The sequence below is a fragment of the Gigantopelta aegis genome, chromosome 9 (genome assembly GCF_016097555.1).
Source record: "Gigantopelta aegis isolate Gae_Host chromosome 9, Gae_host_genome, whole genome shotgun sequence".
Classification (NCBI taxonomy): Eukaryota; Metazoa; Mollusca; class Gastropoda; order Neomphalida; family Peltospiridae; genus Gigantopelta; species Gigantopelta aegis.
This window is the reverse complement of record NC_054707.1, coordinates 70,549,961-70,622,049: the sequence shown is the minus strand read 5'-3', so window position 1 is coordinate 70,622,049 and position 72,089 is coordinate 70,549,961. Positions and strand designations below refer to the sequence as shown.

General features: G+C 39.3%; 3 protein-coding genes and 1 long non-coding RNA gene across 4 annotated transcripts; all 4 read left to right on the top strand.

The window, feature by feature from the left end:
- The first annotated feature begins 1,998 nt into the window (after nucleotides 1-1,998).
- Nucleotides 1,999-3,814, top strand: LOC121382317. The gene is made up of 3 exons (XR_005959150.1): nucleotides 1,999-2,075; nucleotides 2,541-2,562; nucleotides 3,678-3,814. It is a non-coding gene; the product is annotated as an uncharacterized LOC121382317 (long non-coding RNA).
- Nucleotides 3,815-5,467: 1,653 nt separating this feature from the next.
- LOC121381735 (eukaryotic translation initiation factor 3 subunit A-like) lies at nucleotides 5,468-6,187 on the top strand. The gene has a single exon (XM_041511081.1). The coding sequence runs from the start codon at nucleotides 5,468-5,470 to the stop codon at nucleotides 6,185-6,187; it is 720 nt and encodes a 239-aa protein (XP_041367015.1).
- Nucleotides 6,188-23,603: 17,416 nt separating this feature from the next.
- LOC121381733 (putative nuclease HARBI1) lies at nucleotides 23,604-26,627 on the top strand. The gene is made up of 4 exons (XM_041511080.1): nucleotides 23,604-23,692; nucleotides 24,283-25,009; nucleotides 25,681-25,849; nucleotides 26,602-26,627. Exons 1-4 carry the CDS (start codon nucleotides 23,604-23,606, stop codon nucleotides 26,625-26,627), a joined length of 1,011 nt encoding a protein of 336 aa, XP_041367014.1.
- Nucleotides 26,628-49,124: 22,497 nt separating this feature from the next.
- On the top strand, nucleotides 49,125-50,003 carry LOC121381732 (trace amine-associated receptor 4-like). Its single transcript, XM_041511079.1, has one exon. The coding sequence runs from the start codon at nucleotides 49,125-49,127 to the stop codon at nucleotides 50,001-50,003; it is 879 nt and encodes a 292-aa protein (XP_041367013.1).
- Nucleotides 50,004-72,089: the final 22,086 nt, after the last annotated feature.

Genomic DNA, 72,089 nt, shown 5'->3' with positions numbered 1-72,089 from the left:
CATCACAGGCCTACACCAACCTTCCTGGATAATAATTGCTTTTATTCACCTAAGGTTTTAGCTGATGTTAAATCCAATTTCTCGTCTCACCCGCGATTTTAACTCAACTCGCCTTACGTGCTCGCTTAATCTTCCACTAAAAATGAGCGTTTTGTAGGACTTATCCAGCAAATCTTATCCATGTTTAGTTAGATATGCTCACACTTATTATGAATTAATTTTCTAGTGATCACAAACGTTGTCTACTTCTAGTTAATTTGTAAAATTTAATTTATGAAGCCCCCATTTACAAACAATATTTTTTTAAATATGCATGACCTTCGTTTCCAGATCCCGGGGACGGGCGCCCTATTTTCTACTCCTAGTCAGTGGGATTCTATAATACCCGTAACTGAATAAAACACGATTATGCAAATATCTCTCTAAACGGTTATATCTATTAGATCTCTCTGTAACGGGCAGTTCAAAACCGCTTGGCTCGTCTAGGTATGAATCAGAGATAAGATCTTATATACATAGTATATATTATTATAGCATCGTTTTAGTTCACTATGAAAAACACAACAAAAACCCAATACACTTTGGAATCGGTATTAACCTACCGCTGGCAAATGTGTATCTGCCGCAGTTACTATAATTAATAACAACAATAATAACAACCCAGAAATTAACTGATCAACTTAATTAGTTAATCTCTAGGTGTCTAGTTACAGTTTACACAATATGGGTAATCACTTCCACCGTGACACAACACCCACACGTGTGTTAATCGAGAAACGCTTCTAGGGGGAACTTAATTAATAAAGGAATTACAACACTATTCCTAACTGGTTATTTTTAATTAACCTTAACTACTCATTCAGTAACTTTGTAACACATAATTATACTGGTACCTATCACAATAAAAGACAATAACCTACAGTTTACCTAGGTCCTTCTAGGATGATTTGGCTAAGCTTTATATTACCAAATACTCGTATAAATATAGAACAGTAAGACTACGATTACTTCGTCAGATGACCGAAGACACTGTCTAAATAATATTGGTATAATACAGTATTAAATATATTAAAGTCACATCAATCACATCAAGGTTATACAACAGAGCAGAAATAAAATATTTACCAAAGTCCAAACGGACAACGTTCCCGGGAAGCCTTCCTGTTTGGGTTCTCCTCGATATCTCTAAATCCTAGCTATTTATTATAAAATCAGAATATCCCGCCTGGGGGTACAAGGCGGTCCTCCCCCTATCATCTGATATTCCACCTCTCCAGAGTCGTTATATTTCTCTCTGATCGTCAGTCTGGCTGTCGCCATCCCGCGAGCAATCCCTGGCCATAAACAGCACTACCGCGATATTACGTAATTACGTAACTACTAGCCACATGGCCTCCACACCTACTCTGGGTGGTTATTATGCGTACAGATCGAGGACCGTCGCGCAGAAGTATTACGTAACAAGTTGCCCACCTGGTTAAGTGCAATTTGGAACTGCACACGGCCTCTAAAACAATTAATATCGCCACAGGCGAAAACAAATTAAGAGCATGTTCCGTCACATTTGTATAACATTTTCTTTGCATAACATTACTATGTAATAAAAAAATATGTTTTTCTCTCTATTTCACGTCAAATTGGATATAAGTGTGCAAATAGTTTCTGTTTCGTTTTCCTAAATCGTTCGTTCCACGGAGTCGTCGGACGACGTCGTTTGGCGAGAAATGTGTTTGATTCGTGTGTAGGATAGTGAAATATATATGGTGTATTATTTCTTATATCTTGAAGGTCGGGATTTGCCTGCTTCATATGGTGGTGTAAATGCACTATCATTGTTTCATTTACTGCATGTATAGTTCCTCCCTGTCTATAAAAAGAACACAACCAACCACTCTCTAAGGGCTTACATTACTATGTTTGGAAGGCTGGTGCCAGAGGGGACAGCTTTCGTGGTCATGTGACATGACCATATGTGGAAAAGGGCGAAAGTTCCTTGTTCTTGGTGTGGATCTCACACAAGGCATTCCACTCTGGTCACCGAGCAATCAACACCGAGTTACTCGAGCCATCTTAAGGTAAGCATCGTATTACATTTAGTTACAAGGAAGTATATTTGCTATTTTAGGAATCAAGCTATTGATAATTTTTATAAGATTGAATGCATAGTTATAGTATTTTATAAAGTTGGTTTCTCTCCCGAAAGTATATTAACGATTAGTAAGTGATCATTTTTATTACCTGTTAGTACTGTTGCCATAATGCTTAAGAAAGAAAGAACAAAGATGTCATAAGGTTCCATATCATGATGTATCATAATTATCGACATTTTCTTGCACTGTATAATTTGGGAGCTTTTATTTGACATTAAATATGTTGGCGCCGTTTTATTAAATATGTTAGCTCAAAAGAGATAAACCGCTGCTTTAGCAATTTATATTAACTCTTGGTGAGAGGGAATCTGAAAAAGATCCAATTAATGCCTTATTGCTTTCGTTTATTTATCTGTAAAACGCGACTGATAATTGCTTGTTTTTGTTCAGGTTTGGACTCTGGTCGTGTGGGGTAAGTGATACTGGCATCATTACATATTAGTTTGTTCATTCATATTATACTTTTACAGATATGTATATTATAATTTTCATAATTTGTACTTAAATGGTACATATGTGATCAGTCATTTTTATAAACGAATGTCCAAGTAGACAGTACAAAACCTGTATTTAGTGGACACATATTTAGTATGCTTTTAAATAGAGGTGCCCTTTTTAGTAAAAGGCTCATCTCTGTACTTATTTGAATAATTAATATTAGAATATTGCGTACATATGTATTCATTAACGAGGTTAATGGTTTGATTATTGTAAATGTTTATGCTGGGATAAAATATATTAAAGACATTGTTAGTATTGAAAGGAAAGAGCTGAGTTAGTGAGTAAAATATATTTTATCACCAAATGATCACACATGTAAACGATTACTGCAAGGGAACAGTTGGTATTTAGCCTCTCTCTCTCTCAGTAGGGGATTATGGTGTGTGTCCTAATTAGCACCAACAGCTCTAACTCTAAGAGATCAAAGCACTTGGAATTTTGGGAAATAGTCAGAATGACCGGGGGTCATTCCTTTAGCAGACGACCAGTTTGACACCGATATCTATTAAATCCTCAGCTGCAACATAAACATTGGTCTCAGCTTGAAATTAATTGACTTAAGCTGAATAACCTTTGGTAAAGTGTTTGTATTTGTTTGAGAATGGCTTTCTCACTTTGTTTTTATGTGAAGGATATACATGTACACCAGAGAAGAAACGTATACAACTTTACATAATTAGAATAGGAAAACATGTTTATCAGGATAATATTAAAGTAAAAATGCATTTCTAATAATAGAGTGACGGTTCTTATTAAGTGTTTAGAAATAATCTATTTTGTATTGTTAACTTGTTGCATTAGTGCCGGCCAAATTTATATGGGTTGAGGATGATTACAAATGTCTTATTCATGTTACTTCTTCTTGAAGCCATGGTTTAATGATATTGTGGAAGAGTGTTGATATTAATGATTATGTGTATTTGGTTTGATAGATGAAGCTTGGTTACTAATGCTATTTAATTGATTAGCCTACACTTTTGTTGAACATGTATTTATATAACTGTTTTCTATTTGGTTAAATATTAGGGCTATACCTGTGGGGTATACACTACTTGTATATTGATTTATAGATCCTGGGGATAAATGATCCTATATGGAAACCCCAGTGTTCTAATTTACTTATAATTAATTAACCCTATTATTAAAGCCCTTCAGATCCTGAACCTCGTCTTTCTTATTTATATTAATACATATTTACTGTATTCATATTTGAGGGTGAAGGTAGTCAATCTGCTCTCTCTGTACCATACGATAGTAAATTACTACCCCCCCCCCCCCCACCCTTACACGTGATTCTACGAAGTTGTTCGTTTGATACGGCCGTTTGTGTGACGAAGCCATTTCTTAATGGAGTGGTTCGTTTGACGAGACCGTTTGGTTAACGGAACCGTCAGCGATGAGTTCGGTCAGTGATATCGTGAGGTGATTTCGCGAGTGTATTCGTTCAACGAAGCCGTTCAACGGAGTCGTCAAATATCATTCGGGTGAAGTCGTTCGTTTTCCTGAGTCGGAGTCGGGGCAAACGATGCCGTTAAATGACCTGTCCACTCCTCTTCAAGAAATAAGATTTCCTTACAGCGGAATCGTCGGATTGGCGATACCGTTCTGCGAGCTGTCAACTCTAACAATAAACATAACTTGCCTTTGGAATATGCTGTGAACTTTAATATTTTCTTCTACGGATTAAATAAACAGCAAATTATAAACATTTGCGTCCGTTTGGTGATTGAACATTTCTTTTGGATTATCATTTGGTTTCTTCTTTCTACTGATAAATAAAAGATCTTATGTGTTCACATGACTTATTCTTTTATTTAGATTCGATATTAGTCTTCACTGTTTTCTTGATGGGATCTAAAGTTAACTTTATACCGGGTTAGCAACGCCTTAGATCCGAAGTGTGTATCTATTGTGATGAGGCCAACTTTAATTTACTGAACACACGCTACTTGTATTATCCAGTGTTGTTGGATAAGAGAATGCCCGTTACAAAAATTATGGTGGCAGCGGTGGAATTAATAAAGCAGTTTGAAAACGGCAGGAGTTCTATTTTGTTATAAAGATAAAGTGTGGTTTTTTTTATTTATATGAGATCGTGTCTGTGTGTTTGTTGTTCGTTTATTGATTCAAAGCTTCACTTTGTGTTTGTTAAAGGTGCACAGTTGGGAACATTCTGATGTGGAGATAGTTTTGACAATTTGAATAATTATAGTTTGGAGATAGTTGTCGAAACGATAGCTGAAGCAGTTTGTGTTTTTGTGTTGTGATTCTATTTGGAAATGGGGAAACGAAGAGAGAGAAGGAAAAGAGCTGCAGCTGAATTATCTGCTACGATTGAGATGGATGACCGACCGCCTCGAAGATCTGAATCAGGGTTGGGGTTGTCTGTCAGGAGAAACCTGACGATATTCAGCTTACGCCGACTTTGACTGGAGAGAGGTGGACTGAAGAGTCACAGTCAAAAGTCACTTTTAGAAGACCGTTAAATTATTCTGAAGATGACATTACTTTAGATGAGGTGCGACAAATGCAACGAGGAGTTGTTGATGCGCAGGGGGATATTGACAAATTGCAGATGGAGATTAGTAGGTTGCAGATGGGAGACCATGATCACTATACTTCTACACCAGGCCCATTGGTAGTAGAGAATGAAAGCAAAAATGTGGAATTACCACAGAAGGGAACACATAGTGAAGTAGTTACTTCTGTAGGTCGGCAGAAAGGATTACGCAAGGCACTTGTGAACCCGGCTGTTTATGATGGAAAAACTCCCTGGATTGATTATAAAACTAATTTTGAAGCTTGTTCTGATATTAATGGCTGGCTGGACTGATGAAGAGAAAGCGAAGTACTTAGCTGTTGCATTACGTGGGTCGGCACAACAGATGTTGAGTCATGTTCCTGATGGATCAAGGGCCAAGTATGTGGACATACTGAAGGTACTTGAGAAGCGATTTGCTCCCGCAAATATTGAAGAACTTTATAAATCAGAGTTGAGAATGAGACGGAGACAACCAGGGGAGTCATTGTTGGAATTAGGGCAAGCAATACAGCGTTTGGTTTTCTTAGCATATCCTTCTGCACCCCAGGATGTTATGGATACTCTTTCCAAAGATAATTTCTTGGAATCTTTGACAGATTCGGAGATGAGACTGAAAGTTTTACTTGGTCGACCTAAGACGTATGATGAAACTATTCAAGCTGCTGTATCTCTGGATGCTTGTACCACGGCTGAAGCTCGTCGTTACAACAGGACTAAAATTCGAGGTGTTGATATTAAGTCGTCTGATAACGAGAGTGAGATGGACGAGATAAGAAGATACATGAAAGAAATGCTGAATAAGGTCGAGGAGCAGGAAAACCGATATCGTCTGGAATTAAATAAAGAGAGAGAAAGGAGAAGAAAGGAACAAAGAAGTGCACCTTATAGGAGAACAAACGGAACAGAGATTGTTTGCTACAACTGTCGACAGAAGGGACACACGTCCAGGCAATGTCCCGAGCCGCGACAGCAGATTGATCCACAGAAGCTCTGACGCCAGAATTATCTACCAGTAGGGAAGACAGATGGCATTGTTTCTGATTCACTTAGGCGATTAACTGTTTGTGACATGTATATTGGAAGTGAAATTAATGGAGTAGGAATTGATTTTGTGATTGATACAGGGGCAGCAGTGACACTGATATCAAGAAAAATGTTCGAAAAGATTCCAGAATTAAAACGACCAAAATTAAGTTCATACCAAAGACTTACACAAGCAAATGGATAAACTTTGGATACTGATGGTGTGGGACTATTTTCTATAAGAATAGGTAATCTTTCTTTCACTCGAGATGTTGTTGTAGCTGATATTGAAGGAAGTGGATTTCTTGGGTTGGATTTCATGAGAGATGAGAATTGTGTACTGGATATTAGTACTGGTATCATGAAGATGAATGGTGTAGAACTTTCATTGAAAATGTGTGTTAAACCCACATGTTATCGTGTGACAACTGGTCAGGATGTTGTAATACCCGCTGGAAGTGAAGCCACGATTCGTTGTGAACTTAGATCATCAAATGAAAATCATGATTGTCTTACATTGGGAATAGTAGAAACAGTTGATTCATGGGGAAATAATTCAAAAGTTTTTATTGCAAGAACGTTGGTTGACATGCCTAAAAATGGACTGATTCCAGTACGAGTTATGAATCTGTGTGAAGATATTCAGATATTAAAAAAGGGAAGTGTTATTGGGAAATTAGAGCCAGTAGATTCAAAGTCTTTGGTTGAAGAACTGAAAAATACAGAGAGAACGGACGAAGTGCCTAAACATTTGATTCCACTGTTGAACAATCTACAGGAAGTACTGAATGAAGAACACTATACGAAAGCTACTTGTTTCCTATCGAAATATTCAGATCTGTTTGCTGAAACTGATGCTGATCTTGGAAAAACAACTGTGGTGAAGCACAAGATTGACACAGGAGTAGCACGCCCGATAAAACAAATCCCAGAAGAGTGTCGGGATGGGCTCGTGCAGAAATTGGTGACCAGGTTAAGAAAATGTTACAGCGGGATATTATAGAGCCATCTACAAGTCCTTGGGCAAGTCCGCTGGTTTTAGTTAAGAAGAAAGATGGAAGTCTTCGATTTTGTATAGATTACAGACGATTAAATGACGTCACTATTAAAGATGCATATCCACTTCCTCGTATTGATGATTCTTTGGATTCGTTGTCAGGTTCGGTGTGGTATTCTACTTTGGATTTGGTCAGTGGATATTTACAAGTGGAAATGGATGAAACAGATCGTAACAAAACAGCATTCTCTACTCACCAGGGATTGTTTCAGTTCAAAAAGATGCCATTTGGACTTTGCAATGCTCCAGCAACTTTTGAGAGATTAATGGAGGCTGTTTGTGCTGGTTTACGATGGGAAATTTGTTTGGTTTACCTGGACGATATTATCGTATTTGCAAAAACATTCGATGAACATTTAAAACGTTTGGAAGAAGTGTTTTTGCGACTGAAGTCTGCTGGTTTAAAACTGAAACCAAGCAAATGTCATTTGTTTGCCAAGGAAGTCTCGTTTTGGGACATGTTATTTCTAGTGAAGGGATAGCTACAGATAGTGCTAAAATTCAATGTGTAAGAGATTGGCCCCAACCAACTTCAGTTACCGAAGTACGTCAATTCCTTGGTTTGTGTTCGTATTATCGAAAGTATGTAAAGAATTTTGCAGCAATAGCATCACCATTACATAGGTTAACAGAAAAGGGAAGATTGTTTAATTGGACTGAGCAGAGTCAGGAATCATTTGATCAACTAAAACATTTGTTGACTTCAGCTCCTATTTTGACACATCCTGAGTTTGGGTTGCCATTTATATTGGATACCGATGCCTGTGATCGTGGAATAGGTGCAGTATTGTCACAAGAGCAGAATGGTGAGGAAAAGGTGATTGCATATGGGAGCAGAACTCTAACAAAAGCAGAACTCTAACAAAAGCAGAACGGAAGTACTGTGTTACACGTAAAGAGTTGCTGGCTGCTGTTTATTTTGTGAAGGTATATCGAGCGTACTTATTTGGACGAAGATTTATCATCCGGACGGATCATGGAGCCCTCCGTTGGCTGATGAGGTTTAAAGAGCCATCGGGACAACTAGCAAGGTGGTTAGATGTATTGTCAACGTTTGATTTTGAGATACATCACCGAGCTGGCCGTTCGCATGGAAATGCGGATGCCATGTCGAGATTACCGTGTCGGCAGTGTGGACGCATGGATGAGGAGCGAATGTACGATGGGAAGAGGACCCAAGATCATTGGAGTAGTGCTGTAGATCGCCGGGGGAGGCAACAGCTGAAGCTGCAGAGACAACTGCTAGGCGGAATTCTCGTATCTGATGTAGGTTCTAGTGCCGTACTTTTTCGTACAGGTATCGACTGAGCTGAGGGACGCCCAAGCAACCGATCCTGACATTGTGCTAGTTAAAGGGTGGATTCGTGATGGAACTCGACCTGGATGGGATAAGGTGTCAATGCATAGCAGTACACTGAAGGCCTACTGGTCGCAGTTTGAAATGATGGATGTTAGGGATGATTTATTGTATCGTCAATGGATTCACAAAGATGGTGTAACAGAAATGGAGCAATTCATTGTTCCTCGCCATGTTAGCCAAGTGAAAGAAAAAATAATGAGGCAGTGTCATGGAGCTCCTGCTGGAGGACATTTCGGCAGGACAAAAACTCAGAGCAAGATAAGACAACATTTTTACTGGGTGGGACTACCGCCGAGATCCCAACACCAGGGACGTGGATAAAGCACACCCACACCCAGTCATGGTGGACATTCCATCCAGACGTATAGAAGTGTATTTTTTTTTCATATTACGTTGTACTTTTTAATTAGTTCTTATAACCATAGATATTTCTTTTATTAGTTTTTATAATGATAGATTTTTATGTTTTTCTTATAAGCATAGAACGGTGTAATTAGCGTTTTGTGGTGTTGTGTCCTGTTTTGTACTTTTGTATTTCATGGATTATATTAATTTATCATTTACTAAATATTTGTATTTTAATTTGTAAGCTTTACAGCAGTTTATTTGATTAAACGTTTAATAAGAATTTGGTAGCGTGACATTATTTATCTCGGGGACGAGATATAGTCGAAGGCGTGGGTAATGAAACGAACCCATGTTGATAACAATTTAATTAGCTTATTTGTATTTTATGTTGGTGTGGGCGTAAAGTTTTATGGATACCAGGTGGAACTGCATTTTGAAAACAAGGCTATATTTCTGTCTGAATTAATTGTGTTTACCGACATTCCTAAAATACATGTGGTTTTCAAGACGCAGTTTATTTCCAATGCGTAGTTAATTCTTACTGGTCAACAAGATTCCAATCCTGGTAGAGGTTATATAAAGACCAACAATATTGTGATTCAGGGAGGAGAACTACGCTTCTTCTCACGTCAAATTGGATATAAGTGTGCAAATAGTTTCTGTTTCGTTTTCCTAAATCGTTCGTTCAACGGAGTCGTCGGACGACGTCGTTTGACGAGAAATGTGTTTGATTCGTGATTCTACGAAGTTGTTCGTTTGATACGGCCGTTTGTGTGACGAAGCCATTTCTTAATGGAGTGGTTCGTTTGACGAGACCGTTTGGTTAACGAAACCGTCAGCGATGAGTTCGCTCAGTGATATCGTGAGGTGATTTCGCGAGTGTATTCGTTCAACGAAGCTGTTCAACGGAGTCGTCAAATATCATTTGGGTGAAGTCGTTCGTTTTCGTGAGTCGGAGTCGGGGGAAACGATGCCGTTATGTGACCTGTCCACACCTCTTCAAGAAATAAGATTTCCTTACAGCGGAATCGTCGGATTGGCGATACCGTTCTGCGAGCTGTCAACTCTAACAATAAACATAACTTGCCTTTGGAATATGCTGTGAACTTTGATATTTTCTTCTACGGATTAAATAAACAGCAAATTATAAACATTCGCGTCTGTTTGGTGATTGAACATTTCTTTTGAATTAACATTTGGTTTCTTCTTTCTACTTATAAATAAAAGATCTTATGTGTTCACATGACTTATTCTTTTATTTAGATTCGATATTAGTCTTCACTGTTTTCTTGATGGGATCTTAAGTTAACTTTATACCGGGTTAACAACGCCTTAGATCCGAAGTGTGTATCTATTGTGATGAGGCCAACTTTAATTTACTGAACACACGCTACTTGTATTATCCAGTGTTGTTGGATAAGGGAAGGCCCGTTACAATATATATATATATATACTCTTCAAAAGAAGAAACGCAAAACCACATTGTCGTAACATTTGGAGAATTGATTTCATTATTGAATGGCGAGTCCGATAATTACGAAATGTTGCAGGATTGTTCACAATTCACTCTAGTCCATTGTGAGTAAGTGATAGGACACACCACCAAGGTCAAGGTCATCTGGAGTCAATACCGGGTGTGGCCTCCGCGTGTGTTGACAACTGCCTGGCACCGCCTGCCCATTGAAGCAACCAGAGTACGGATGACGTCCCGGGGGATGGTGGCCCACTCGGCCTGCAAGGCTGCTGCCAGCTCGGGCAGGGTCTGGGGCTGTGGTTGTCGCTGTCGGAGGCGTCGGTCCAACTCGTCCCATAGATGCTCAATTGGGTTCAAATCCGGTGATATCGATGGCCAAGGAAGGACATTAATGTTGTTGTTCTGTAGGAAAGCCGTTGTGAGACGTGCTGTGTAAGGCCTGGCGTTGTCATGTTGGAACACTGCGTTGGCGTTGGCCATAACTGGAACGATGTGTGGCCGGAGGATCTGGTCAATGTAGCCCTGTGCATTCAGGTTGCCCTGCACGTGGACCAGGTCAGTTCTGCCAGTGTGTGAGATGGCTGCCCACACCATGACACTACCCCCGCCGAATCTGTCCACTTCCTGCACGCAGTTTGCCGCATAACGTTCACCACGACGCCTATACACGCGACATCTTCCATCATGACGTCGGAGCAGAAATCGGGACTCGTCACTGAACCACACCTGTCTCCATCGCAGTTGAGGCCATTGTCGATGAATCTGGCACCACTGCAGTCGGAGTCGACGGTGTTGTGGTGTTAAGATGACACCTCGAACTGGACGTCTGGCACGAATTCCTACCTCACGTAGGCGGTTCCGTACGGTCTGGTCGGATATCCTGCGCAAACCTGGTATTGCTGCGGAGGTGGCTGTAGTCAATCGTTCCCGAAGGTGGCGTACCCGGATGTAGCGGTCCTGCCCGGGGGTAGTGACCCGTGGTCGACCGGATCTAGGGAGGTCACGTGTTGATCCATGTTGCTGGTAACGGTCCCACAGTCTGGAGATGGTGCTTGGGGACACATGGAATGCCCTGGCAACGGCCGTTCTGGATTCGCCTTCGTCTAGTCGGCCGATGGCATTGTTTCTCTGCGGTTCACTGAGACGTGGCATGTCCTGGATTGTCAACTGTCGGCCAGATACAGAGGCCAGGCAAGCGAACACCCTGCACTTTTATACTGTCGGTGTTCATGTTGCACGTGCAGACAACGCACGTGCAGTGGTGACATGGTTTGCACGTGGCTGCGTTTTTGCGAATATTCACATTTTGGAACTTTATTGTACAGTAGCTGCGTTTTATCGAATGTAACCGTGGGAATGTGTTTGGGACATGCAATGACCTTATATTCACAAAGCATGAACCGGTAGGAAAACATAAAATCGGAGTTATAACCCATTTGTACCCTTTTGCGTTTCTTTTTTTGAAGAGTATATATATATATATATATATATATATATATATATATATAATATATATATATATATATATGTATGTGTGTGTGTGTGTGTGTGTGTGTGTGTGTGTGTCACGGGGATCCTATAATACCCGTAACTGAATAAAACACGATTATCCAAATAATTCTCCTAACTCTGTAACGGGCAGTTATACCCGCGTGGCTCGTCTCTAGGTATGATCAGAGATACGATCTTATATAAAGTATATATAATATAGCACGTTTAGTTCACTAGAAAACACAACAAAAACACAATACACTTTGGAATCTGTATTAACCTCCGCTGACAAATGTACAGCCGCAGTAGTTAATTAACAACAACAAATAATAACAACCCTGAACTGATCACTTAATTAGTTAATCTCTAGGTGTCTAGTTTACACAATATGCTAATCACTTCACCGTGACACAACACCCACACGTGTGATAATTGAGAAACGCTTCCAGGGGAACTTAATTAATAAAGGAATTACAACTCTATTCCTAACTGGTTAATTTTTAATTAACCCTTACTACTCATTCAGTAACGTGTGATAATTGAGAAACGCTTCCAGGAGAACTTAATTAATAAAGGAATTACAACTCTATTCCTAACTGGTTAATTTTTAATTAACCCTTAACTACTCATTCAGTAACGTGTGATAATTGAGAAACGCTGCCAGGGGAACTCAATTAATAAAGGAATTACAACTCTATTCCTAGCTGGTTAATTTTTAATTAACCCTTAACTACTCATTCAGTAACCTTGTAACACAGAATTAATACTGGTACCTATCACAATAAAGACAATAACCTACAGTTTACCTAGGTCCTCTAGGATGACTGGCTAAGCTTTAATGATTATTTAGACAGTGAGCCTACAGTTTACTGCGTCAGATGACCGGCAGCACCGTCTAAATAATATTGGTATATTACAGTATTCAAATATTTAAAGTCACATCAATCACATCAAGGTTATACAACAGAGCAGAAATAATATATAATTACCACGTCCGGACTGAACTTATATATTTCGTTCAGTGGACGACGTCCGTTTCCCCTGTACCCTTCCTATGTTTCTCCCTGATATCTCTGAAACCCTAGCTATTTATTATAAAATCCCAGTATCGCCCGGGGGTACATCGCGGCACCGAATACCTACAAGTGATATTTCCACAGCGACCAAGACGACAATTTTCCTTAGATGGCCAGACTTGCTGACGCCTAGTCGCCAAATGACGGTTGTAAAAACCGCACTTGCGGAGGTATTACGTAACTACTGGCCACATGGCCTCCGCATCTGGTCTGGGTGTGTAATGGAAAGAGCACGACCACCGTCGCGCAGAGGTATTACGTAACAAAGTGCCCACCTGGGCTTAAGTGGATATTGGAACTGCACACGGCCCTCTAAAACAATTAATATCGCCACAGTCGAAAACAAATTTAAGAGCATGTTCCTGTTCCGTCACAATATGTATATTGCATCATTTTCTAAGGTGTTTTGGGGCATGATCCACAGAATATTTCTAAAACTAGATGTCGTCATTCTTTGTGGTGTACAAATCCGGCTGAATCCGTTGGTTAGAACTGCCTTGACATGTTGACTCTTTGATGCTTCCCTCTTTATGTTTGAAAATAAAAGATGTGCAGATATGCAGTTGCTCGTTAAAAAGATAAATATTATGATATTTGTATATGTATGTATGTTTAAATACGTAACTATAAAGATGTGGTAACACACAAGGATGACTTCATTATGCACAAACTTCATGATCAGTTACTGACCCTGTACCCAAAGAAATCCATAGCGGTGTACTTGTGGTTACGACTCATGAAGATAACATTTTAGGATGGCAGGTCGCAAGTGTTAAAGCACATGCTTCTCAATTTTTACGTCTGTAATCTTGATGATATTGAACTAATTCAATGTTAAAATGGTTTCTCCAATCAACGGCCAAACATTGATTGATATAAATGCGACTGTAGAAACTATTATTAACTTACAGGCTGCTGATGAACTCATCCTGTATCCACCCTAACAATAATCAGTCTATAACCTATCGTCTACTGTTTTAGTAAATGATGCATGGATCCAGGATGCGTTAGCAGATCGTTCACACATCATATCACATGCTACTATTTTTGAGGTGGTAATATACTGAATTCCTGTATTGTGATTAATGATGTGTTTTCTTCTTTGTCCAGCGATAGCACATTCTGCTACACCTTGGGCTGACGACGTCACTTTTATTATTGGAAACGATATACGTTAAATGTTTCTTTCGTCACTCATTGTTGGTTTCAATTTCCTCTACTTGCTTATATCCCTTTCTGTTTTCAATTTCGTCTTCTTGGTTTGTTTATGGTTAACTTTACTGGTGTACCTAAATCGCCAGTAGCGTCTAGCTTGGCAGTAGTCAATACACAGGTTAATGGGTTGCTATCTGTAAACACAGTGAACTTATTACCATAAAGGTAATCGTTCAACGTTTCACAAATGGCCCATTTCAAAGCAAGAAATTCAAGTTTATGTGCAAAGTAGTTTTTCACAGACTTGTTGAGACGTCTGCTGGCATAGGCACTAACTTTCTTCTTTCTATCTTGAAGCTAATACAGGACGGCTCCTAATCCTAAAATGCTGGTTTCTGTATGCAGTTCAAAATGTAAGTTGTAGTCTACAATGTCATATCCTATAGTTGGTGAAGATGTCTACAGCTCATTCAGGCAGTTAAAAGCTCGATCTTGTTCTGGACGCCACTGAAAAGGTACAGTATTAAGATCATTCTTCTTTCTAGCAATCTTGGACTGTGTGGGTGGTGGCATCAGAATAGAGAGAGGTTTGCTTATCTTGGAAAAATCCTTAACACATTTCCGATAGTATCCTGCAAATCCAAGGAATTGGCGTACCTCATTAGGATTTGCAGGTGTTGGCCCATTGCGAGTCTTCTACACCTTGGAAGAATTTGTTTCAATCCCACCAGTTGAAATGATGTAACCAAGAAACGTAACCCTGTCTTTGAAGAATGTACACTTTTCTGGAGCCAGTTTAATTCCAGAGTCACGTACACATTGAAACACCTGCAACGGTCTTTGAAGATGTTCTTCGTAGGTGTCTGGGGACACCAGTATAAATCAGTATAAATGAGACATGCCTTCAAATGCAAATCTTCAAAATACTCGTTCCTCAAACGGTGGTAAGTTGCTGGACTGTTCGATAAACCAAACAGCATACGATTAAACTCAAAGAAGCCATGAGGTCCAAAAGAAAAGGCGGTTCTCTCCTTGTGCTCCTCTTGGTGGTAGCCACTTCTTATGTTCAATGTGGAGAAAAACGTAGAGCCTTGTAGAGTATCAAACATCTCATCAATCCTAGGTAGAGAATAGGAATCCTTGATTGTACGTTGATTTAACTGTTTATAATCAACATACCACTCTTTACCACTCTTGCGTACAAGGACAACATTCAATGATCAAAGAGAGTGAGACCTGCGAATGACCCCATTCGCCAACAACTGGTGAAGATGATCTCGCACTTCTGCATACATTGCCAGGGTAATTCGTTTGTGCCGCTGTTTGAAAGGCTGATTATCTATCAGATCAATCCCGTGTTTTATAGCAGTAGTATGACACAAGTCATGATCTCCAATAGAGACAATATATGCAAATGAAGATATGACATTTATACCATCTTCTACCTGCTGCTTAAGGAGTGCCTTTTTCTCAATTTCCAAATTACTCAGAACCGTAGCAAAATCATCCTAAGCGTCTTCCATGTCCGGTTGTTCTTCAACTGTCACTGGTTGCAGCTCACACAAAATGGCTTTGGGCTGAATTACCACAGTTGTGGTAGTTAAGTTGGAAATATGTACGTCAACCAACTGTTTGGAACCGTACACATAAAGTACCAGACTTGGAAAAATACCAAGATCTTTAGGCACTGGAAATGTCTCGGTTGCCTGCAGCACAGCACAGGTTCGATGATATGGCAATGCACCGTCTATACAACTAGGGATGCTAACTTCAATGTTTGCAGGAATAATTATCTTCTTTGAAGCAGTACACTTCACCAAGCAAACCGAAACTTCTCCTTGGCAAGCTGGCGTTCCTGTAGTAACACACTTCTAAACGCAAGGTACCACGGAGTGCCAAGATTGGCTTCCTGAAGAAACATCGCCATGTTTCTCCCTACATGAACTCATAAAAATTGACAAAACATTTGTTCCTAAAATAACAGGCACTTTACTGTTATAATTAGTTGTGAACCACTAACAGTAAAAAGGTTTAGGCATATCACTGAACTCTTCAACACCGACCTTACTTCAATATACCCCAAGTATGGTAAATCATACCCATCCGCACACTCAGTATTCAATACTGAAGTGATAGAATTCAGAGGTAACTGAATGAAATTTGGGCGATAAAATGCTTCACTGATAGTTGAAACAGTAGCTCCTGTGTCTATCAGTGCTGTAGCTGAAACACCATTTATGCTAATGTCAGACACATTAACAACACCAACCAGACCTGTCACAGCAACTCTCTGTGGGGTGATTTCTGTTAGACAATAACCTATGGACCACCCCTGTACATAGGTTGCCTCCCGTTTAAATGCCGTCTACTATGATCCATGCGCACACGACATCCCGAATGCACATGTCCAGGTTGATGACAACGAAAACATACAGATTCTCTAGATTCTGTGTAAAAGACGGACGTCCTGTGAGGCAGACGCCTTAAAACAACACAAGACATGGCTGAGCACATTACTAATGACCTGCTTTTTACCTTGGATAATACAGGTGGTAAATAATGAAGCAGTCTGTACAACTAAATGTAGAATACAGCCCCAAGTTCAGCCAGCAAGCGTTTCGCTAACGGTCGCGACCTTTTTGCTTGGTTCACGACGTGACCATTTTGGTTTAAAGGGAGAGTAAACACAAACATGAGCCTTATGTGTTGGAAAGATGCATACCATCATTTCAGACATTTTACTGGGAAGGTGGAACACGTGCATTTTTAAAACGTGAAAAGTTTATTCTATTGAATTGAATTATATGGATGGAATATTCTTTTGGAGTGTAAAATATGATTAACCATTGTTTAGTGTTTGGATGTATCAAAGCAGCAGTTTTTTAGAACTTTAAACAAACCGACAACCACAGGGTTTGCATGGAAGTGATTCTTAAACAGAACCCGTGCGTAATGGAAAAGACCATCACGATGGGATAGGATCTGCATTGACCACTTCATCCCTGAGGATTACGACAATTATTTAAGGTGGTCGATAAATATGACACCTAGAGCTCAACAGGGTGAGGTGGGAGGAGGCGGGGAGGGTACCAGAGCAGGGGCGGCAGTGTAAAATATAATGGTACGGCTCGAGGTTGCCAGACTCTTCTTTCAAATTCAATTAATTTTCACAGATACAACAAATATACCCACAGATGTGCCTCTTTGAACAATTTGTGTGTGTGTGTGTGTGTGTGTGTGTCTCTCTCTCTCTCTCTCTCTCTCTCTCTCTCTCTCTCCCTCCCCTCTCTCTCTCTCTCTCTCTCTCTCTCTCTCTCTCTCTCTCTCTCTCTCTCTCTCTCTCTCTCTCTCTCTCTGTGTGTGTGTGTGTGTGTGTGTGTGTTTGTGTGTGTGTATATAAGGTGGATGTGGAGTGTATATTGTATATATTATAATGGATGGAGAGTATATTAATGAATGTAGAGTGTAGGTTATGTGTATAACAATGGATTATATTATAATGGTGAATGTGGAATGTGGAATATACGTATTATAATGAATGGGTATTGCAGATAATGTGTATAACAATGAATGAGTAGTGTAGGTTATGTGTATAATAAAGAATGGGGAGTGCAGATTATATGTACACATGTATATTGAAAACACAACGTGTCATTTGGCAGGATTGTCAATTGATAATAATAAATGGGAAGTGTATATTATGTATAATAATAAATGGGAAATGCAGATTATATATATTTAAAAACACAAAGTGTCATTTCGCAGGATTGTCAGTTGATAGTAATGAATGGGGTGTAATAATATATGTATAATAATGAATGGGGTGTAATAATATATGTATAGTAATGAATGGAGTGTAATAATATATGTATAATAATGAATGGGGATTGCAGATTACATGTATAGTAATGGATGGAGAATGCAGATTATACGTCTGCTAATTAATGGGCAGCGTAGATTATACGTACAATCATGAACGTGGAGTATAGATATATACGTATAATAATGAATGAGGAGTGTAGATTAAACATATAATATTGAATGGGAGTGTACACTATACGTTTAATAATGAATTGGTTGTGCAGATTATATGTATAATCATTAATGTGGAGTGCATATTACATATTATAGTTAATGGGAAGAGTAGATTATATGAATAATGATGAATGGGGAGTACAGATTATGTGTATAACAATGAATGTAAGATGTAGGTTATAAGTATAAAAGTAAATGGGGAGTGTATGTATAGGAATGTAGGGGTTGCATGGAATATAAGTCTAACAATGAATGTAAGATGTAGATTATAAGTATAAAAGTGAATGGGGAGTGTAGGTTATACGTATAATATTGAATGGAGAGTGTAGATTATACGTATAATAATGAACGGGTAATGCCCATTATAATAATGTATAGTAATTTATGGGTGGCATAGAATATATGTCTAATAATGAATGTAGAGTATATTATGTGTATAATAATGAACAGGGTATATATTATACGTATAATAATGACTGTGTAGTGCAAGTGCTATGTATAGTAATGTGGAGTAGTGGAGTTTAGATTATGTGTGTAATAATTAATGGGTAGTGTAGATTATATGTACAATAATGAACATGGAGTATAGATTTAATAGATGCCCAGTAATAGCACATGGCCTTTGATTTACAAGTCGTGGCACACTGGCTAGAACGACAAATAGCCGATTGGGCCCACCAACGAGGATCGATCCTAGACCGACCGCGCATCAGATGAGCGCGTTACCACTGTTCCGCCACTTGTGCATCAAGATAGTCATGAATGAAACCTTATAAAATGTAAATTGTATACATGATTAGTATCGTTACTTACAACTATAGTATAGATCTATTGCATGTGTAGGTTATAGTTTAAACGCAGATATTCATATATTCTTCTGTTTTATAATAATTTTCAACGAAAAATCGTTTGCAAGGTCGTCTAAAATTCGCTTTTCTTCCTTTGTCTTTCACATCGTCTACAACTTCCTTTACATAAAAAATTATAAATGTTTTTTTAAACAAACAATGGTTGTTAATATCGGATCCCTGATATTCACAAAGAATGCAAGAATGATGCTGGGCATAAGGTGGCACTTAACTGGGATAGGGTGGGTCTGAAGTAATGAATGTTTGGTTCTAAAATATGAACATGTTTAAGACCAAGCTTTGCAGTGTTATCTCCACATATTTCCTGTCATATTAATTGGAAGCAATGGATGGGTGAAGAGATTCTGGGATCCATCCGATCATCACATGCAAGGGCGGATCCAGGAACCTTTTGTCTTCCTTGGATCCGCCCCGATTCACATACCCATCTAGATTCGCCACTGATATTCACATCAACTTTTACAAAGTGCTCTGGCCATACAAACATCAAAGAACGCAAAAAATATTATTATGTGAATGGTTAAAACATTATTATAACCTAAGCATATTATTCAGAGGGAGTGCATATTATAGATACAGTATAGACTGGGAGAGTGTATATTACATGTATAATATGCACTGGGGAGTGCTTATTCTACGTATAATCTTGACTGGGGAGTGCAAATCCAGGGGAGTGCAAATTATGTGTGACATTGGCCTCGATGATGTCATGGTTAAGTCATCGGATATTAAGGCTGGTAGGTACAGGGTTCGAAGCCCAGAGCGAGTTTTAACAATTCAGTGGGTAGGTATAAGACAACTACACCCTCTTCTCTCTCAATAACCACTAACAACTAACTGAAATGAATAATAAGTCAGACTATAATCCGTCTCTTCGTTGTCTAATAGAAGAAAAGAGAAATCAATATATTAATTTAATTTGTCCTTCTGTGTTTTCTTAACCACTTTCAGCAAGTCATTACTAAACCCATATATATATATATATATATATATATATATATATATATATATATATATATATATATATGTAATACGTGTGGCCAACTACCGGCCTCGGTGGCGCAGTGGTTAAGCCATCGGGCTACAGGCTAGTAGGTACAGGGTTCGCAGCCCGGTACCGGCTCCAATCCAGAGCGAGTTCTTAAGGGCTCAATGGGTAGGTGTAAAGCCACTACACCCTCTTATCTCTCGCTAACCACTAACCAACTAACAACTAACCCACTATCCTGGACAGACATTCCAGATAGCCCAGGACAGCGTGCTTGAACCTTAATTAGATATAAGCACGAAAATTAGTTGAAATGAAATGGAATGAATGAAATGTGGCCAACTGCAGGAGTGTTGGAAAGAGTCAGGTAAGTGTAAGGACGTGGGTTTATTTTGTACATCCAGTGTTCGATGTTTTTATTCGTGTTAGAAGGTCGTGAATATTTCATTCGTTCATTTATTCATTCATTCATTCACAAAAACAAACAAACAGAAAAAAACAAAAGCAACAACACCTCCTGACTGCCGCCACATAGGCTTCCAATACCGAACAGCAGCAAAGGATTTTGTTATATATGCTTTATGGGCAGGACTGCATATATCACGACTTTTGATATACCATTGTTGGAACGGGAAAACTTAAGGCAGGTCCATCTGAGCTCATTTGTTACAAAGTTAGATTAACTTACGAATTTGAATGAGCTCCTTTTCATAGCCTACATGTACGTCTCACGATCACAGCAATGAACGGCAAAGCACCTAGGAATTTAATTAATTTTTCCAATTTTTTGAAACTTTTGTTGTTGTTGTTTTGCTTTTTATCTTTGCAAAGTTTATTTAACAAAATAAAGAGTAACCAAGAGTAAAATTGTTTGGCTTGGTTTGGTAGAAACTTTGTTAACAGTGTTTCATTTTAGTATTTACTTTCGACATGTCGGAATGTGCAGCGAAACGCCGCCATGTTGAATTATCGCTTGATGATAAACTTAAAATAATTCGAAAGTTCGAAAGTGTACCTGGTTTTTGGGCAGTTTTATTAGTTACTATATCAGTAGAGACCTCCAACCAACAAACGGTTTACCTCAATACTAAAACCTCTGTAAACCAGATACCCCATAGCTGTCCGGTTTTGAAGGGTTTCACTGTATCACAGTGTGAATTTCAGTAAATTATTTTTATTATTCTTGATTATGAGATGTAAAAGTGTGTCGTATTTCAACAGACTGCTATATTTTATTTCCTCTTTTTTTTCCCCTAAATGTTTTTAGGTTTGTACGATTGACATAATACTTGACAGCAACTTGACAGCAAAAATAAAGCATGGTATACACGAACAGAGCATTCATGTAATCATGCAAGAGCACCAAAATGTGGCGAAAAAAAGCATTTAGGGTAGGGTCAAACTTGGATGATTTCCAAAACTTTCCCCCCAAAGGATTCCGTAGGACTTTTTTTCTGTCATCGAGTAGGCTACATATTCAAAAAACAAAATCCGTTGAGTTTGCTTTTGTTGCTATGTGTGTGAGGTTGAACAAACATTTTGGGTAAAATGCTGGTGTAAAAGGAACGCAGTCCTATTGGACCTCCATAACTTAGGAACCATAGTCCTACCCGGACTTTCATACCTGATTTATTTTAAGTTGTTTTTATCCTAGGACTTGTATTCCTACCGGACTTGCATTCCGTTTACACCGGTACTAAAAATATATTTTAAAACATTGTATAGAAATCAAAGTGTTTGCTGAAAAATAAAATGCTTTGGGTTCACTCTCCACTAAACCAGCATATTAAGCACAAGGTGTGCCATAGGACTACCCAGCACCCCCGCAATACAAAAATCGTTTTAAATTGTTTTCAAAATATATCTACCTATGCCGTCTCCTGAAAATATGTTGTCCTGTCCTTCATTTATTAGTATGCGAGCTATGGCTTTACTCTAAATGGAGCAAAATACCACATTTAATGCTGTCACCGGGTAACCCCCCAGTTTAAAATCACAGTATACTATGTTAAAATATCACCCTGCATTTGAATATATTCCGAATTTATTGCAGTTTTATGTCAAAGAAATAGTTACACAGTCAGTTATTAAGCAAGGTTATTAATAGTGTTGGATTTTTCAAAATTGTCTATGTCGCTGAAACTTGACCAGATACGTTACCATTATTCAACTGATTTTTTGACAGGTGAAATAAATGTGTAGCAGATATGTTATTTCGAAGATGAACAGTTTTAAGTATTAGTAACTCATTTTCAGCAAGGGTTTAAATTGCAGGAGCCAGAGTAAAACTGAGTATTACTCTTTCTTCGTTCAAAGTGGAAAAGTGCGCGAGATTTCTACCAGATACGCTACCACATTTCATGCGATAACCAGCTACAGAAGAGTAACTGGTGGGTATTTTTATCTGACATAAATCGAGTGCATGTTCATGCTACGCACTGCATTAAAACACATTTCCTTAAAAGTATAGTTTAATTTTTGGAAGAAATTTAACTTAAGCGTCCCCAGATACGTTATCATCAGATACGTTACCATAAATTGACAAAATCGGTTATTTTCGAGCATTTATTTTCCAACTTAAAATAACAAACAATTTCATATAGTTGTCCTTCAATACTTGCACTATAACGTCATAGCGCATGCCCGTAAGTTTCATTTACCACTCGTTCAACGTAAACAACAGCAGCTTGTGAGTATCAAAATCAATCGAAATAATCCTGATGTAATAATTGCTTTAAACATAATGTAAATGCTAATCTTTCAAGTTTTATTGCCGATATTTTAATTGCAATATATATTTTTTAGTTTTGTTTTGCCATTGTAAATCTGATATTTGATAATTATTTCTAGCTGATAGTAACGTATCTGGTTCATTGCAGTAACGTATTCGGTTCAGTGTTGTTTCAGGTTTTGAACTTCAAACGTGATACTTTTTACAGCAAAATATATTTTGTATTCTTTATTATGTGAGACATCCTTATTGTTACATTTCAGTGTGTAAATGGCCAAAACTCGGGCAGAAGTACAAAAAGGTTATAGGGAACGTAAAAAAAAAATGATCCAAATTATTGAAAGAAGGAACGTGTTCGTCAGTCGACCTACAGAGTTACAGTGGACAAATTAACGAAACAGGAATTAACTACCCGTCGGCAGAAGGATAAAGTATACTCCAGAACATACAGACTTAAGAAACGGCTAAAGAAGAGAGATTAGAGGAAATAACTTCATCATTGGCAGAGGTTAGAGAAGAACCAAATGAAATAAAAAGCACTTCTGAAACTATTGCTGCAAGCACGTCCGAGCTGGTTACAAGCACGGCGTTACCATCTCTCAACACCAGATCGCTACAAACCAAAACACTTTTAGTGAAACTTCCATTCCATAACCAAACTCTTCAAAAAAAGAGACGATCAAGGGCACAGCTAAATACTAGAAATACAATTAAACAGCTCAAAGTAGAGTTTAAACCGATTTAAGAAAAGGTATGAAAGACTAAAACAGAGAAAGCATGCACCCGTTCCAGAGAGGCCCACTATGACTTTTAATGACCAGCTGCTTACTCCAAAAGCTAAAACTTATCATGATATTAGAAAAAGTGGACTTAGCCCTCGATTACTACCTCGGTCAGTAGTACGAAAACTGCAGATTGGCAACTGTATATTATCTGAAATCAAAGCATCACATACCCAAAACATTTCACAAAAAAACTAGAACAATCATTAACAAAATTGTAAGTGGCAGCATTGTGAAGAAGTATAGATGTCTGAGGTACATGACACGACAAACTGGAATCACACGTCACGCCTTCACTTCATCAAAATCAAAAGTACTTAATGCATTCAAACGAACCCGCCAACAACAGTTAACGCTGCAGATACAGAATCAGGTTATTTCTTTTCTTGAACGTGACGATATAAGCAGATGCATGCCCGGGAAAAGGGATGCTATCACTGTGAGTGGCGAAAAGAAACAGATACGGATTTTGAATGATTACTTAAGCAAATTGCATGATCTATTTCTGCTTGAAAACCCTGGTGTTAATGTGTCCATGTCACAATTTTGTAAATTACGACCCAAATACAGAATTTCGAAGCACGTTTATGTTAACTATAACTAAGTTGACTAAGTTGGACACCTGCGTTTAAAATACATTGAAATAGATAAACGGACGCAAGGGATTGTTTAAGTCAAAGTAATCGACACTTTTCATCAGTAAGCCGCACTTAACAGTGGCGATTGACGCGTTACGGGTGCTCGAAATAGCTCAGGAAGAGGTCGAAGAGCATAGGAATAATGTCCAAAGACGAGCATTGCGAGTTTTTAAAGACTGGTGTAATCCATTAGAAGAATTGAATGACGTCAAGTTCGTGAGACGATATAGAATTTCCAAGGAGTCTTTTCGATCTATGTTAGATGATGTTAAATTTGACCTTGAACACACTACAAAAAGGAGTCGTGCACTTCTCCCTTTGCATCAACTTTCCATTGCTCTTCGTTTTTACGCCTGTGGATCTTTTCAAATTGTTGTAGGTGATACTTGCGGTGTGTCACAGGCGACATGCTGTCAGGTAGTCCATCGAGTGACAGCAGCTATATGCGAAAAGAAAGACAATTTCATACATTTTCCAAAAATCCCAATGGAAAGACACGATGTGATGCGGGGATTCTATGATATTTCACAACTTCCTGGTATTATTGGCGCAATTGATGGCTCCCATGTCCTAGTTGTGAACCCTGGCGGAGTGACTGCACAATGCTTTATGAACAGAAAAGGATATTACAGCCTTAACTGTCAGTTGGTCTGTAACCACCTTCTGCTCTTCACCAATATGGTATGTAGATGGTACGGGTCAGTTCACGATTCCAGAATATTTGAGGAGTCTCGTTTGTGTAGACAATTTCGAAGAGGGGAGTTTAAGGGAATTTTGCTAGGGGATCCGGCATATACATGTACTACATACATGCTAACACCTGTCCGTCACCCTAGAAATGAATCCGAAGCAAGATACAACCGTGTACAAAGGAGTACAAGATCAGTCATTGAAAGAGCATTTGGGATCTGGAAGAGTAGATTCCCTTGCGTTGGTAAAGGAAATAGTCTCCGATGTTCAGTAAGTAAAATTTTATACGCCAATACATCATGTAAAAGAAAATACTAAATTATGGCAATTCACAATTTAATTGAAATATTCTTTCGACTCCAGTGATATCTGTTTCAAAGTAAAGTTTGTTTTGTTTAACGACGCCACTAGAGCACATTGATTTATTAATCATCGGCTATTGGACGTCAAACATATGTTAATTGTGACACGTAGTCACAGGAAACCCGCTATATTTTTCTTATATAGCAAGGGATCTTTTATATGCACTTTCCCAAAAACAGAACAGTACATACCACGGCCTTTAATATACCAGTCGCGGTGCACTGGTTGGAACGGCAAAAAGCCCAATCAGAGAAGTGGGTCCACCGAGCGGGTTCGATCCTTCGACGGAATCACCTCGAGCGAGCTATCTGTTTCAAATGCAATAATGAATATGTTTACTAAATTAATATCATTTAAAATAAAATATTGTTGTTTTAAATTCACTGGTCTATGTGCATCCACTGCAGTTGGACCACAACATGGCTATCACTGTTGCAACAGTGTGTTTGCACAATTTGGCGAAGCGAAGGAATGATCCTCTCCCAGATGAAGAGGACGACGGACCTGGGGAAGAAATAGAACAACCACAAGAAATGAACAGAGTGGAAGCAGACGATTCAGCGAGCAGCACTTTCAGTAGGATAGTACATACATACGTATACACACTCGTACACACATGCGCGCACACAAATAAATAAATACACATACATACATACATACATACATACATACATGTAACCAGGTGAATGTTTTATGATTTTAAGCTATTGCACTGCACTGTACAAAATACACACATACACTGGGTTTTAGTTAAGGTTCAATACTTTAGGGCAGTTAGTGTAGCTTGTATCATGTTTAGAATACTGACCTTTGACACTGACCAGTACTCACCTACTGACTGATATGTTTAAGCCAACAGGTGACTAATGACTTTTTGAAATTCACCTGACCAGAAAGGACATGCTTTTCATTCTCTGAAATAGACGCCATTTTGAAATTATTTAGGTTAGTTTTCTTTATCTTTTCTAATTTGCACTCTTTTTATTAACTTGCATAAAATTAAATGTAATTAATAAGCAATTATAATTTTATACACTAAAGCAATTAAATATAATTTATTTAGATTACATATTTTAGAATTATACATATACATTAATACTAGTGTTTAATCTATGAAGTAGTTATATTAATTTGGATTAAGATTTTATATAGGGGAATAAATGTAATACTTAGTTTATAATAAGGCGTGTAATGTCGTAGTTGCGTTCATTTGATATATATTATTATACTAGCTTAGCTTGTACTTGACAAATAGAAGAGTACTGTGTTTTCTATATTTTAGTATATCAGATATGGACGGTGATTTATGTGTTTTATTTGTTTTATAGCTGCTGATATCTACATTTCCTATTGACGACCTATGTTCTGTCGCCCTATCGCCCACAGCGAAAGGTAGACTATTGATTATTGCTCAGGGTACATTCTTGTTTAAGGCCCGTGCAGTATTCTTAATGCACCTGCAGTTCATGTACTTGTAAACAGAAGCTTAGTTTTAATTATATCATATTGTAAATATTTATATTGTATAGCTTAACCTTAAATTGTGCTGAGCTTTATAAAAAGAGATGTGGACTTTAGATTATTTATTAATCCTTTATTAATAAATATTAGATAATATATAGTGTATTTATAGCATTAATGAGTTGCATTAATTAAATTCCTTGGTATGTATATTTGGATAAATAGTATATTTTCTTTAAATATACTGCAGAGAGTTGTGTAGTTTTTATGCTTTTGTGTATGATGTTGTTATTTATGTATTTTAATATTCTTGTTATTATTTTTATAGGGTTTAAAACAACACCCTTCTTTCAAATAAAGAACCTTTACACATTGCGTCCGTCTTTGTGTTGAAATCCAGTGTTACAATGGAGCCGACGTAGGGACCCGAACCCTAGACCCTCAGGTTCCTGTGGACTCATGTCGAGTACTGTTATAGGCATGGACCAATGGTGCAACATGTGATTTCCAGTTGTTGTTTTTTTGTCTGGAGTCAAAGTTCCCAGCATATCTAGCAGTGTACGATTAAACCTTTCACACATGCCATTTCCCATTGGGTGGTATGGTGTTGTCTTGGACTTGTCTATTCCAGCTATGTGATAAAGTTCTTTCATTAAACCACTTTGGAAATTGGCACCCTGGTCTGTGTGAATCCGCTGTGGAAAACCACAATGCACAATGAACTGGTTAAATAAAACTTCAGCTGTTGTCTTGGCAGTCTGGTTCTTCGTTGGAAAAGCCTGTGCATATCTGGTAAAATGATCGGTGATAACCAAAATATTTTGGAAACCACTTTTCGATGACTCCAGAGTCAGATAATCCATGCACAGCAATTCCAACGGTTGACTCGTTCGGATATTTACCAGAGGGGCTCTGATGTTGGTTGGAGCTTTTCGTCGTAAACATCTGTTGCAACCAAAGAAGTACCTGCAGAGGAGACCTTACAGGAGGTTACTACTTTAGTTCCGGATGAGTTAGCCCTGGAACTTGAAGAGGCTCCTGCACAGGAAGAACCTTCAGATGCAGATGAAGTCCTGGAGGATGCTATTACATTTGAAGATCCCTCTGTGACTGAAGAAACAGAAGTAAAGCAGATCACACCGGTTCCAGTTCCAAGAAGGTCAACGAGACCTAGGAAATCACCTGATTGGTACCGGTCAGGTGAGTTTTCCATGACTACGCAAGTACTGAGGGATGACAGGCCAAATTGGAAAGAAAAGGCAACTTTTCTGACTTCTCTAGCTGCTACAGGTGTTCTTGACAGTATGCCAGACAATGCTTGTCAAGCATTACTTGCTATAGTAATGGAGAACTCGGGGGCATGTAAATAACGAGGACGTTATTTCACTTAGTGGGGGGAGAATGTAACCAGGTGAATGTTTTATGATTTTAAGCTATTGCACTGCACTGTACAAAATACACACATACACTGGGTTTTAGTTAAGGTTCAATACTTTAGGGCAGTTAGTGTAGCTTGTTTCATGTTTAGAATACTGACCTTTGACACTGACCAGTACTCACCTACTGACTGATATGTTTAAGCCAACAGGTGACTAATGACTTTTTGAAATTCACCTGACCAGAAAGGACGTGCTTTTCATTCTCTGAAATAGACGCCATTTTGAAATTTTTGAGGTTAGTTTTCTTTATCTTTTCTAATTTGCACTCTTTTTATTAACTTGCATAAAATTAAATGTAATTAATAAGCAATTATAATTTTATACACTAAAGCAATTAAATATAATTTATTTAGATTACATATTTTAGAATTATACATATACATTAATACTAGTGTTTAATCTATGAAGTAGTTATATTAATTTGGATTAAGATTTTATATAGGGGAATAAATGTAATACTTAGTTTATAATAAGGCGTGTAATGTCGTAGTTGCGTTCATTTGATATATATTATTATACTAGCTTAGCTTGTACTTGACAAATAGAAGAGTACTGTGTTTTCTATATTTTAGTATATCAGATATGGACGGTGATTTATGTGTTTTATTTGTTTTATAGCTGCTGATATCTACATTTCCTATTGACGACCTATGTTCTGTCGCCCTATCGCCCACAGCGAAAGGTAGACTATTGATTATTGCTCAGGGTACATTCTTGTTTAAGGCCCGTGCAGTATTCTTAATGCACCTGCAGTTCATGTACTTGTAAACAGAAGCTTAGTTTTAATTATATCATATTGTAAATATTTATATTGTATAGCTTAACCTTAAATTGTGCTGAGCTTTATAAAAAGAGATGTGGACTTTAGATTATTTATTAATCCTTTATTAATAAATATTAGATAATATATAGTGTATTTATAGCATTAATGAGTTGCATTAATTAAATTCCTTGGTATGTATATTTGGATAAATAGTATATTTTCTTTAAATATACTGCAGAGAGTTGTGTAGTTTTTATGCTTTTGTGTATGATGTTGTTATTTATGTATTTTAATATTCTTGTTATTATTTTTATAGGGTTTAAAACAACACCCTTCTTTCAAATAAAGAACCTTTACACATTGCGTCCGTCTTTGTGTTGAAATCCAGTGTTACAATGGAGCCGACGTAGGGACCCGAACCCTAGACCCTCAGGTTCCTGTGGACTCATGTCGAGTACTGTTATAGGCATGGACCAATGGTGCAACATGTGATTTCCAGTTGTTGTTTTTTTGTCTGGAGTCAAAGTTCCCAGCATATCTAGCAGTGTACGATTAAACCTTTCACACATGCCATTTCCCATTGGGTGGTATGGTGTTGTCTTGGACTTGTCTATTCCAGCTATGTGATAAAGTTCTTTCATTAAACCACTTTGGAAATTGGCACCCTGGTCTGTGTGAATCCGCTGTGGAAAACCACAATGCACAATGAACTGGTTAAATAAAACTTCAGCTGTTGTCTTGGCAGTCTGGTTCTTCGTTGGAAAAGCCTGTGCATATCTGGTAAAATGATCGGTGATAACCAAAATATTTTGGAAACCACTTTTCGATGACTCCAGAGTCAGATAATCCATGCACAGCAATTCCAACGGTTGACTCGTTCGGATATTTACCAGAGGGGCTCTGATGTTGGTTGGAGCTTTTCGTCGTAAACATCTGTTGCAACCAAAGAAGTACCTGCAGAGGAGACCTTACAGGAGGTTACTACTTTAGTTCCGGATGAGTTAGCCCTGGAACTTGAAGAGGCTCCTGCACAGGAAGAACCTTCAGATGCAGATGAAGTCCTGGAGGATGCTATTACATTTGAAGATCCCTCTGTGACTGAAGAAACAGAAGTAAAGCAGATCACACCGGTTCCAGTTCCAAGAAGGTCAACGAGACCTAGGAAATCACCTGATTGGTACCGGTCAGGTGAGTTTTCCATGACTACGCAAGTACTGAGGGATGACAGGCCAAATTGGAAAGAAAAGGCAACTTTTCTGACTTCTCTAGCTGCTACAGGTGTTCTTGACAGTATGCCAGACAATGCTTGTCAAGCATTACTTGCTATAGTAATGGAGAACTCGGGGGCATGTAAATAACGAGGACGTTATTTCACTTAGTGGGGGGAGAATGTAACCAGGTGAATGTTTTATGATTTTAAGCTATTGCACTGCACTGTACAAAATACACACATACACTGGGTTTTAGTTAAGGTTCAATACTTTAGGGCAGTTAGTGTAGCTTGTTTCATGTTTAGAATACTGACCTTTGACACTGACCAGTACTCACCTACTGACTGATATGTTTAAGCCAACAGGTGACTAATGACTTTTTGAAATTCACCTGACCAGAAAGGACGTGCTTTTCATTCTCTGAAATAGACGCCATTTTGAAATTTTTGAGGTTAGTTTTCTTTATCTTTTCTAATTTGCACTCTTTTTATTAACTTGCATAAAATTAAATGTAATTAATAAGCAATTATAATTTTATACACTAAAGCAATTAAATATAATTTATTTAGATTACATATTTTAGAATTATACATATACATTAATACTAGTGTTTAATCTATGAAGTAGTTATATTAATTTGGATTAAGATTTTATATAGGGGAATAAATGTAATACTTAGTTTATAATAAGGCGTGTAATGTCGTAGTTGCGTTCATTTGATATATATTATTATACTAGCTTAGCTTGTACTTGACAAATAGAAGAGTACTGTGTTTTCTATATTTTAGTATATCAGATATGGACGGTGATTTATGTGTTTTATTTGTTTTATAGCTGCTGATATCTACATTTCCTATTGACGACCTATGTTCTGTCGCCCTATCGCCCACAGCGAAAGGTAGACTATTGATTATTGCTCAGGGTACATTCTTGTTTAAGGCCCGTGCAGTATTCTTAATGCACCTGCAGTTCATGTACTTGTAAACAGAAGCTTAGTTTTAATTATATCATATTGTAAATATTTATATTGTATAGCTTAACCTTAAATTGTGCTGAGCTTTATAAAAAGAGATGTGGACTTTAGATTATTTATTAATCCTTTATTAATAAATATTAGATAATATATAGTGTATTTATAGCATTAATGAGTTGCATTAATTAAATTCCTTGGTATGTATATTTGGATAAATAGTATATTTTCTTTAAATATACTGCAGAGAGTTGTGTAGTTTTTATGCTTATGTGTATGATGTTGTTATTTATGTATTTTAATATTCTTGTTATTATTTTTATAGGGTTTAAAACAACACCCTTCTTTCAAATAAAGAACCTTTACACATTGCGTCCGTCTTTGTGTTGAAATCCAGTGTTACAATGGAGCCGACGTAGGGACCCGAACCCTAGACTCTCAGGTTCCTGTGGACTCATGTCGAGTACTGTTATAGGCATGGACCAATGGTGCAACATGTGATTTCCAGTTGTTGTTTTTTGTCTGGAGTCAAAGTTCCCAGCATATCTAGCAGTGTACGATTAAACCTTTCACACATGCCATTTCCCATTGGGTGGTATGGTGTTGTCTTGGACTTGTCTATTCCAGCTATGTGATAAAGTTCTTTCATTAAACCACTTTGGAAATTGGCACCCTGGTCTGTGTGAATCCGCTGTGGAAAACCACAATGCACAATGAACTGGTTAAATAAAACTTCAGCTGTTGTCTTGGCAGTCTGGTTCTTCGTTGGAAAAGCCTGTGCATATCTGGTAAAATGATCGGTGATAACCAAAATATTTTGGAAACCACTTTTCGATGACTCCAGAGTCAGATAATCCATGCACAGCAATTCCAACGGTTGACTCGTTCGGATATTTACCAGAGGGGCTCTGATGTTGGTTGGAGCTTTTCGTCGTAAACATCTGTTGCAACCAAAGAAGTACCTGCAGAGGAGACCTTACAGGAGGTTACTACTTTAGTTCCGGATGAGTTAGCCCTGGAACTTGAAGAGGCTCCTGCACAGGAAGAACCTTCAGATGCAGATGAAGTCCTGGAGGATGCTATTACATTTGAAGATCCCTCTGTGACTGAAGAAACAGAAGTAAAGCAGATCACACCGGTTCCAGTTCCAAGAAGGTCAACGAGACCTAGGAAATCACCTGATTGGTACCGGTCAGGTGAGTTTTCCATGACTACGCAAGTACTGAGGGATGACAGGCCAAATTGGAAAGAAAAGGCAACTTTTCTGACTTCTCTAGCTGCTACAGGTGTTCTTGACAGTATGCCAGACAATGCTTGTCAAGCATTACTTGCTATAGTAATGGAGAACTCGGGGGCATGTAAATAACGAGGACGTTATTTCACTTAGTGGGGGGAGAATGTAACCAGGTGAATGTTTTATGATTTTAAGCTATTGCACTGCACTGTACAAAATACACACATACACTGGGTTTTAGTTAAGGTTCAATACTTTAGGGCAGTTAGTGTAGCTTGTTTCATGTTTAGAATACTGACCTTTGACACTGACCAGTACTCACCTACTGACTGATATGTTTAAGCCAACAGGTGACTAATGACTTTTTGAAATTCACCTGACCAGAAAGGACGTGCTTTTCATTCTCTGAAATAGACGCCATTTTGAAATTTTTGAGGTTAGTTTTCTTTATCTTTTCTAATTTGCACTCTTTTTATTAACTTGCATAAAATTAAATGTAATTAATAAGCAATTATAATTTTATACACTAAAGCAATTAAATATAATTTATTTAGATTACATATTTTAGAATTATACATATACATTAATACTAGTGTTTAATCTATGAAGTTAATTTGGATTAAGATTTTATATAGGGGAATAAATGTAATAATTAATTTATAATAAGGCATGTAATGGCGTAATTACGTTCATTTGATATAGATTATTATACTAGCTTAGCTTGTACTTGACAAATAGAAGAGTACTGTGTTTTCTATATTTTAGTATATCAGATATGGACGGTGATTTATAAGTGTTTTATTTGTTTTATAGCTGCTGATATCTACATTTCCTATTGACGACCTATGTTCTGTCGCCCTATCGCCCACAGCGAAAGGTAGACTATTGATTATTGCTCAGGTACATTCTTGTTTAAGGCCCGTGCAGTATTCTTAATGCACGTGCAGTTCATGTACTTGTAAACAGAAGCTTAGTTTTAATTATATCATATTGTAAATATTTATATTGTATAGCTTAACCTTAAATTGTGCTGAACTTTATGAAAAGAGATGTGGACTTTAGATTATTTATTAATCCTTTATTAATAAATATTAGATAATATATAGTGTATTTATAGCATTAATGAGTAGCATTAATTAAATTCCTTGGTATGTATATTTGGATAAATAGTATATAGTCTTATTCAACTTACTGTGCTAGCACAACAAATATGCTATTCAACCTGAGTCATACCAACACACTGCAGATTTCTCTCCCTTGCCGGATATGCGCAATGCTATCCTTGCATGGGCTACCTGTAACTTCATTCTCAATTCTGCAGTCCACTTGTTAACACCTGTTAAGCTTTGGCAAAAAGTTTTCTTTACTTATAATTTTGTGTTTGTTTTTTGGTTGAACTTGACATACGGTTGGTAGTTGGGAATTCTGTGTTGAATTTACCATGTCCGACGCGAGTTCGTTGACAGCTAGCGCACGGAAAGTTTGTGCGCGAGATGGTTGTCCATTTCCTTTACGACGTAAAGACACACGTGTTGTGTCCGGACTGTCGGTCTTGTTCACAAGACCGTCAGTGTGAGATCTGCGCCACGTGGTCTCCTGACCAGTGGGTTCAGTTCGGTTCGCAGACTAAGGTTTCGGGTACCAGCAAAATCTTGTCGTCTGCTTCGGCAGTAGTCGGCAAGTCGGACTTAGTGGGTAGGTCCCATCAGTCTGTAGACACTTCGAAAAGTGTCCGGAAAGGGGGGAAACACAAGGGTGTTTCTTCGTCGGTCCGTGTTACGAGTACAGTTACAGATACTTCGGGAGCGCCCCCCCCCCCCCCCCCCCGGGCTCCTATTGTGACCGTGGTACGTGAGCCGTCTTCGTTAGTGACGGCGCCTTCTGTTTGTGTGGCTTCGTCGCGGGCGTCGCCATCGTCGTTACGGTTACCTTTACAAACAGAAGGGGGGCAGGGTGGAGTCGTCGCGGCACCGGTTTTGACGACTTCATCGGTTACCGAGCACATGCACTCCGTTGTGCATAGGTCCACTGCTTCGTCCGCAGAGCAAGTGGCCCCGACTTTGCCTTCGATTGCTGACAGTCGCTTTGTCACCTCAGCATTCTCAAGGCCCGAGGAGAGTTCTGCCAGTTTGCTTCGAACTGAGCCAGTTGTTCAGATGCCGGGATCCGTCTCTGATGGCATCCCGACCGATGTTTACCGTTGGGTGGAGGACTCATCCCGTTTGGGTCCTCCGTTTGCATATGTTTACCCTAAGGGTCCGGTGACTTCGGTAGCAACGGACATCTCCTCACAGTTTGCACCGTCTTTGGTCCCTACCTCTTCGACTTTACTCGATAGAGGACGAGGTTCGCGCAGATACCCCTCGGCTGGGGGTACTCTGTGGCCGCAAACTCCGACCGTTTCGCACTTGGCGCAGGAACGACCGTTAGGCTTTCAGGAAACGTTGTTTTGGAGTTTTGTGGAATTTTTGAACGCTTCGTCTCAGTTGGGATCATTGCTTTCGCAGACGGGACCGTCGGGTACGGCTCCCATTCCCCCCCCCCCCCTGGTTTTCCGCCAAAACCAGCAGAAACTGCGTCTCGACAGCAGTTTGACGATGCAGTTAGGGATTGTCATTCGGTTCCTATTGTTTCCGTCTTGGGAGACGCTGCCCCAGGGGCGTCTCGATTAGGGGGAGGAGTCCATATAGATCTTCGGGATCCAGTGGACAGTGACCTGGCTTCAGAGGAAGCGTCGGTTGGACCGGATTCTGTCGCTGACCCAGCTCTCTCTCACTTCGGTTCGGAGGTAGAGGAGGACTGTGATTATCCGGCGGTTCTGGCTTTTGTCAGGGACCAGGTCCGACAGGTATGCGGGGACGCTATACCTCAGGTTGAGGCCCAGCCTACATTCAAGGGTGTCTCCTTCGGGAACCGTTCTTTGAATTTGGTCACTCCTCGTGAGGAGTCGGGTTTACCACTTGCACAGCAGGCGCACAGTTCACTTTGTGACATTGATGTGTTGATCACTGGCAGTGATCGTATCCTGGGAGTGTGTGTTGATGAGTACCCAACGGCACTGCCTACGGGGGAAATCTTAACTGGAGCGCGCATTTTTCGTGCTGACTCCTATGAGACGTTGGGGGCGGATTTTCTCGAACATCCGGCAGTCGTTCCCGTTAGTGTCCGAGCCGCTTGTTCCCCATCGCCGCATGTGTCATTGCCAATCGCGGATCTGGAATCGTTCGAACGGCTGGCTAAGTCGATGTTCCAGGTTAATAACCATTTAGGTACGTTCCTATTTGGCTTGGATAAGGCTGTCAAGAGCCTTCCCGCGATGGCGAAAGGCTGTTTGGAGGCTGCGTCAAAAGCCTCTAAGCATATCGCTCAGTTATCTGGCCGATTGTTTGCGAACAGTCTTTTGTTACGGCGTGACCATTACCTGGCGGGTTTGAGTGTGTCAAACGTTGCAAAAACGTTTTATCCTACACGTTCGGTACAGGAAAATTTACTTTTCGGTCCCAATTTTAATATTGTCCTAGACAAGGATTTGTCGCGACCAGTCCCAAACACTCGACCCTCAACCTCTGGTAAACGTCGGTCCACGTTTTCGGGGTTCAAGCCTCCTCCTGTGAAAAAGGCTGCTTTTTTACAGTCGGCTCAGATCCCTAGGGTTCCTGACACTAGGAGGCAACCAGGTAACAACCCGTCTTCCGCTAAGCGAGGACGCAAACGTCGTACTGCGTTCCGTTCTCAGTTCACCAAAGGCGTTGCGCCTACGGGTGGTAAGCGGTTGGGGTGAGGGTACGTGAACGATCGGCAGTTGCTTTCGGAGGTACCGTTAGCAACCATACCCGTGGGGGGGGGGGGGGGGGGCAGTGTCACGGGGATCCTATAATACCCGTAACTGAATGAAACACACGATTATCCAAATATCTCTCCTAACTGTATATCTATTAGATCTCTCTGTAACGGGCGGTTATACCCTAATGTGGCTCGTCTAGGTATGATCAGAGATACGATCTTATATAAAGTATATGTAATATAGCACGTTTAGTTCACTAGAAAACACAACAAAAACACAATACTCTTTGGAATCTGTATTAACCTACGCTGACAAATGTACTGCCGCAGTAGTAATTAACAACAACAAATAATAACAACCCAGAACTGATCACTTAATTAGTTAATCTCTAGGTGTCTAGTTTACACAATATGCTAATCACTTCACCGTGACACAACACCCACACGTGTGATAATGGAGAAATGCTGCCAGGGGAACTTAATAAATAAAGGAATTACAACTCTATTCCTAACTGGTTAATTTTTAATTAACCCTTAACTACTCATTCAGTAACCTTGTAACACAGAATTAATACTGGTATCTATCACAATAAAGACAATAACCTAGGTCCTCTAGGATGACTGGCTAAGCTTTTTATAATTATTTAGGACAGTGAGCCTACAGATTACTGTGTCAGATGACCGGCAGCACCGTCTAAATAATATTGGTATAATACGGTATTAAAATATTTAAAGTCACATCAATCACATCAAGGTTATACAACAGAGCAGAAATGATACTTACCAAGTCCAAACGGACTAACGTTCCCTGGGGCCTTCCAATATGTTTCTCCCTGATATCTCTAAAACCCTAGCTATTTATTCAACTCTCAGAGACAGCGAATACCGCCTGGGTGTAAAAGGCGGTACCTCACGTATCATGTGGATTTTCCACAGCCACCATAACGGCATATTTTTGCCACACGGTTGAACAACCAATTGCCGGTGTTCGTGTCCCCGGTACCGGACACATTGGCGTTGGAGTACGACGCGTTAAGTATGGATTGGACGGGACTGGATTTTTATGCCTTCCCTCCTCCTGTCTTACTCGGCAAGGTGTTGACCAAAGTGGTCCAGGAACCTTGTCACGTGACGCAAATTTACCGAGTCGGTTTATCAGTGTCACTGGCGTATGTGGGTTCGTTTGGCGAACGCACGGGATTTCGATCCCTTATCGCCTACTGTCAACGATTTAGCGGAGTACTTTCTGGCGTTGGTCCAAGAAAGGAAACTTAAAGTCACGACAATGAAAAGTCACAGAGCTGCGATTTTCACTACTCTTAAACAGTGTGGATGTCGTGACTTTTCTACGAACTTGGTGTTGCATGATTTACTTAAATCATTACAATCAACGGTTGAACGACCTTCCATTATTCCGAAATGGAATGTCTTTCTGGTGTTACATGCTCTTAAGGGTGCGCCTTATGAGCCGTTGAGGTTTGCTAGTCTTCGTGCCTTGACGTGGAAGACTGTTTCTGGTTTCACTGGCAGCTTGTCGTCGGATCAGTGAGATACATGCTTTTTTGCATGACTTGGTTGATTACAATTCGGACGGGTCTGTCACTTTACGTACCGACCCTATCTTTGTTGCTAAAAACCAGTCTCCGGGGGAAGAGTTTCCACCTACTGTCATTCACAGTTTATCTCGTACACTGTCATTTGATAACTCGGATAGACTTCTTTGCCAGTGAGAGCATTGAAGTATTATTTGGAGCGTACGAAAAACCGGCGGCAGGGTAAAAAGAGATTGTTTATTTCTTATACCATTAGGCCGGGTGATGTCACAAAAAATGCTTTGTCTCGATGGATAGCAGCTACCATCAAGCTAGCATATGAGATGGCGGGTGATCATGTGTTACGGAATTTCTCTGTTAAACCACATGAGATCCGAGCCATTTCTGCTTCCCTGAATTTTCATGACTCTTTAGATATTATAAAGGTCATGAATGCAGGGGTTTGGAAAGGACGGCACACTTTTGACCGTTTCTATTTCCGGGATATGGCGGTTGGTCCTGACGGTACGTGTAGGATCCAGACAGACATTGCGGCTCAACACATCGTGTCTGTGCGCAGGGAAACGGAAAGGGGTCGACCTCTTTTCCGTCCGACTGCCATCGATTCACGCTTCGGACATATTTAACACTCCACCCTTTTCTGAGGGATGGGTTTTTTTGTAGTGTTGTCTACCGTTTCCTCTCCCTGGGGAGATGTTTTTCCTCCCTTTCATGGGGATGAGTTTTTCTTTTGGGAAGCCCCTTTTTATTCCCAAAAGTTTTTTGACTCCTTGTTACCGTATGTCGTGGTTCGTCCTATCTCCATGTCATTACTTCAAAAGAGCTTTTTGGGTACGGGTAAGTCCTCTATTTTCTTACCTCCTCCCATTAATGTTGAATTCATGTGCTCTAACGGTGTCATTGCACGTCCGTTATAGCATATTTGTTGTGCTAGCACAGTAAGTTGAATAAGACTATTAGAAAATTTGTTTCTAATTTTCATTATTATTCATACTTACCTAGTGCTAGCACAACAAACTATACCTCCCACCCACCCCTATGAGGCTTTCCCTCGGTGGGTGGACTTTGAACCGAGAATGAAGTTACAGGTAGCCCGTGCAAGGATAGCATTGCGCATATCCGGCAAGGGAGAGCATTCTGCAGTGTGTAGGTATGACTCAGGTTGAATAGCATATTTGTTGTGCTAGCACTAGGTAAGTATGAATAATAATGAAAATTAGAAACAAATTTTCTAATTTTCTTTAAATATACTGCAGAGAGTTGTGTAGTTTTTATGCTTTTGTGTATAATGTTGTTATTTATGTATTTTAATATTATTTTTATTATTTTTATAGGGTTTAAAACAACATCCTTCTTTCAAATAAAGAACCTTTACACATTGCGTCCGTCTTTGTGTTGAAATCCAGTGTTACATACATACATAACATACATACATACATAACATACGTAACATACATACGCAAATATAATATTAAGGTTTTAATAACAATTTTATTACAAATCAATACAAAGTTTCTTCCGTTTTTCAGTGTAATAATCAGTTTTTGCGTCATATGCCCTTTTCTTACTCCGAGCAGCATCTTGCTGTAATGAAATCGATTTCATCTTTGCTTCATGTTCAACTTTCAGATAACTCAAAGCTTCGTCTGTCTTCTTTAGTACCACTGACGTGTTTCTGACAACTGGTAATGATTTATTTCGTTTACTGGAGTTACAGAAGAAGAAAATATTATGGCAAACACAAATTAAGAGTAAATGAATTCATCAAAAACAGTTTGAATAAAAGTAATACTAACCCTTTGGATTCTTGTTTTTGTATCATGGGTGAAATATCAACATCATCTTCATCCACAACTTGATCTTCATAAATTGTTATATCAATACTGAAATAAAGTATTGAAGATTTCATTGAATTGCAATGTATAATTTGTAAAATACTTAAAATTACAGGATGTCATAATATACTTATGTACATGTAATTACAAGTACATTATGACATTCTGCTTAGGTACTGAACTTCCAGACTTGGTAGTCTCAACCTAATCCACTTGAAATTGTTGTTAATAACTGTTTTAAAAAGATTTCCTTTGATATTGTTCGCTTTTTCCCATTATAACCAATGATCCACGACTGACATACCAAAGGTCGTGGTATGTACTGTCCGGTCTATTGGAAAGTGCATTTTAAAGATCCCTTGCTACTAATTGAAACATTTAGCGGATTTCCTCTTACTACGTGTAACAATGAACAAATGTTTGACATCCAATAGCCGATAATTAATAAATCAATGTGCTCTAGTAGCGTCGTTAAACAAACAAAATTTCTTTCTTTCTTTCTGACATCGTTAAACCCAAATAACATACACCAAAATATGAAAGAAAGGGAATATTTGTTTAAAACCATTGGTTTCTACACTTCGACTGAATCGTGTCATCACATATGGTTTTATTTTATATTTAATTTAATAAATATAAATAGCACACATCACGGCCTTTCAAAGATCAGTCTGGGTACTGGTTGGGATGTAAATCAACCAGAAGGGTTCCCCCGAAGACCGATCGCACTGAGGTATGTTGGTTACCTATCGTAGAATAGGAGAATAATATTTTACAATTATCTGGGTGTTGGAAATCCTTACCTGTTAGTATCAGTAGATGGACAGGTAAAATGACTCGTTCCGGGATCGTTAACATAGGTAGGAATATTAGCAGCATCCGGTTCTGCGGAATTTGCCTTATCGTCGTCCAACTTGTTGTGGTACTGCTCTAGTTCACCGACGATGATGTTTAAAATGGCCAGTATCTCATCTCCAAGATCACCAACAACTGATTTTCCACCTCCTGTCTCCAGGATGTCAACCTTCTTTGCCCTGGCTACTCCCTTGGCTTTGGTTTTCATGCGACGCCACAACTCCTTCAAATCTTTCATGGTACATTTTGGCCTATCTGGAAATAGGGCTACCATTTGTTTTGTAATGGTGTCCCATGCCGCCTGCTTTCTTAAGTTTTATTTGTTGTCACTCTTTTTATCTTCTATGACCTCTTTGTGACTTTGAATTAATTCAATTAAAGCCATTCTTTCATCGTGAGAATAATTTTCTGTGCGCTTTTTTGCCGACATTACTTTTCATAAGATGGTATAAGAGTATTAACTGGCGTTTACAGTTTTGTACACATGTATTTGTGTGTGTGTGTTGGGTGGGTGGGTAGGTGGTTGGGGGGGGGGGGGGGGGTTAAAACACCCTCTTTATTTCCTATCATTATATTTTAAATTACTTTATGAAAATATTACGTGAGCTAATGGAACTTTGTTTTAATGTTAACAGTAATTAGCATTATTTGTCATTAAGAAAATGAAATATCTTTTTTATCTATTTGTGATATACAGGAAAATCACCCCCTCCCATTTCTTAAATGTTTTCATGTGATAATGCACGTGATAACCATGACCATAATTTGTAAATGGTAACATAACTGAAGAACAGAAATATCATCCTATTTGTCGTCAGATACAAGTTACACGCGGATAGCAAATTGCACGTGTTCGTATTTTCATAATATACGATAAACGCAGGTGTTTAGTCACACGCGTACAAGTGTTATTTTATCCGCGTTTAAGACTTACACGCATCTAAGATAAACGAGCGATGATCACCTTTCGTCAATTCGGCCCAGTATGTTTATTCATAGCCATGGTTTAAGACTTACACGCATCTAAGATAAAGAGCGATGATCACCTTTCGTCAATTCGGCCCAGTATGTTTATTCATAGCCATGGTTTAAGACTTACACGCATTTAAGATAAACGAGCGATGATCACCTTTCGTCAATTCGGCCCAGTATGTTTATTCATAGCCATGGTTTAAGTCTTACACGCATCTAAGATAAACGAGCGATGATCACCTTTCGTCAATTCGGCCCAGTATGTTTATTCATATGCAGATAAAGTTTTATCTATTACTGCTTAAAAGAAAAAAAAATGAGCCATGGTTTCCTGAAATGTACGTCTTTAGAATAAAAGCATGGTTGAAAGCCAAACAGAATTTTTTTTTTTTATCATGTTTTGAAGTTGGAATGTGCTGATTTAATGGAGAATGAATCTTAGGATCGATCCGTTGAGCAAAAACAATTGTTTTACGTTGCAACCAGTAGCCCACGACTGATAAATCAATTGTTTGGATATGTTATGTTGTCTGTAGGAAAGTACACATAAAACATCCACAGCAAGTCAATATATGGTTGCGGTGGTTTCTTTTGACATTTTTATCCAGTTGGCCATGACTGTCGTAAATTGAAGATGTACGTGCAAGAACCCTGTGTCTATGTGATTTTTGTTATGGATAGCAGGGTAATCTTCAAAATTATATCGATATCGATATTTGTAATTTAACGACACATTTATCATTTATTTTCATTCTAATAGGAAGGAAGGAAGGAAAGAAATGGTTTATTTAACGACGCACTCAACACATTTTATTTACGGTTATATAGCGTCGGACATGTGCAGCCAGGGATCTTTTATATGCATCATCCCATAGACAGGATAGCACATACCACGGTATTTGGTGTACCAGTCGTGGTGCACTGGCTGGAACGACAAATAGTCCAATGGGCTTACTGACGGGAATCGATCTCAAACCGACCTCGCACCAAGCGAGCGCTTTACCACTGGGCTAGGTGATTCTGATAGAAACACACGCCATAGCATATATTTATTTTCAGGTAGCTATACAGCCAACATGGTGTACATATATTTGAAAGTATGCAGCCAAACGTGCTACAAGCAATTAGTAATCACAATGGAAATGTCATTTACAAATACACCTCGGCCTCAAATAATGTAGTTTTAACTATATATATAAACAAGCTAAACTTTTAGTTAGACTAAGTATCATGATAGTATTCATAAAAAAACCAAAAACCAAAACAAAACATAATTTATTTTAAAAGTCGTGTTTTTGTTAAGCAAATACACTTATGGCGCCTTCATGTAAACTTCTTTAATCCCATTGGATGTTTGCCGTTGGACAAAATCCCTTATACCCCTGTGGGCGGAGCCAAATTCTCTTATACCCCGTCTGTAATTTCCAACAGTTTCCAGCCACCCCAGTTAATGCTAAAGCAATAATTAGATTATAAATAACATTGATAATCAATCAAGTATACATAATTAATTTTATTTTTACTATAAAATACACTTTTAAAAGCTGCAATGTTGAACTCGGCTACCTAATTACGGTCGTGGTGTTATTGTATTAATGCGCGATTAGCAACAGTTGGTTTTTATTTTAGTATTTTTATTTTTTTACTACATACACTTCTGATAAAAAAGAGATTTTTTATTTTTATTTATTAATATCTGTTTCAGACAATTTCGTATTACAAACATTTGAAGTTAAAAACTCGTTTATCGATGGAACTATTTTTCGTCACTGGCAAGTGGTTTCGTTCGCGTCCGCGTGGTACGGCTCCGTTAATAAATTGTTAACAATTATTGTCTGGCGTTATTTTGATTATTTGGCTATATGGTTTAACATGTCGGAAAGATAAATTCGTTGTAGAAGCATCTCTCGGGGTATATGGCTTTTTATGTACCCTCTGTGTGCTCTTTTACCCCCTCGCCTTCGGCTCGGGGTAAAATCACACACAGAGGGTACATAAAAAGCCATATACCCCTCGTGTTGCTTCTACAACTTATAATATCCTGCCGTGTACTCTGTTCATTATTAATAAGTTTTCTCTTTGTAGTTATCACTTTAAGTTTAATGCATCATAATAAGAAAAATACCTGTTTAGGGGATACTCCACCATAATAAAATGGAGCATAAGGCTGGCACCTGTTCGATTGTTTCGGTTATTGACCAGTCATATGTCATAAACAGTTTGTTATTGGATTTCCGATAGTGACGGTTTTGATGCCATATTACGTTATATCGTGATGCCTATGACTGGGACCCGTGTTCGTGAATGATGAGTCAGTCGATGTCCACTCTGCCATGAACAATTATTTAGCGCAAGATAATTAGTATCTCAAAATGGTGTTGTGTATACATGGGAATAACAATTATTTCAGATGAAAAATCGTTTCTCCAATTTACACAGGGTATTCAAATCGATTGCATACAAAAAGCTCTGTACTCTGCAATCACATTATTGATATTTTTCTTATTCAGCCATATTTTAGCGAAGATATTATTAGCAAAATGTAGATACATCCTAACAAAATATTGTTTATACTCTCATTGTCTAAATGTTTAAATGAGTTTTATTTTATATAATGATCACTTCCCACCTGACCTAAACACAAATTTGTATCGGTGTGAGTATATGCGTTTAGATATTTTGACCAACATTGTGTGTTCCCCTTTCTACTTTGGATCTACGAAAAAGAAAGTAATCTTCAAACACCTATCAGAAGAAACAATGGCTATGCAATGAGAAATAGAAGTACAGTCAAACCTAAACCTGTCGTCATCCATAGTCAGCAGCCACGTCTCTTAGTTGATTGTTTTGTTCCCCTAGATGATTTGTATGGTGGGACAGAACCTTTATTAAGTGGTTCAGTAAGAGGGGTCGATCTTGAGACCTATCGTACCTCAGGTGGAAGATGTTGATTTACCATCACGTTATATGTCACTCCAGTTAGTGGATACTCTTAACAAGGAAGACCGGCCTCGATGGTCTCGTGGTTAAGTCATCGGATATTAAGTCTGGTAGGTACAGGGTTCGAAGCTCGGTACCGGCTACCACCCAGAGCGAGTTTTAACAATTCAATGGGTATAAGACCACTCTTCTCTCTCACTAACCACTAACCCACTGTCCTGGACAGCCCAGATAGCTGAGGTGTGTGTGCCCAAGACAGCGTGCTTGAACCTTAATGGGATAAAAGCACGAACATAAGTTGAAATGAAATTAATAACAAGGAAGACTAGAATCCATCTCTTCATTGTCCAATAGAAGAAAAGAGAAATCAATATATTAATTTAATTGGTCATTCTGTGTTTTCCTAACGACTTTCAGCAAGTCATTACTAAACCCATATATAAAGCCACAGTACGTGTGGCCAACTGCAGGAGTGTTGGAAAGAGGCAGGTAAGTGTAAGTGCGTGGTTTATTTTGTACATCCAGTGTTCGATGTTTTTATTCGTGTTAGACGGTCGTGAATATTTCATTCATTCAATCATTCAGTCAGTCAGAAAAACAAACACAACAAACAAACAAAAGCAACAACACCTGATTGCCGCCACATAGGCTTCCAATACCGAACAGCAGCAAAGGATTTTGTTATATATGCTTCTTTATAGACAGGACTGCATATATCACGACCGAGACGCATCCGTCTGCGTTGAGTCTAACGCAGACGCATGCGTTAAAAAGCGGTCGTCTGCGCCGGGCATTAAGCACATTGAGGGTTGGACTATACAAATTCAAATCCCATAGGCGACCATGTTAACGTTTGTGTTTAAAAACACTATATGCAATATATCAACCAAACTGTGACCCATAAATATCAGTACTACAACCCCTACCTCAAAGTATTAACTGCAGAAAATGGTACCTTTCATGGCTCATTTTCGGTATAACCAGATGTTTCTGCAACACCCCTAGTTTCGCACAAAATCTGAGTACTTTGTTTTACAGGTACCCCATACATGTTCCAAGCACAAGGCTACTTGACACGGTGGTACTACATCAAATAAAATTGCATACATTTTTAGCCCAGATGAAACTATTTTTTTTACAACCAACACACTCACATTTATAACCAATCACAGGACTTGTGGTGTTAACTTCTCTATCAAAAGATCGGTGCACCTCGAACTTCGACCCAGCCGGAAATTAATTGGTATAGTGCAACCTATAGAGGAGAGGGCCTCGTAATGCCCGGCGCAGACGAGCGTTTTTTTTAACGCATCCGTGTGCGCCTACCTGCGATGCGTTCCTGCGATCCACTGACGATTTCTTTTATTAATTAATTTATTTATATTTTACTCTAGGAAAAATAACAAAGATTAAATGCAATTTATTAATACATTTTAAAACATAATAAATTTTATTTAAAACATTATGTACAATATACTATTACGATACAAATCTTTGTTATTTCACAATTGTTTGTTTTAATTATTATTATTAGGCATAGTACAATGACTGCAATAATTTATATTTTTTTATTTTATCTATTTCAAAGATGAGCAGTTGGAAATTATTTGTGTTGAAACATCTACATGTTAGTCATTTTTAATGGTCGGGTCTGTTTCCACAGTTCTATTCATCACTGAATCACTGCAAATTTGTAGACGTAGGCCTCAGAGATGTCACATGCGGCTGAAGAAAAGCTAATTTATCCAATATCCAATGTTTTTTTAGGAGTGGGGTTTTTTCCTGTACTTCCACTTGGTGAAGGCTTTAAAAAAATTTCGTATCTATCACGCAATGATCTTATACGTGTTGTTATTTTTTCTCTCTGAAATAAAATTAAACATGATACTAGTATATATATTTTGTTTTCCTGTATTATTTGTTTTTAATGTGTGTATTTTATAATGGTATAATTATTATAGATATACAGATACACCCAATCCCACATAGGGCCCTACACAAGTAAATAGCTCGTGCAAACTGAGTTGATGGTGCAAAATAATAACCAAGTGATTTTTTAGGATATGTGCATGCCACAATGAACATTATATTTAATTTGAAATTAATATGAGTAAACATGACATTGTATTGATATATACAATAAACAAATCAATATAAAAAAGTGAACGCAACGCAGACGCAAGTAGGCGCATACGTGCGTCCTTAGACGGATGCGACAGGAGACGGATGCGTTTGTGTGTCTAACATCAAACATGTTTGATATTTGAAAAATCGAAGCAGCGCAAAAAAACGCGACGCAGAGGGGGTCGCACACGATGCGTTTTTTTTACTGCGTTCGTACGGATGCGTTTTTTAACGCAAAACGCATGCATTAAAAAACGCTCGTCTGCGCCGGGCATTGGTGATGTCGTTAAACAAAACAAACTCTGAATATTGTACGACGCGTTCGACTTAATTAAGCCATGTAGTCCGGTGATAAAGCTCTTCTCTGAAGTCCATCAATGGGGCTGTCCTGAATGTGCTACATTATAAGATAGTCAATCAATTATTGTGCTCTAGTAGTGTTGTTAAACAAAACAAACTGAATATTGTACGACGCGTTCGACTTAATTAAGCCATGTAGTCCGGTGATAAAGCTCTTCTCTGAAGTCCATCAATGGGGCTGTCCTGAATATGCTACCATTATAAGATAGTCAATCAATTATTGTGCTCTAGTAGTGTTGTTAAACAAAACAAACTGAATATTGTACGACGCGTTCGACTTAATTAAGCCATGTAGTCCGGTGATAAAGCTCTTCTCTGAAGTCCATCAATGGGGCTGTCCTGAATGTGCTACCATTATAAGATGGTCAATACATTATTGTGCTCTAGTAGTGTTGTTAAACAAAACAAACTGAATATTGTACGACGCGTTCGACTTAATTAAGCCATGTAGTCCGGTGATAAAGCTCTTCTCTGAAGTCCATCAATGGGGCTGTCCTGAATGTGCTACCATTATAAGATAGTCAATCAATTATTGTGCTCTAGTAGTGTTGTTAAACAAAACACACTTTAACTTTTAACGTCAGCATTCTAGATATGACATCGTCCGGGCCAAAGTGGTTCACCGTACGTAGTAAAGGGATATTAAAGGCCGTCTAATTGGCGCCTGCTGGCTAAAAATAAAATGAATGAATGAATGAATGAATGAAAGTTTAACGACACCCCAGCACAAAAAAATACACATCGGCTATGGGTATCAGAAAAGATAAGTATATGGAAATATTATTTATACACTTATTTAAAACCACAGTATAAAGAGTTGTTGGGAAAAGTACAATACAATACAAATATCAAGATAAGTATATTTTAAAATACTATATAGAAATCAAAGTGTTTGCTGAAAAATAAAATGCTTAGGATCGATCCGTTGAGCCAAAACAATTGTTTTCTGTTCCAACCAGTAGCCCACGACTGATAAATCATTTGTTTGGATATGTTATTTTGTCTGTAGGAAAGTACACATAAAACATCCACAGCAAGCCAATATATGGTTGCGGTGGTTTCTCTTGATATTTTCATCCATTTGGCCATGACTGTCGTAAATTGAAGATGTGCAATAATTTATTTTCATTCTAATAGGAAGGAAGGCAAGAAAGAAATGTTTTATTTAACGACGCACTCAACACATTTTATTTACGGTGATATGGCGTCGGACATGTGCAGCAAGTGATCTTTTATATGCACCATCCCATAGACAGGATAGCACATACCACAGTCTTTGATGTACCAGTCGTGGTCCAATGGGCTTACTGACGGGGATCGATCTCAAACCGACCTCAAGCGCTTTACCACTGGGCTAGGTGATTCTGATAGAAACACACGCCATAGCATATATTTATGTTCAGGTAGCTATACAGGCAACACGGTATTCATATATTTGAAAGTATGCAGCCAACACAAAACGTGCTACAAGCAATTAGTAATCACAATGGAAATGTCATATACAAATATACTTCGGCCTCAAATAATTTAGTTTTAACTATATATGTAAACAGGCTACAATGTTATACCACGTATCATGATAGTAGTCACAAAAAAAATAAAAATAAACAAAAACAAAACATATAATATAAAAGTCGTCGAGTTTTTATTAAGCAAATATACCTTTCAGGTCCGTGTACTCTGTCCATTATTAATAAGTTTTGTCTTTGTAGTTATCACTTTAAATTTAATGCATGATAATAAGAAAAATACCTGTTTAGGGGGTACACCATCATAATAAAATGGAGCAGAAGGCTGGCACCTGTTCGATTGTTTCGGTTATTGGCCAGTGACGTAGCGAGGGGGACACGGGGGAAATGCGCCCCCAATCAAACCTTTTTTCTTTCTTTTTTTTACTGTATTATATTTTATAAAATCAAACATACATATATACATAGTGTGAGCCCCCCCCCCCCTCTCCCACACACACACCAATAGTGGGTCCCCCTCCAATATAAAATCCTGTCTATGCCAGTGTTAATGACATGCCATATTATCGTGTGGTATCTGTGGCACATATGTCACAAACAGTTTGTTATCGGATTTCCGATAGTGACGGTTTTGATGCCATATTACGTTATATTGTGATGCATGTGACTAGGACCCGTGTTTGTGAATCATAACGGGATATATTATCTATTTTCAGCGTCCACTCGTCAGTCGATGTCCGCTCTGCCATGAACAATACGTCACTCAGTTGCCAGGTCATCTTGGCGGACTTCCCGCCTCCGCCGCCACCAATGTCGGCCATCTTGAAAGCACTGTACTGTATATTTATATTATTGTTTTCGCTCGTAACTTTAATTGGAAACATGTTCGTCATTGCAGCTGTGGCGGCGTTCAGGAGTCTTCAGAAACGCATCTACGCGTTCGTCGTAGTTGTGGCTTGCGCAGATATTAGTCTCGCCATCTTTGTTATGCCTTTCCGTCTGTACGAAGAGTGGAACAGCGGCTGGCTGCTCGGAAAGTGGTTCTGTCTGATCGTTAACATGTTTGATGGAATATTTTGTTCAGCTTCTATGGGAATACTGTGCTGTTTGGCAGTTGAAAGGTACCTGGCCGTGTGCAAGCCATTCCTATACACGAAACTGACTGCCAAAATGACCGCCATTGTGATCAGTGCTTGCTTAAGCATCATCTTCGTCGCGTGGAGCGTATTTCTCTTCAACGAATTTCATATCATTGGAATAGAAGATTTAGTCGCTTGTTTATCGGACGGGGCTTGTCCCCTCGTCTTAAACCTTCAGTCCGCTTTGTTTTTCAGCAGCCTAACTTTCTGGGTGCCGTCTCTTGTCATGTTGTACTGTTACTGGCAGATATTTGTGACAGCAAACCGTCATATGCGTGCCATACACGACACCACTGTCTCAGACGCTGAAAAACGTACCTACGCAGCATCCCGAAAAAGTGCAAAAGCAGCAAAAACTTTAGGAATCGTCATTGGCTGTTTCTTTCTGTTTTGGCTGCCATATTTCGTTGTATTGATTGGCGATGCTCTCGAAGGGTTCCAGTGGTCAATCCAGCTTAAAATATGTGTAATGTGGTTAGGCTACCTCAACTCTATGGTGAATCCCTTCTTGTATTACATCTTTAGCGCAGAATTTAAAGCAGCTTTTAAATGCCTTTTAAACTGCAAAAGAAGGCTTTCAGAAAATGGCACAGTGTTTTCAACTACAGGTGAACCTAATTAAGTGGGGTTATTTAGCGTAAACCTTCAGCTTAGGACAGCTAAAGTATCTTGAAAATCATACACAGTTTATAACATGAATAGTAATAGTCAAATGTTGATGTCTTGACTTGAGACTAAATAAGGAAAAGAAAGGAATGTATGTTTACCGACCACTCAAGCTAATCGCCAGTAACTAGTGTAAAATAATTAAGATAAATACAGGACTTTAGAGTATAAAAGAAGAGATCTGATGCTGGCGCATTTAGAATTAATGGACTTTTCAAGAGGAAATCAATCAAATAATGGCGTCAAATTGCCTTTCAGAAACTTGATTCGTGCTTCCACTGTTATATTCATATTCTAGAAACAACTTTTGGCTACAACTAACGAGAACAACCGTGACTCGTCCTGTAAATGGATTACAAAGTTACCTCTAAAACACAAATAACAATACGTATTTCTATTCATTTCATTGCTATGGTCAGTTAACAGCATATTAAACAGCCCGTGGAAACTCGTTCGACGGGAAATGTACTAATACCAACGAAACACACTTTACATGCATTTATTACAGGCACGTTTGCAGGCAATAATTGTGCGCCGGTGGGATTCTATATTATAAGTCCTCAGAGTGAGAGAACATTTTAGGAGGTCGGATCATTCTACCGCGGAAACTACATTGTAAAAAAAGAAATCTGCTTGAAGCAGGGGAACATTTCGACCCCCAAACCCCCTCCCCTGCACACCTGTAACAACTTCAGAGCATTTTACTCCCGCCTCCTCTCTGCTATGTTCGGCCCTGTTTTGCCTACTCACCCCCTCTATGTTCGGCCCTGTTTTGCCTACTCACCCCCTCTATTTTCGGCCCTGTTTTGCCTACTCACCCCCTCTATGTTCGGCGCTGTTTTGCCTACTAACCCCCGCTATGTTCGGCCCTGTTTTGTCTACTCACCCCCGCTATGTTCGGCCCTGTTTTGCTTACTCACCCCGCTATGTTCCGCCCTGTTTTGCCTACTCACCCCGCTGGGGGGGGGGGGGGGGGTCGAATATGAACCAAGTGGACCTTTTTCTATTTTGTTTTTGCACCACCAGAAACTCCATATGTATAAACCTGACTGTTTTAGTTCTGAAAGCGGACCATTTGCTTCAGCGTCCGAACCCCCCGAACCCGCCTAGCCTACGCCCCTGCCACATCCGCTATGTTCGGCCCTGTTTTACTGTATAAACGAAAGTAGTACAAAATTGAGATTCATACAGTTATGAAGGTCAGTTTTTAAAATCACACGATATCATTTAGACCAATCTAAGTATTTATAACAAAAGAGTATTTACAGGATATCTTGAGGTCGAGAAATGGTCCCATGGTATAATATACAGTAACAACTATTATAGTAATCTTGGCCAACCGATATCTCGAGATATATGGTTCTTTATCTTCAACATCGAAATACTGATGTTTGTACATGAACACCATGCACGGCGGAAGCAAGTGAACACTGACTGACATCGAGGGCGTAAAACACCGAGTTTGTAAGAACGTTCCGAGGGGATGCTCCTCTGAAAATCTCAAATATCAATACTAATATATTTTTAATCTATCATTTTGTTATGTATTATTTTAAAGTTACTATATATACTAGAAATATACTAAATACTATAAATTAAAATATTAACTAACTGGTGTGACTCCTTTTGTAGCGTTTTAATGAATTCTAGAGGAGTTCAGGGGAGTGCTCCAAAGGATATTTTTGGAAACTAGATGTCCTGAAAAGTAATTTCCTGCATTCCACAAGTGAAATTAATTCATCATGACAATGAATGAATGAATGTTTAACGACACCATAGCATGAAAAATGATAAACCCAAATCATCATGACAAAAAAAGAAAAAAAGTTTATTTTGTTTAACAACACCACTGGAGCACATCGATTAATTAATCATCGGCTATTGGATGTCAAACATCGTAGTCATCAGAGGAAACCCACTACATTTGTTTTAATGCAGCAAGGGAACTTTTATAAGTAATTTTCCACAGACAGGAAAACACACACCACGGCCTTTGTCCGGTTGTGGTGCACTGGTTGGAACGAGAAAAACCCAATCAGCTGAATAAATCCACCGAGGTGGTTCGATCCTGCGACGCAAACATCTCAAGCGAGCACTCAACCGATTGAGTTAAATCCCGCCCCCATCATGACAAATGCTCATAGCCTAAATCTCAATATAATATTGTTTATATTCAGAATTATTGCTCCGCCCTGCCTATATATTATTTTATATACTCTTCAAAAAAAGAAACGCAAAAGGGTACAAATGGGTTATAACTCCGATTTTATGTTTCCTACCGGTTCATGCTTTGTGAATATAAGGTCATTGCATGTCCCAAACACATTCCCACGGTTACATTCGATAAAACGCAGCTACTGTACAATAAAGTTCCAAAATGTGAATATTCGCAAAAACGCAGCCACGTGCAAACCATGTCACTACTGCACGTGCGTTGTCTGCACGTGCAACATGAACACCGACAGTATAAAAGTGCAGGGTGTTCGCTTGCCTGGCCTCTGTATCTGGCCGACAGTTGACAATCCAGGACATGCCACGTCTCAGTGAACCGCAGAGAAACAATGCCATCGGCCGACTAGACGCAGGCGAATCCAGAACGGCCGTTGCCAGGGCATTCCATGTGTCCCCAAGCACCATCTCCAGACTGTGGGACCGTTACCAGCAACATGGATCAACACGTGACCTCCCTAGATCCGGTCGACCACGGGTCACTACCCCCGGGCAGGACCGCTACATCCGGGTACGCCACCTTCGGGAACGATTGACTACTGCCACCTCCACAGCCGCAGCAATACCAGGTTTGCGCAGGATATCCGAGCAGACCGTACGGAACCGCCTACGTGAGGTAGGAATTCGTGCCAGACGTCCAGTTCGAGGTGTCATCTTAACACCACAACACCGTCGACTCCGACTGCAGTGGTGCCAGATTCATCGACAATGGCCTCAACTGCGATGGAGACAGGTGTGGTTCAGTGACGAGTCCCGATTTCTGCTCCGACGTCATGATGGAAGATGTCGCGTGTATAGGCGTCGTGGTGGACGGCCACACCCGGTATTGACTCCAGATGACCTTGACTTGGTGGTGTGTCCTATCACTTACTCACAATGGACTAGAGTGAATTGTGAACAATCCTGCAACATTTGGTAATTATCGGACTCGCCATTCAATAATTAAATCAATTCTCCAAATGTTACGACAATGTGGTTTTGCGTTTCTTCTTTTGAAGAGTATATAATGTCTGCAAAACTACTCGTAAATTTTTTTTTTGGGGGGGGGGGGGGATTGAGTACATAAAATTGATTGTGGAACTTATATTTAATATGAATCACTACAGCCATTTAAATCGACAATGGCTGTCCACTTACGGCTAATACAGCCATTTAAATAGCCAATAGCTATCCACGTGCGGCAAATACACATCCCTTTACTAGTAGTTTTATTGCATTATCTCCAATGGTAGCAGTTTTGGATATAAGCACGGTACCATTCAGAAAATGAAAATGCTTTTAATATATTATATAGCGTTTCTATCAACATGTACTCTCTAAACGGAATATTCAATGTTTTTTGTTTGATGATACATACAAATGGAATCTTCAATGTTTTTTGTTTGATGATACATTTGTTTGTGTGCTTAATTTCCCTAAGGTTTAAAGCTAGGTTGTCGAGTGCCAAATGGAAACCAAGGGCTATTAACTCTTCAAAAAACAGAAACGCATAACTGGTATATGTTAGGATTGGATTGCAAATTTATAGCATCATATCTTTGCTCAATACCAGAGCAGTAAAATTGAAACTTGTTAAACATGATCAGATCATCACTTGGAATGAAATCGTCTATCAAATCAACAGGATTAGGCCACCGTATCAAGGTCACGGTCATGGACACTAATATCGAGTATGAGCCCCATGAGCAGCAATGACGGCTTGGCACCTCCTACGCATGGAATCAAATAATGCTTGAATCACAGGCTGGGGAATTGTAGCCCATGTTTGTTGCAAAGCCTGGAGCATCTGGGGTAGCGTTTGTGGCGCAGGGTTACGTTGCCGTAAACGTCGATCTAGTTCATCCCACAGGTGCTCGATGGGGTTAAGATCAGGTGATCTTGAAGGCCATGGCATCACTCCGACATTGTGTTGATTCAGGAAGTATGTTGTTATACGTGCGCTATGTGGTCGTGCATTGTCGTGCTGGAAGATGACATTTTCTGCGTTGATGAAAGGTATGGCGTGACGCTGGAGAATTTCGTTGCAGTAACGTTGGGCTGTTAGATGACCTGGGACATGTACAAGGTCTATTCTGCCAGTGTAAGTGATGGCCGCCCATACCATAACACTGCCCCCTTCATATCTGTCCACCTGCCGCACACAATTATTGGCATAACGCTCGTTACGTCGTCGGTCAACTCTAGCTCTGCCGTCGGCGCGTTGAAGCAAAAAACGCGACTCGTCGCTGAAAGCCACTCTTCGCCACTGCTGTCGACGCCATATCAGACAACGTCTGCACCATATAAGCCGTAGACGCCTATGTTGCGCGGTTAAAATTATCCGTCTAGCTGATCTTCTAGCTCGGATATTGGCTTCACGTAAACGGTTTCTTACGGTCTGGTCCGAAATTCTTCGCATCCCAGGTATGGCAGAAGCTGATGATGAAGCAGTTAGGAATCTGTCACGTAAATGTCGTAGACGTATGTATCTGTCTTGTGCCGGTGTGGTAACTCTGGGACGACCGGATCTGGGGCGGTCACGTGACACTCCAGTTTGCTGATAACGGTGCCAAAGCCTAGATATTGTACTCTGAGATGTGTTGAAAAGACGTGCAACTGTTGATTGCGATTCCCCGGCTTCCATCCGGCCAATTGCGTTGTTACGTTGTGGTTCTGTCAGCCTGGGCATAAATTGAACGTTACGTAGCGACACTATCGATAATGCGTGTGTGAATGTAACTCAATTTTCTGTCAAGGGGTAGTGCACGTGCTGTACGTGCATGATTTGTACGTGATAAATGTGAGCTCTGCAACCATTATTATGGATATTGTGAAAAACATATTTGCACGTGCTGACGTCAAATCATGCATTTTGTCAGCTTCAGAATTGCATGATATCATATCCACTAGCTATAGAATAAGATAATACTAAAACATTCACTATTGTGTTATTTCAAAATTAATGTTATGAAAAATATGCTCTATGCGTTTCTTTTTTTGAAGAGTATATATATCTATAAAGGTATCAATGGTTCAACATTTACGTACAGCTTCGTATGAACGATGCTAATCAAGTTTGGGGATCTGCCAATGCACCAGATATATCAAAACAAAATCAGATTCATAAAGCTACGAATGGTATGATGTATTATGAACTTGGACGATTTCCCCAGATGGTAGCACGCCCTTTCATTATCATAAAATATTGGTTGTTCTTGATAAAATTTGATAACCATATTCTAATAGCAGTTACGCTAAACTCAATTTGTTATTTAACGTAAGCCTCGTTGTAAATTAAATTGGAATTATATCATGTGAGAAAATTATTATCTCAAAATGGTTTTGTGTATGCTTCGGAATGCCAATATATTTAAGATGAAATATCGTTTGTCCAATTTAAACAGTGTATTCAAATCAATTGCATACAAAAAGCTCTGTACTTAACATTCCCAGTCTGGAGCTCCACGCGGTAAGACGTGTTTGTTTCGCTTGTGCACACTGCACGTGCTTTCGTTTGCTCGACTTGGGGGTCCTTCATTTCGTTGTTTTTGTCAGCGAAATGAAGTTTACTACTGGGATGTATGCGGCCATTGGAACTGATTGAACGCTGGAACGCTTCTCGTTTCGACAGTCTGCACCACCAGGTTGGATTCTTTTTTAGCGAGATTCCTTGCCTCCACGTCATTTCTTCGTCTGACTGTCGACTTGGTTTTTTTCGTGACTCGTATGACGGCCATTCTGCAGAACGCCACGGTTGTTCGCGTTTAGTCTCTACATGTCCGAGCCTGTCCTAGCAGCACTGGAAGATTGACCGCCCCACTCTAAGAAGAAATAGGAAGCGGGGTCGGCCCCATCTACTCTTTTTCTAGACTTTACCTTGCTTTATAGTGATACCATCTCGTATCCTATACCAACCCATGACGACTGGACTATACCCTATCTAGTTTGATACTCTCTCTCGTTCAGACGGATCCGGCTTCTCAAGATCTGTATTTCAGCACAGCACTAAACCTTCAACGTCTATCGACTGTCAATCTAGGGGTTTTCTTGACGGGATGCAACCCATCTCGTCCCTTTAAGCTATGCACTTAAACGGCCTTAACGAGCCCACTCGCGTGGGCATATCGATCGGACTTTAAACTTTTAGATCTGCGTTCAAAATTTTATGTCGAAATTACTTCTTTTTTTAAAATATTATTAAATAGTCCGATCCTCTCTTCTTTCTCTTATTTAGTTTTTTGGACTGTCCTTCTAAAATGCTCCAAATTATGTCAATATTCGGCCGAGCAGTCAATTCTTTTTATTTTTGGCTTGTAACCTTTTTCTTTTTTTAAATTTATTCTGTTAACTTTTTTTTACTAATTGCTATTTTCAAAATTCTGCCCATTTTCAATCCCCCCCCCCCCCCCCCCCCTCCATCCCGAGTCAGGCCACCGATCTTATCGGAGGTCGGACTCGGGATGGGCGTGTTCGAAACCCTAGTGGTATATGGGCACGTTAAACTAGTTATCATCATCATCATCTGTACTTAACAATTTTCCAAAATGTATTCTCTGCAAACACATTACTGATATTTTTCTTATTCAGCCATATTTTAGCGAAGATATTATTAGCAAAATGTAGATACATGCTAACAAAATATTGTTTACACTCTCATTGTCTAAATGTTTAAACAGGAAGATATTCTGGTTTGAATAGAAACCAACGTATTTGTAAATGCTGTGATAGAAGAGATGTTGAAGATGAGTTTTATTTTATATTTGTTAGCCCACAATTAGGTGAATTTCGTGTTGAAAACATTAATTAAAAATATTACTATTATACAACATCGGTTTTCAACTAATTCACTTATTACGTAACCCATTTATGAGTGTTATTACTAACATTTGTATTTTTTCTAATTTTTTTCAGCAAAATGTCATTCTTTAGAATAGCTGTATCCCCCATAAAAATAATTTATATTTATTGTTATTTTATATTGTATATTGGTTTTTCGAAACCGATTTTTATTTCAACGAGTGTTGTGTAAAAACCATTGCGAAACAATGAGTGAAAATATGGTTTTCACACATCACGAATTAATAACTTTAAACGTGCCTAACCAAACCAAACAAAAACATATAATTATTATTACGATGACATATTTGCTTATAAGTACTTAGCCACACACGATATATATCTAGACTATATCTGTATTTATATGAACACCAACCTGTGGTATGTGTATAACGATGTTCTTAAATATGTACATGTATCTAATGTATTTAGAGTTTTTGTTATACACCTTGATCTTATATAATTTTATTTATTGGTCTTTGTATATGTTTATTATCAACCATCTTGTCACGTGAATGTTATAAATTATATTTGTATATATTCCTCTATCTCGTTGTGCAACGGCCCGAGTGTAAATAAATTCTTCTAAATTCTTGTCTTCTTGTTCCAGTCTTCCCAGCAACCTACCTCCAGCAGTGGGTCAAGTATGGTAATCAATTAGCTGATTTAATTTCATCTCAACCTATTTTCGTGCTTATATCTAATTAAGATTCAAGCACGCTGCCCTGGGCACACATACACACGCACACACACACCTCAGCTATATGGGCTGTCTGTTCAGGACAGTTGGTTAGTGATTAGTGAGAAAGAAGAGGGTGTAGTGGCCTTACACCTACCCATTGAGCCCTTAAGAACTCGCTCTGGGTTGGAGCTGATACCGGGCTGCGAACCCTGTAGTAAGAGATAACCATTTTCAGGCTACGAACCGGTCACTGCCATCTCAGATCCCATATGCACCGCCTGAAACTGGCAGACACTGATGAACGACGCACTCAACACATTTTATTTTTACGGTTATATGGCGTCAGACATATGGTTAAGGACCACACATATTTTGAGAGGAAACCCGCTGTCGCCACTACATGGGCTAATCTTCCGATTAGCAGCAAGGGATCTTTTATTTGCACTTCCCACAGGCAGGATAGCACAAATCATGGCCTTTGTTGAACCAGTTATGGATCACTGGTCGGTGCAAGTGGTTTACACCTACCCACTGAGCCTTGCGGAGCACTCACTCATGGTTTGGAGTCGGTATCTGGATTAAAAATCCCATGCCTCGACTGGGATCCGAACACAATACCTACCAGCCTGTAGACCGATGGCCTACCACGACGCCACCGAGGCCGGTCCTCTACAATGAAGCCAGGTTATAGCACTGGCCGAACGGAACAACGGACTCCAAATCTAAAGCATGATCAACTATAGCTTGAACGCAGAAGAAGAAGAAGAAGAAGAAGATAGATAACTCTTTTAACGTGCTCATATACCACTAGGGTTTTGAATACGCCAGATGTTGAAGATTGACCTACCTGAACTATTTATTTAGTGTTGTTATATGTATTCCTTTCAGGACACGGAACTCATTTACTGATAGAGAAAGAAAGGTTTTACAAAAAATAGTTTCTCATATTCAAAACTTTCGCTATGGTTGCTAAGCTATTGGTAACTAAAAATACTGCATGCACAATCACACAACGTTGGATTGGATAACATATTAACGTGCCTATATCCAAGTAAGGTTCAAGCACGTCTCTCCCTGGCACAATCTCTGACTTGGCCAGTGACTGTGTGTGTGTGTGTGTGTGTGTGTGTGTGTGTGTGTGTGAGGGAGTGAATTGGAAATGGACAAAAGTTTGGAATAGCAATTAGTAAAAAAGATATATATATATATATATATATATATATATATATATATATATATATATATACTCTTCAAAAGAAGAAACGCAAAACCACATTGTCGTAACATTTGGAGAATTGATTTAATTATTGAATGGTGAGTCCGATAATTACCAAATGTTGCAGGATTGTTCACAATTCACTCTAGTCCATTGTGAGTAAGTGATAGGACACACCACCAAGGTCAAGGTCATCTGGAGTCAATACCGGGTGTGGCCTCCGCGTGTGTTGACAACTGCCTGGCACCGCCTGCCCATTGAAGCAACCAGAGTACGGATGACGTCCCGGGGGATGGTGGCCCACTCGGCCTGCAAGGCTGCTGCCAGCTCGGGCAGGGTCTGGGGCTGTGGTTGTCGCTGTCGGAGGCGTCGGTCCAACTCGTCCCATAGATGCTCAATTGGGTTCAAATCCGGTGATGTCGATGGCCAAGGAAGGACATTAATGTTGTTGTTCTGTAGGAAAGCCGTTGTGAGACGTGCTGTGTGAGGCCTGGCGTTGTCATGTTGGAACACTGCGTTGGCGTTGGCCATAACTGGAACGATGTGTGGCCGGAGGATCTGGTCAATGTAGCCCTGTGCATTCAGGTTGCCCTGCACGTGGACCAGGTCAGTTCTGCCAGTGTGTGAGATGGCTGCCCACACCATGACACTACCCCCGCCGAATCTGTCCACTTCCTGCACGCAGTTTGCCGCATAACGTTCACCACGACGCCTATACACGCGACATCTTCCATCATGACGTCGGAGCAGAAATCGGGACTCTTCACTGAACCACACCTGTCTCCATCGCAGTTGAGGCCATTGTCGATGAATCTGGCACCACTGCAGTCGGAGTCGACGGTGTTGTGGTATTAAGATGACACCTCGAACTGGACGTCTGGCACGAATTCCTACCTCACGTAGGCGGTTCCGTACGGTCTGGTCGGATATCCTGCGCAAACCTGGTATTGCTGCGGCTGTGGAGGTGGCAGTAGTCAATCGTTCCCGAAGGTGGCGTACCCGGATGTAGCGGTCCTGCCCGGGGGTAGTGACCCGTGGTCGACCGGATCTAGGGAGGTCACGTGTTGATCCATGTTGCTGGTAACGGTCCCACAGTCTGGAGATGGTGCTTGGGGACACATGGAATGCCCTGGCAACGGCCGTTCTGGATTCGCCTGCGTCTAGTCGGCCGATGGCATTGTTTCTCTGCGGTTCACTGAGACGTGGCATGTCCTGGATTGTCAACTGTCGGCCAGATACAGAGGCCAGGCAAGCGAACACCCTGCACTTTTATACTGTCGGTGTTCATGTTGCACGTGCAGACAACGCACGTGCAGTGGTGACATGGTTTGCACGTGGCTGCGTTTTTGCGAATATTCACATTTTGGAACTTTATTGTACAGTAGCTGCGTTTTATCGAATGTAACCGTGGGAATGTGTTTGGGACATGCAATGACCTTATATTCACAAAGCATGAACCGGTAGGAAACATAAAATCGGAGTTATAACCCATTTGTACCCTTTTGCGTTTCTTTTTTTGAAGAGTATATATATATATATATATATATATATATAAAGATAACTAGCCAAAAATAAAATGGAATTATTTATATAATTTGGAGCATTTTAGGACAGTCCAAAAACAAATGAGAGAAAGAAGAAAGGATAGGAAAAAAGGTAATTTTGACATAAAATTATGAACGAAGGTCTAAAAGTTAAAAGGTCTTAAAGTCCGATCTATATTTCCACGTTTGTGGCCTCGTTAAGGTCGTTACGGTGCACAGCTAGTAGGGACGACATGGGTTGCATCCCGTTAAGAAAACCCCTAGAGGTATAGCGCTGTGAGGAAATACAGATCTCGAGAAGCCGGATCCGTCTGAACAAGAGAATATCAGACTAGGGTGTAGTCCAGTCGTCATGGCACAATCTCTGACTTAGCCATTTAGATAGATAGATAACTAGTTTAACGTGCTCATATACTGTGAGAACCCGGGATTACGATATTGCCAGTAAATTATTTTGATAAATTATTAAGCTATAATTCAAGTCCGTTTTGCTTTAGCGCCAACGTACATCGAAGTCTATATTTGTTTACATGGAACAGCGCAATTCTTTGCGCCCGGACAATAAAACAAGGCCTTGTTTATCCTATAACATTTATATACATAATCATTAGTGTTTATATTATCAGTAGTCACAGATAACTTACCTTGTCAAGTGTTATTAAGTTGTTAAATTGGCATTTTTATACAGCCACGAATGTAAAAGATCGAAGCCATGCTTTTGTACGAGCCTCGTTCTGGATTTTTGAGAGTTACTTCCGGGTATCTTTCACTGCTATTTTTGACGTCCGTTATGCTGTGTAGTTTAGGTAAATATTAGTTATTTCAGATATTACTAATGCAACTTATATCTGATATGGAACTTATATTTATTTGTATATATAGGCCTAATTGTATTTATTTGGTTCTTATTATAGCATAGTAATTAAGGTGTAAAGGCGTGTAAGGCCTAATGACGTTATACAGTAGTAGATGACGTTATTGGTTTTCCAACCCGCACTGCGGAATGCATAGCCCGCTCTGCGAAATGCATAATTCTGCAGTGCTGGATATTAACCAGTATTACTGGATTTTGGCGGGGGTATAAATACGGATCCCGCAATGATTTGTCATTGTCATTTGTAACTTGGTACTTGGTGACATTGACGAGGAGGACGCCGTGGATCACCCCAACAACAACACCTGGACAAAATCCCCCGGAACAACAAGCCTTGCCTACCGGTGTCAACACAATTGCACGAGTCTCCCCTGGGTTGTCATGAAGAGGTCAGGCCCTTTCTAAGGGCCCAATGGGCAACCTAGGGAGACACCACATCATCTTAGAGGTCTAATTAACGAGCTACTCTCGATTCACTAATGTCACTATACTAGCTCTGTCATTTACTTTCAAAATTCCATAGCACAACCACCACACACACACACACACACACACCCTGCTACTTGGTCGGGCTGCTGGTGCTCCCTTGCACCTGCCAGTGCAGGCGGTCCCTCCCCCCCCCCCCCCACACACCTTTCCTGTCATGGACGGAGGAGCCGGCTCTTGTGCCCATGACAGGCGTGCGCTACAACAGCTTGTTCTGAATGTGCACGTAAAACCCTATGACCTGACCTGATTTGTCAGTTTCGGTCAATCATTCGCCCCGATAGGTGTGTTGGGTTTATTAATAGAATACTAAATTACACGGGTTTTACATATGTGAATATTATTGCGATAACTTGTAGAGAGCAAACTCAAAACCTTAATGATTAGATAATTAATAAAGATTAAAGGGTATTATTTTTGGTATTTATTATTGATATAATTTAGGGAGATAGACAGCACCCATTACACAGAAAAGGTGTACCGGGTGTTGTGGTTTTTATGTGGCAAAGTTTAATAGAGAGGGATAGAGATAGAGAAAATGGGCAGAATTTTTAAAATAGCAATTAGAAAAAAAATTAATAGCATTGAAAAAAGAAAAAAGTTTCAAGCCAAAAATAAAAAGAATTGACTGCTCGGCCGAATATTTACATAATTTGGAGCAGAAGGACAGTCCAAAAATAAATGAGAAAAAGAAGAGAGGATCGGACTATTTAATAATAAATAAAAATGGAAATTTTGAACGATGGCCTAAAAGTTTAAAGTCCGATCTATATGTCCACGTGTATGGCCTCGTTAAGGCCGTTGAGGTGCACAGCTTGTAGGGACGAGATGGGTTGTATCCCGTCAAGAAAACACCTAGAGTGACGGTCATTAGATGGAAGATGTAGTGCTGTGAGGAAATACAGTTCTGGAGAAGCCGGATCCGTCTGAACAAGAGAATATCAGACTAGGGTGTAGTCCAGTCGTCATGGTTGGTATAGTGGTGCAGACGGGTCTGGCTCCGGAGGATACGAAGTGGTACCAATATGAAACAAAGTAAAGTCCAGAAAATAGGAGTAGGATTCAACGTTGAAGCGAATGACAAATTGCAGAAGTTCTGCAGTTTAAAATAGCGCGTGATATACAACATATGTCAGAAAAGCTATACCATTGAAAACCTACTCAACATTTATTGTAGTTAAAAGAAATATTAGTCGAGTCCAACTATGCTATTTTCCTACAGCCATAGCATTTTTTTTGTTTTATGATAAATACATTTTGTTATTTGTTCAGAAACGTTCTTAGTTCCCAACATTTCGAGATTTTTTTTTTTTTTTTTGTATGTCCCCCGACTGCATCCCTATAGCCTATTCAATATGGGACTCTCTCCGAGAAAGTCGACAGATAGTGTTAACAATTTCACTACACTCGAAGAAATAAAGAAGTGTATAATATTCTAGAAGAAACAATACTATGGGCTGTAGGAAATGAAAATAATGGGACAATTGAACATTGTTTTTGTTAAAGGGACTGTCCTGAGTTTGCAACTACTATTTCATACTAAATACGTTTTCTTGTTTAGAATACCAGTGTCTGTATATCGAATGTGTTTGCGGTCGTATACGTTATAGTTACATCATCCTTTTCCGAGAGATTTGTCTACTTAGACCACGGATTTTACGGCCGTTGAGTGACGGAAGTAATAATCGAGGGCGTGACCCGAGATCTATTACACCCGTCACTCAACAGCCGCAATAACCGTGGTCTAACTAGACAAATCTCTCGGGAAAAGGATGATGCAACTAGCTTGTACCACGCCCCCATTACAGATTTATATTGTAGTTTTATTAGTAATGTTAGTGAAAGTGTTACGTTTTAAAACAATGTTCTAATTTACTTCCTGCTGAACTATATGTGACCTGTAGGCGTAACCTTCTTTAGCCATTCAGCAATCGCTAAAATTTAGGTCAGACTATGGGATACACCACGAGTAAAATCAAAGGGACCGACACCCATTACTGGAAGGTAAAATCCGCTTTGGGCTACTACAAGCATTAGGATAACAACAGACACCTTGTAAATACAGACACTGATATTTGAAACAATGTATTACGTCATCGAAAAGGCTCTATTGGTCGGAAACATTTTACAATGGTTGTAAACCAGGACTGTCCCTTTAACTACAGTAAATGTTAAGTATGTTTTCAATGGTAGGCCTATAGCATATTTTAACTACAGTAAACGTTAAGTATGTTCTCAATGGTAGGCCTATAGCATATTTTAACTACAGTAAATGTTAAGTATGTTCTCAATGGTAGGCCTATAGCATATTTTAACTACAGTAAACGTTAAGTATGTTCTCAATGGTAGGCCTATAGCATATTTTAACTACAATAAATGTTAAGTATGTTCTCAATGGTAGGCCTATAGCATATTTTAACATTACGTTGTGTATCACGCTCCATTTCAAAAGTCAATAATGTACGAAAATAAGTTTTACTCTCAAAAGACAACAAGAAACTGATTTTTTAAAGAAAAATTTCAATGTTCTGCAATGTTTCACTATTCGCCTTCAAAAAGTGGGACTTTATATATACACGAATCTCTATATTATTTTGTGTAGCCTGTTCTCAAGTTTCGTAAATTTTCAATCAAAACTACAAGATGACTTAGATTTTAGTTCTTTAAGATTCAATGAAATGTATATATATATATATATATATATATATATATATGGACAACGAAAGATACAAAAAAGTGAATTAATTTCCAAAGCAATTATAGAACAAACTCACTAATCACTAACCAACTAACAACTAACCCACTGTCCTGGACAGATAGCCTAGATACCTGGGGTGTGTGCACAGGACAGCGTGCTTGAACCATAATTGAATATAAGCACGAAAATAAGTTGAAAATGAAAAAAAATGTAAAGTCAATCAGTTAATTATTGATTACCACACTTGACCCACTGCTGGAGGTAGGTTGCTGGAAAGACTGGAACAAGAAGACAATAATTTAGAAGCATTTATTTACACTCGGGCCGTTGCACAACGACATAGGAGGAATATATACAAATACAATTTATAACATTCACGTGAAAAGATGGTTGATAATAAACACATACAAATACCAATAAATAAAATTCTATAAGAACAAGGTGTATTACAAATACTCTACATACGTTAGATACATGTACATAGTTAAGAGCATCGTTATACACATACCACAGGTTGGTGTTCATATAAATATAGATATAATCTAGATATATATCGTTTGTGGCTAAGTACTTATAAGCAAATATGTCATCGTAATAATAATTATATATTTTGGTTTGGTTTGGTTAGGGACGTTTAAAGTTACTAACTCGTGATGTGTAAAAATCATATTTTCACTCATTGCTTCGCAATTCGTGAAAATAAGATTTTTACACATCACTCGTTCACATAAAAATCGTATTCGAACCACCCCCCCTCCCATATGAAATTTGCGTTGGTAATTTTTGATATTGCAAGAACCAATTTCAGTTTCAATTCACTTTATCATCGTATGCCATAGAATACAACAATATAAAAATTATACAACAAATTTACGATACAAAATTAAGTAACAATAAATATAAATTATGTTTATGGGGGATACAGCTATTCTAAAGAATGACATTTTGCTGAAAAAAGAGAGAAAAAATACAAATGTTAGTAATAACACTCATACTTGGGTTACGTAATAAGTGAATTAGTTGAAAACCGATGTTGTACAATGGTAATATTTTTAATTAATCTTTTCAACACGAAATTCACCTAATTGTGGGCTAACAAATATAAAATATCTCTTCTATCACAACATTTACAAATAAGTTGGTTTCTGTTCAAACCAGAATATCTTCCTGTTTAAACATTTAGACAATGAGAGTGTAAATGATATATTTTGCTAATAATATCTTCGCTACAATATGGCTGAATATGAAAAATATCAATAATGTGTTTCCTGAGAATACATTTTGGAAAATTGTTAAGTACAGAGCTTTTTGTATGCAATTGATTTGAATACACTGTTTAAATTGGACAAACGATCTTTCATCTTAAATATATTGGCATTCCGAAGCATACACAAAACCATTTTGAGATAATAATTTTCTCACATGATATAATTACAATTTAATTTACAACGAGGCTTACGTTAAATAACAAATCGAGTTTACCGTAACTGCTATTAGAATATGGTTATCAGATTTTATCAAGAGCAACAATATTTGCCGCACGTGGATAGCTATTGGCTATTTAAATGGCTGTATTAGCCGTAAGTGGATAGCCATTGTCGATTTAAATGGCTGTAGTGATTCACATTAAATATAAGTTCCACAATCAATTTTATGTACTTAATCCAAAAAAATGTTTTACGAGTAGTTTTGTGTACTGACTGCAGACATGTATACAAAATATTATATAGGCACGGCGGAGTAATAATTCTGAATATAAACAATATTATATTGAGATTTAGGCTATGAGCATTTGTCATAATGGAGGCGGGTTTTAACTCAGTCGGTTGAGTGCTCGATTGAGGTGTTTGCGTCGCAGGATCGAACCACCTCGGTGGATCCATTCAGCTGATTGGGTTTTTCTCGTTCCAACCAGTGCACCACAACTGGACAAAGACCGTGGTATGTGATTTCCTGTCTGTGGGAAAGTGCTTATAAAAGATCCCTTGCAGCATTAGAAAAAATGTAGCGGGTTTCCTCTGATGACTACGAGTAAGAATTATCAAATGTTTGATGTCCAATAGCCGATGTGCTCCAGTGGTATTGTTAAACAAAATAAACTTCTTCTTTTTTTGTCATGATGATTTGGATTTACCATAGTTTGACACCGAATAGCCGATGTATTTTTCATGCTGTGGTGTTGTTAAATATTCATTCATTCATTGTCATGATGAATTCATTAGAAGAAGTTTGCTCACTGAGCGCTGACCTAATTAAATTCAATGGTTAAGTAACGTTTTAACGCTGGCTTTTTCACTGTCAACACCATTTTTATTTTAATAAAATGGCGATCGCGAGCCAGTTATATTTTTCTGATTGATTTTTCCACCGTCATTTTTCATGTTTTTAAATCGTTTAAATTTCATTCCTAATGGAAAAGCTTGAGGATTCCCTGCTAAAATCGGAGACTCGAAGGGATTCCCCGTGTCAAGCATTTTGACAGGAGGCGGTTTCATCCCAGTTCGCTAGCCAATTAATGCCTGAGATACTTGCCGAGCTATCAGTGTAAATATTTTTTTGATTGGTGCAGATTATAATCCGTCATTTTTTAATTGAAAAAAGTGGTTTACGAACTTTCTTACTCTCAGCGCATGCGCACTCCATATGTCTGCTGTTGCGAACTTAGTGAAAACGTCGAAGTTTGTAAACAAATGTATCAATTTCTCGATTTTATGGGCTCTTATGACTTTGGGATTGATTGTAGATTATGCTAAATGTGTAATATATGTAATTTTCGTCTTATAAACGACACGAAGGTGTTTTTTGTGTGTCTTTTGTCCGGTAAACATCTGACATGCGTGGACTGTACCATTGCTGCTCATGCAAGGTGTGGATGAGTTGTGTGTTCTGTGCATTTCGTGGGCCTATACCACAATCAGCTAGCAGTCTGAGTAGGGTTTTTTTCCTTTATTATTTTAGTTTGGATCGACGTTTTGGAAATAACAAAAACAATTTTATTTTTTCTGTGAATTTAAATAAAATTATTTAAAAATTAAAAAAATAGCGAAAACAAAATAAAATTGAACTATAATTATTTCAGTTTGCATGTCAATCTGAAAGAAAGAACAAACTAACTGTAAACTGAAATAAACAAAATAAAACATTATGTACAGATTAAAATGCCCCTGTCACACAATCAACTCCGAGTGTCAACGTGCAGCAGTATTGTGCTGTAGTGCACAGGTAAATATTGTATGATTACACCCCTTCTCTGTAATGGTCTAGTCCGGCTCGGTCACAGACAGTCGGATAACTAGTCTATATTTAGACGGATGCGCGTCATAAATGATTTTTTAATCTAAAAATAGACCGCCACGCCAGAAAACTTCTAATGAATTTCGCTTGTACAATGCAGGAAATTAGCCTACTTTTCAGGACATCTAGTTTTCAAAATTTCCTTTGGAGCACTCCCCTGAACTCCTCTAGAATTCATTAAAACGCAACAAAAGTGGTCACACCAGTTAGTTACTACTCAAAATAATTTAAGGGTCAAAAATTTATAACCAAATAAGTTTCAGAGTGTATTAGATTGATGATGTAAACTACACCAATTTTTTTATTTATTGTTCCATATTTACAAAAAAACACAAATACACCTCACTGTATACAAGAAAGTCACATGACATGCTGTCAAAGTTGAAGGTTGTCAAACATGGATTTTACACATTAGAACATTCGTTTAATAGTGTGTGAATCCACCCCTGGCGCGAATACACTCGACACATCGTTGCCTCATGCTGTTGATCAGACGTCTGAAGAACTCTTGGGGAATGGCCTGCCACTCTCCCATAAGAAGTTGACCCAGATCATGAAGGTTGGCCGGAAGGGCATGGTTATCCCGAACTCTCCTGCCTAATTCGTCCCAGGCGTGCTCTATTGGGGCCAAGTCAGGCGAATATGCTGGCCAATCCATCCTGGCGATACCTTGTTGTCTGAGAAAGTCCGTTATCACCCTGGCGCGGTGGGGTCTGGCATTGTCATCCTGCAGAACTGCCCCGCCGCCAATCTGCTGAAGGCCTGGGAGAACCAACGGCCTGATAATCTCATTCAGATAGCGGATTCCATTCAGATTGCCATCCACCACATAGAGGGGGGTCCTGTGGAGGATAGAGATGCCGCCCCACACCACGACGCTGCCACCACCGAACCGGTGACAACGTTAACGTCAGCGAAGCGCTCCCCGGGACGTCTGTAGACACGAACCCGACCGTCGTTGAACTGGAGGCTAAACCTGGACTCATCAGTGAACATGACTCGACCCCACTGAACACGTTGCCACCGCAGCTGAAGCGTGCACCAGTGACGTCTGGCCGTTCTGTTGCGTGGTAGGAGTGGTGGTCGAACAGCCTGGCGACGGCAGCGTAGATTATTGGCTCTCAGACGATTGCGTATGGTTTGATCAGACACTCGAGTTCCAGTCGCAGTCCGCAGATTGTCACGTAATCGGCGTGCAGTGGTTGTGCGTTGACGTAGAGCCATATTGGTGATGTAGCGGTCCTCTCTATTTGTAGTGCTTCGGGGTCTTCCCGAACGTGGACGATTTCGAACAGAATTCGTTGCTTGGTACCGTTGCCACAGTCGGCCAACGACACTCTGACTGACACCAAGTCTCAGAGCAAAATTTCTTTGCGTATTGCCATCCTGAAGCCAAGCAATAGCCCTTCCTCGATCTTCGATAGTCAGTTGAAGTCGTACCATTGTCGAATTTGGAGTGTGCACCGTACACGAACGCAAGCTCCAATTATACGGAAATTCAGCATTGGGAACATGGAATACACGTGCAAAGCGTGCAAATGAAGCGCTTTGTGAAAAAGCAAGTTATGGGCACTTAGCAGACCTTTCGCTTTCGCCCTAATTTACGTGCAAAGTAAGCATGTTTTCGCCATTAGAACTAGTCGACAGTGTCAATGACAGTGGATTTTAATTCATTTATGGGTTGCTTAGACCCACTTTCGTCAAAATGCAACAATACCATGCGTGACATTATGGTCTAGCTAATATAATTGACATTCAGAAAATAATGTCGAAAATATCGTCTGACCCTTAAATTCTTTTGAGTAGTATATATATATATTAACTTGAAAATAATACATAACAAAATGATAGATTAAAACATATAAGTAGTACACGGTGTTCATGTACAAACATTTCGATGTTAAAGATAATGAACCATATATCTCAAGATATCGGTTGGCCAAGATTACTATACTAGCTGTATATTATACCATGGGACCATTTCTCGACCTCGAGATATCCTGTAAATACTCTATTGTTATGAATACTTAGATTGGTCTAAATGATATCATGTGATTTTAAAAACTGACGTTCATAGCTGTATGGATCTCAAGTTTGGACTACTTTCGTTCATACAATATGTAAAGCGGTTCTGTTTCATGTATGCATGGATATAAAAAATGATCGCGTTAATAGTGGGGTTTTTTTTACCGCCTAAAGTAGGCTATAAATTAAAGGACCGTACGTAGCGGGAAACAGGGCCGAACATAGCAGGGGTGATAAGCAAAACAGGGCCGAACATAGCGGGGGTGAGTAGGTAAAACAGGGCCGAACATAGCGAGGGTGGGGTGTAGGCAAAATAGGGCCGAACATAACGGGGGTGGGGTGTAGGCAAAACAGGGCCGAACATAGCGGGGGTGAGTAAGTAAAACAGGGCCGAATATAGGGGAGTGAGTAGGCAAAACAGGGCCGAACATAGCGGGAATGGGGTGTAGGCAAAACAGGGCCGAACATAGCGGAGGTGGGGTGTAGGCAAAACAAGGCCGAACATAGCGGGGGTGGGGTGTAGGCAAAACATGGCCGAACATAGCGGGGATGAGTAGGCAAAACAAGGCCGAACATAGCGGGGGTGAGTAGGCAAATCAGGGCCGAACATAGCGGGGGTGAGTAGGAAAAACAGGGCCGAACATAGCGGGGGTGAGTAGGTAAAACAGGGCCGAATACAGGGGAGTGAGTAGGCAAAACAGGGCCGAACATAGCGGGAATGGGGTGTAGGCAAAACAGGGCCGAACATAGCGGGGATGAGTAGGCAAAACAAGGCCGAACATAGCGGGGGTGAGTAGGCAAATCAGGGCCGAACATAGCGGGGGTGAGTAGGAAAAACAGGGCCGAACATAGCGGGGGTGAGTAGGCAAAACAGGGCCGTACATAGCAGGGAGGAGGCGGGAGCAAACTGCTCTGAAGTTGTTACACGTGTGCAGGGGAGGGGGTTTGGGGGTCGAAATATCCCCGTTTCAAGCAGATTTTCGTTTTTACAAAGTATTTTCCTGGGGAGAATGACCCGACCACCTAAAATATCTTATAATCTTGACTCCCACCGGCGCACAATTATTCCGTGAAAACGTGCCTGTAATAAACACATGTAAAGTGTGTTTCGTTGGTATTAGTACATTTCCCGTCGAACGAGTTTCCACGGGCTGTTTAATATGCTGTTAACTGACCATAGCAATGAAATGAATAGAAATACGTATTGTTATCTGTGTTTTGTGGATAATGCGCTAGCATCGGATCTCTTCCTTCATACTCTAAAGTCCTGCATTTATCTTAATTATTTTAGACAACTAGTTACTGGCGATTAGCTTGAATGGTCGGTAAACATACATTCCTTTCTTTTCCTTATTTAGTCTCATCAAGTCAAGACATCAGCATTTGACCAATACTATTTAAGTTACTAACTGTGTATGATTTTCAAGATACTTTAGTTGCCTAAGCTGAAGATTTACGCTTAATAAACCCATTTAACATGGCCTACCTGTAGTTAAAAACACTGTGCCATTTTCTGAAAGCCTTCTTTTGCAGTTTAAAAGGCATTTAAAAGCCGCTTTAAATTCTGCGCTAAAGATGTAATACAAGAAGGGATTCACCATAGAGTTGAGGTAGCCTAACCACATTACACATATTTTAAGCTGGATTGACCACTGGAACCCTTCGAGAGCATCGCCAATCAATACAACGAAATATGGCAGCCAAAACAGAAAGAAACAGCCAATGACGATTCCTAAAGTTTTTGCTGCTTTTGCACTTTTTCGGGATGCTGCGTAGATTCGTTTTTCAGCGCCTGAGACAGTGGTGTCGTGTATGGCACACATATGACGGTTTGCTGTCACAAATATCTGCCAGTAACAGTACAACATGACAACAGACGGCACCCAGAAAGTCAGGCTGCTGAAAAACAGAGCGGACGCAAGGTTTAAGACGAGTGGACAAGCCCCGTCCGATAAACAAGCGACTAAATCTTCTATTCCAATGATATGAAATTCGTTGAAGAGAAATACGCTCCACGCGACGAAGATAATGCTTATGCAAGCACTGATCACAATGGCGGTCATTTTGGCAGTCAGTTTCGTGTATAGGAATGGCTTGCACACGGCCAGGTACCTTTCAACTGCCAAACAGCACAGTATTCCCATAGAAGCTGAACAAAATATTCCATCAAACATGTTAA

Excerpts from the sequence above, each read along its gene's own strand:
- LOC121381732 (XM_041511079.1), top strand. The coding sequence starts at position 49,125 with ATGTTCGTCATTGCAGCTGTGGCGGCGTTCAGGAGTCTTCAGAAACGC.
- LOC121381735 (XM_041511081.1), top strand. The coding sequence starts at position 5,468 with ATGGCTGGCTGGACTGATGAAGAGAAAGCGAAGTACTTAGCTGTTGCA.
- LOC121381733 (XM_041511080.1), top strand. The coding sequence starts at position 23,604 with ATGACTTTTAATGACCAGCTGCTTACTCCAAAAGCTAAAACTTATCAT. Across the intron at positions 23,693-24,282 it reads AGCCCTCGATTACTACCTCG|TAAGCCGCACTTAACAGTGG; the intron begins GTCAGTAGTACG and ends ACTTTTCATCAG. Across the intron at positions 25,850-26,601 it reads TTCAGCGAGCAGCACTTTCA|CTGCTGATATCTACATTTCC; the intron begins GTAGGATAGTAC and ends TTTGTTTTATAG.